Here is a 54,898-nt window from a genome sequence, read left to right on the forward strand (position 1 = left end):
GCGGATTATGATTGGTCAGATTGCCTGTCAATCAAACTCCCAGTGAAGGGTAAAATTGGCCCTGTCCCACTTCTTTTTTCTGTTTCCAAAAACTAATTTTTGTCCTCTATATTTGGGATTTCCCACAAGGGGATTTATGAGCTCTCATAGTCTCAAAAGTGGAAGAGAGAAAAAAAATTCAATACAACACAATAAAAAACAAATACAATATGTGCCTATGTTTGGCACCTAAATAAATGGTCAATGGGACCCCTTCCTTAAATTAATCTTACTAAAACATTTTAAACACATTTCTTTGTAAATAAATTGCATACGTTTTTAAAAACAGCATGCTTCCCCAGTTTTCGTCTATAATACAGACTATAACAACTGTTTTCATCTACCCTAATCCACACTCACTTGCCTTTTGTCCTTGAGACCAGATGAAATGTTCACTATACCCTTCAATTAAAAAAAAATCAATTAATTAAAATGTATTAATATAAAAAAAACCACAATTACTTAGAGTACAGACACATAAGCGATGGTGCTAAATTCCTTTCAGTCACAGTCAGTCAGCATAGGCTCTTACCACTTGATGGAACTTCTGTGGTCTTCTCTGCATCTCTTGGTCTACCCTCTTGGCTTTTATAGAAGTTGATCATGCACACTAAGCAGAATCTATACATGGGCAACCTCATATATTTTGATATGATGAGCTTTCTTGGCCCATTCTTTTGACCCAGGAACTTTCTTGACACAAGAAATGTATGGACAGACTCACAGATATCTTACTTAATGAAATCAGTTAGAAGTCAAATATTTGTTGCTTCAAAACATATAGGTCACAGCCTCCATCTCAGTTCATGTGTATTATAATTATTTATTTTTAGTCTATTAATATCTTACTTTGACATATGACACACACTGAAGTAAATAAATCCTTTTTTGGGACGAGGGTACATTCAGCCACCCCTCCCACTTATTTGAATCAGAAACATTTAACCTTTTCACCCATGGAAGTTCTTGCAGTAGACTAATGTGGCACCAATTGGGCTAAACAATAAAATATGTTACAGATCTAACAAGAAAGTTCAAGAATATAGAAAAATTCTGTAAAATATGTCTAATACAGTGAAAACACACAACAAGAGTCAGTTTCCTATCAGTTGGTCACTCTGGCGTACGTCATGACTGAAGAATAGTAATCTTGCTAGAGAGGCCAATCTACTTTGAGTAAAACTAAAACAAGCCCATGCACATAGGCATACAATCATTTGCATCAGCTGTGTAAATCTGCTAATGAATAGAAGGTGCGATTGCACTTCAGCTTTTTGCATCGGAGCCAAGCACTTCAATTCTCTCTACAAACTCCCAGGATATTGTGAAAACTGTAGGGCTGTTCTCAACCAAAGAAATTCTTGGTCGACTGAAGTCCTGAAATTTTTTACTAAAAATCGACTAAAAATTATGTCTGAAAAAAAACGTTTAATTTGCTGTGCACTGTGAGCAGACTTGGTAGCCTTGTTGTCCGCCTAAATGAATTAGAAATCAACATAAAAACTAGTAAGCTATTTGCAGTATATTAAATAATTTTTTGACCTAATTATTTTGCACTGAAATGAGTCTGACACACAAGTCTGGCGGCTCTGACAGCGTTGCATCAAGTGCACCTGCACAATATCATAGCCTTTGATTTCCGAAAAATACTACTGTTGTCAACTAGTGATATATCATTACAAGAACTGTTGAGGAATATGCAACATGATTTAGACAATTATTTTTGTTATGTTATAATAATAAGTTATAACTGTCAGACACTATCATTTCAGCCGCTCTGTGCATGTCCTTGCACAGAGCGAGGCTGAACAGGAGCTCAGCTTCGCGGCTGAGACAAGAATAGACTATTAACTTAAAGCTTTTAATCTTAATAAACACAAAAGGCACGTCCACTTTAATTAAAAAAATAATATTTATTGAACAAACCAGATGAAGAGCGGATACGAAATAAAGTGCATAACTGATATGCCAATTCTTATATGTTCATATAGCCTAACATTACTCAAAACAGACAGGGCAGGCTAATGCAGACAAGTTAGCTTACTGCTTTTATATGATATGCCATGTTTGTCGTTGAGCTGCGGAAGGAAAACTGTTGCTTGCAATCTTTTCATTCAACCTTTTTCCTGTTATCAATTTTAACAAAATGCTGCCACACTGTCGATGTCTTTGTTGTTGACATTTTAGAAAAGGACTGGCACTCTCAATTAAATAAATAATATTTAGCATCAAACCTTCTATAACCTACGTGTCTGTCTCTCTTCTCCAGTGGGTTGGGCTAATAAAAAAAAGTGAAAACAAGGGGTTTTCTGAAGACTGTTACCTAACAGAAGTACTCTGAAAACACCCCCATTAGCAGTTAGTGCTTTCCACCTGATGAAATGAACGTGGCAAAACTAATAAAATGAATACGGCAAAACTGATGAAATGAATGCAGCAAAAGATAGACCAATCAGAATTTTGGTAGAATCAGAACGTATCGACCAATTAATCAACTAATTGACTGGGACAGTAAAGCCCTAGAAAACTGCAACCAGCCTTTTCTCTGACCTCTCCACCCTGGTGCGGGCGTGACAGCACAGCAGCACGAGCGGTCTTCACTTCTCTCTCTTTTTTGTTTTTTGACTTAAGAGCAAAACAAAAAAAAAAGCTGTTGTCAAAGCTGATGAGGTGCGCAGTGAGAGTGCTCAACAGCCATTTTCACTTCTGGTAAGAACAAAAGAGAGAAACAGCACACAGACAGATGCACCTCGCCAGAGGGTTGTTTCGGCAGTGACACAGGAAACTAACCCCCTGGGAACCCTCATCCCTCTCACGCTTCGCAGCCAGTTGAGCCACCAACAAAACGTGCTGGACCATTTCTGAGGTGTGTTTCCTTTGGTGCTCCCCGTCACGAACAGACGACGATCGCTGCATCGGAGGGTGGGTCAAACTTCTCCGCGGACGACGACTCCGGCAAGGCTTACAAGGCCTGTGGGGAAGCTGCCTCTGCCATGCACACCGTGGTGTTGCTGCAGGTCCATCAGGCCAAGGCACTGAAGGACCTGCATGAGGGTGGTCATGATCCACAGGTTCTCCAAGAACTTCATACCGCAATGGACCCTCGCGCTTCGTGCGCCGAAGGTAATGCGTGGTCAGTGGGTTGTGCGATGCCCACCGTGGTGGTATAGGAACGGCATCTCTGGCCGACATGAGGGAGACGACAAGCTCCGGCTCCTTAACTTCCCCGTGTCCCAAACCAGCCTCTTCGGCGACGCAGTAGAGAACATCGCCCAGCAGTTCTTGGCAGTACAAAACCAGACAGAGGCCATCAAACAAATTCTGCCCACAACCCCACAGTCTGCTCGTCACCGGGGGCGTCCTCCTTCGTCTACCCCTGCTTCACAGCAGCAGCCTTCACCTAAACGGTGCCGTGGAGCAAGTCGCAGGCCGCCTTGCCCGTCCATCCCCCCACCAAGAAGGGCGGCAAAGCCAGGGGTAAGTGGCTCTAGGACGGGCGACCCAGACATGGATGGTAATGCTCTCTAGGAGATGGTGACCGCACCGCTCCCTCCCCCGGTTCCCTTTTATTTGTCTTCCGCCACTGGCCTTAAAACCAACGGTACCTAAATTTTCAATAAAAGAGCGGTTTCCTTCATCTCTGGGTCCGAAGAGGACAGTGGGGGGAGCGAATTCTCGCCACTCTCATCCGCCTCTTCTCTCATCCGCAACCAAGCCGCCTCCTCCTGCCACTTGGAACCAGGTAACTGTCGCACAGCACACTAAACGTCCCCCCAAGTTTAATCCACTCAGAGCAGCCGATGCCCATGTCTTGCGGGCAGAGAGCCAGTCCCTCTAGCTGATATGAGGTCAGAGTACTACAGTCCCTACTTCATTGTACCCAAGAAAGGAGGTGGGTTACGACTGATCTTGGACCTGCGAGTTTTCAATCAGAGTCTCCACAAACTTCCGTTGCATCCGTTCCCGGATTGGTTTGCAGTGATTAACAGATTTCTGCGCTTTGCGTTCAAGGGTCGAGTATATCAGTACAAGGTCCTGCCTTTCAGGCTGTCCCTGTCTCCCCATGTCTTCACGAATGTAACGGAGGGGGCCCTTGTTCCCATGAGAGAACAGGGCGTGCACATCCTCAACTATCGCGACAACTGGCTCATACTAGCACACGCTCAAGATCAGTTATGCAAACACAGGGACCTCGTGATTAGGCACATCAGCCAGTTGGGTCTTCAGGTCAACTGGGAAAAGAGCAAACTCACCCCTGTGCAGCAGATTTCTTTTCTCGGTATGGAGTTGGATTTGGTCGCACAGAGGAATGTGCTCAGCTTTCGCGTTCGAACGCGTTCAAAGGCAGAACGGCGGTTGGCCAGCTTTTCAGGCTTGGCTCCTCAGCAAAAAACTGAAGTGCAATCGCACCTGCTGCTCATTATTGTGAGGCTAGACAGCTAATGCAAATGATTGCATGCCAATGAGCATTGGCTTGTTTTAGTTTCACTCAAAGTAGATTGGCCTCTCCAGCAAAGATTCCTATTCGTCAATCATGACTTACGCATTCGTTCCTTCTTTAAGGGAACGAGGGTTACCATATGTAACTGAGACTTTTTGAAGAAAGCCAGTAGTGATAAAAATGGCACATTCCCTTTTGCAAAAATCCCTTTGTTTTTCTGCAAATATTCAAAGATTGTGGACATTTCTTGGTCTTAAGGAGGTTTTATTTGACTTAATAAACTGAAAATGTGCGGATGCAAGTGATGTGAGTGGGACGTATGCTGGCAGTTTTTTTCTTTCTCTGTGTTCCAGCATCGACTAATACTGGCCTCTATGTGTGACCGTAGCGTGAACGGACGTCATCTGTAATATGAATGCCTAACAGAGACTAAGTCGAACTTTGACGGTCCTCTAAGCTGAAGATTGGAACTTTGGACTTGCTCCTTTTTTTATTGATTAATCGTCTTGCAACCAATTATATTGTAATAAAATAGTTTCTCTACTTCTGTTTTTGAGGTGTTGTTTTCCACTGTTCCCTGCTCCGACAAAGAACCTGTTTTCTATATTGAGTTCCTGGGGTCTCAGTTTTCACTCTAGGTGGCGTAGTCGGCTACAAAGTTAAATATATATAGTCATTCGGCTGCTGACATAATTTGGCGTAGTGGAAAAGCACTTGATAGAATATTTTAAATATAAAAAAAAAATGATGATGCCAGTGTTTCCTGGTGCCCCTTGGGTGCCCAAGTTTACGGGTACTGATTGTGAACTGAAGTATGGAGACTGGAAAGAACAAATGCAAAGGCAAAGAAATTAAAAATTGTAATGGGTGCCCTGGGTGGTGATGCAAAGCGGGAAATAAGTGTTTTGGCTGATGGAGATAGGGATAAAGCAAATACGATTTTTGAGCAATTAGACACCTTGTATGCTGGAGAAATACCTCTCCCTGTCCTTAGGTCTCGTGTTCGTCGCTCCTCATGCTTCCGTCTCCGTGTCCCTCGGCTCGTCGATCCATACCCCCCATGGATCGCCGCCGCCAGGGGGGAGTGGGCACAAAAGCAGGCCTGTTCCTCTCTCGATCATCCACTCCGTCACTCCCCCTTTATGTCTCCGCTCCTCCATGAGAGATGAGAGACCGGTGTGCTTCGCAGGTGCTGCTCATTAGTGATCGCAACACCGGCCTCGCGACTTTCTCTCACGTCCCTCGGCCGTTCTGCTCACCACAGAGTTAAAGTCGTCTAGTTCAGTGACACAACCAAATTATGCACAACCTAATCATGTACATTTCCAGCCACAAAATGTTTCTTCTGGGCAGCAAAGGGGACAGTCTTCCTCAAATATGTGGGATGCAGAGGGGAGGCCAATCTGTCAACGCTATCAACAGTCAGGACATATAGCAAGGTATTGTAAGGATAGTGTGCCTCCGTAATGGAGATTTAAACTAATTTGTCCTGCTGCAGAGGTCCAGGCGGTGGGGCCAGTAAGACCATCAGAAAATTCAAGGACCATTTGTTCTTTTATTGGTGGCTGTCCACTGATGAGTGTCATGATTCAGGATATTGAGTGTACATGACTGTTGGACACCGGCTCCCAGGTCACTCTGATGCAACAGAGTATGTTTGAGGAGAAGTTCCCTCAGTATAAGTTGGGCCAAGCACCTGTTTTGACTCTAAGAGCCGCAAATGGCCTCAAAATCCCCTATATTGGATATGCTGTGCTTGATTTTAATGTTGCTGGAGTCCATGTTCCAGAGCGGGGTGTTGTCATTGTAAAAGATGAATGTTCTACGAACCCTTTGATAATTGGTATGAACGTAATTTCACAATGTTGGAGTGCTCTCTTTCAGAACGACAGACATTCTTCATCGTTGTTTCAGAGTACCAGAGAACGACAAGCATGGCAGCAGGTTACGGCAGTTTGTCAACGTGTTGCGGCACGCATTCATGAGGATGGCTCACTGGGAAATGTGTGGCTGGCGAACAGACGGGGTGTACGTATTCCATCAAAGAGTGAAGTCATAGTCTGGGGACGTGCTCGGATGGGTCTGCGACAGCGTGATTACTGTGGACTTGTGTTGGCGATTCTGTGTGGACTATAGGAAATTGAATGCTGTCAATCACAAAGATGCTTTTCCTCTTCCCAGAATTGAGGAGACTCTGACCACTTTGAAGAGGGCTGAGTGGTTGAGCACTCTGGATCCGGCAAGTGGGTACTGGCAGGTGGGTGTAGACCACAAGGATCGTCCCAAGACTGCCTTTGCCACCCCTTTGGGGCTATATGAATTTTTTGGCCTGTGCAATGGACCTGCCAAATTTCAGCGATTAATGCAGCATTGCCAAAATGACTATCTAATAGACTTTTCTCTAGTGTACTTGGATGATATTGTTGTGTACTCAATTGACTTTTCTACCCATCTTAGCCACCTTGAACGGATATTTCAGTGGCTGTCCCATTATGGGTTAAAATTAAGATCTGACAAGTGCCAGCTCTTCCAACAGCAGGTGAAGTTTCTCGGCCATGTGGTGGCTAAGGCTGGTGTACGTCCGGACCCTGAAAAGACAGCAGCAGTTCAAGGTTGGCCTACCCCTACAACAGTCCGGGAGGTAAGGAACTTTGGACTTGCTCCTTTTTTATTTTATTGATTAATCGACATGCAACCAATTTTATTGTAATAAAATAGTTTCTCTACTTCTGTTTTTGGCGTGTTTTCCACTGTTCACTGCTCCGACAAAGAACCTGTTTTCTATATTGAGTTCCTGGGGTCTCAGTTTTCACTCTAGGTGGTGTAGTCGGCTACAAAGTTAAATATATATCTTTTTAGTCATTCGGCTGCTGACACGGGCAAAGCAGAGAAAGTAGGTAAGCTTTCCTCGTTATGATGTGGGAACGAGGAGATTCAAGATCAGCGCGTCTGAGCTACAGAGAAGAGAAAAATAGCCAAAGCTCGGTTTACACTGATTGAAAATTCTAGACACGAGGGGACCAAATACAGGCTAGGGGAACTAATATTAATGTTAAAAAACCTCAGAAAGTTACATTTTCATGTCAGGGGACCTTTAAAGCTGGATAGCAGCAGCCTGAACAGTCTTTTTTTGGCAAAAGGTGATAAGCTCTGCCACCACAAACCCACACCGCAGCTGGTAAACTTTCGTTCGGTTTGTTAAATGGGGATGTGAAATTGATTTCTTTGTTGTTGATGACATTGTTGTAGCAATGTAGCATTGTTGTATTGTTGTAGCAATATAATATCACATTCTATTTTTCAGAAGATAGTTCAATCAGTAATTGCTTCCCTTCCATCAGTAACACAATGATATTTTTGGCACAACATGCATTAAGCAGGGAACGCAAATATTTATTTGGATAACTAAATAAAACGAGACCGTAATATATTGCATCGTGTTGTTTTCAATTGCATTGGATAAGGGTGCGCTGTCTCGAAAAACGAGCAGTCTGAGAACGCAGGACTCTGTGTGCGGGTGTTATACAATCTTCTGAACAGCAGGAGGCGCTGTCTCGAAAAATGAGGTGTCTGAGAATGCGGGACCCTGGGTGGGGGACTGTATATGCAGGCTCCGAGTCTGCAACTTCATAATATTGTTTGCGAGGAACAAAAAGATTTGTATCATTCATCGTTCATTTCTGCAAGGATTTGTGGTGGGCATTCGCATTCCACACAAACTGAAGTGAGTAAACTACATTTCCACTCAAACTGAACTGTAAACTGCACTTCCACACGAACTGAACTGAGTAAACTGCACAAACTGAACTGTCGCTAACTGTGCGTTCACATCGCCACCTGCAAGAGCGTCAAAGTAGACAGAAGTCATTAATTTTCAATGAGAGCTGGCCGCAAGCTCGGCGAGGGCGGCGCGACGTCTCTTGGAAGGCGAGGAGAGTTGAAATCAGTTCAACTTTATGGTAATAAGCAATGACGCGGTTCGGCGGCAACCATAGACAGTAAAAGAAATGGACAGAGCGACCCCATTGATTTCAATTGAGAAGACCGAAGCCCAAATTTTGCATTTCTTGTCTGATGTCTGGGTGACTGCGCAGGCTCAAACTGAGCGTGACGACAGTTGTTAATCTTCTAGTAGCTGTACCAAGCCAAAACGTTGTTGAAATATTTGGTCCCGTTGCTTTTATGGACTCTCTATCTATAGGCTTCTCCCATAGACAGTAAAAGGCTTCTCCCTCGAATTTAATCCTCCATGTCCTCCCGATTGCCTCATAGACAGTAAAAGATTGCCTGCAAGCTTCTCCTCCTGTCTGTACGGTAATGTCTCTATTGTGCGACAGAAAGTTGCATAGTGATATGCGTAGTCCATAACGTAAGATACAAAGTAAGGGGCCATTTTGTCGCTCTCGCCGGCAGCGAGAAAAATATATATATTTTATATATATATTTTTTTTTTTCAAGTGAAACTTTGTAAACAACAAAGACAGTTTCTTGTGATGTGTGTATGCAATGTGATATGTGCAAGTGGAATCTAAGGGACAGAGAAACTTCAATGAATACAGTTACAGTTCAGTGAATTTGCCTTTGGCTAAGCCACACCCTAGAATGTAGCTTGACCAATCACAGCGCAACCAAGAACGAGCTCCCACAGAGGTCCGACACTTTTTCACAGCGTATTTTAGGTCTCGGTAGGCTATTACCGTCGTAGTTTTATCAAAAATATGGTTAAAAATTGTGCCTGGGGTATATGTAACACAGAAACGCGTTTCCCAGAGAGGTTGGAGGGGGTGTCCATTTTTTTCCCTTCCCAAAACCGGTCAAATCCTGACAAGTGTCGTCTTTGGATTAAACTGTATGGACGTCCTCAGGCAGCTAAACCCCTCAAAGATCAACAAGCACATCTTCTAACCTTACTGTGAAGTTATACTAGTTAGACTTTTTTTATAATGTTTTAGGTTATGATTTCGGTTCTCATAGTGTATTTCGGTTGATACGCTAGCACCTAGCACACGTTGCTAATATACAACATTATACTCGTGCAGTCTGTTTGCTTTGTAATAACAATTATAGAAGTGAATAGAGACCTACCCAGCTTTGCATGAACAGTGTTGCTCCCTGATATTGTTAGTCCCAGCCTCCGCCTCGATTAGTAGGATATGCGGTGGTTCATTTTTTGACTGTGACCGGTAACGTTATGCTTTTGCCTCTATTTGGATGCCTTGTTGTTTCTTGCGTTTCACCTGCATGTCTTGAATATAGCCTTCAAACGCATATAGGTCCCTTTTGCTTACTTCTATCGGACACTTTATTTGCTGCTTTATAAAAGTTTGATAACATTTCAGCAGGAAGAGCTGTCACAGCAACCACAGCCCAGATGAAGTTTGATAGAAGTAGCAACAGTAACTAAGGGGGGCAGGGCTTAGCCAAAGGTGAATTGGGTTTCATTCATTTGTTTTATTATTATTCATTAATTCTTGTTATTTCACTCATTGATTTAATTTTTCTTTTTTTGATTTATTTATTTAATTTTGGACTATAGACAACTGTTTTAACAAGTGCAAACACACATTTAAATTTTATTTATTTATTAATGCAAGGAGTGATTCCCTGAGCCCGGGACTCCAGATACTAGTATAAACTGGTGAGCTCAGACCCAAGAAGATATTTTTCCTCCTTTACTTTTTGCGGTGTTAAATCCTACTAATGGGTTACATTTCCATGAAGTCCTCTCACTGGCTCCACTTCCGTGAATGTGTCTCTTTTATCACATTGTCTGATGGTGCTCTTCAGCACAGATGTCTCAGTCCAGTGTTTTTCCACCAAAGCCCTCAGTGGACCACAAATTTATCAAAGTTAAAATGAATGTAGTTTTACAAAGTTCATACATTCCTGGCAGTCTGAATAGGTACCACGGTCTTCAATGATCCATCTTGTCTAGTGATTGCAGCTCTCTGCAATCATCAATGTCTTTAGTTGTGGCTGCACAAATGGCTTTACTCTGCACACCAGCCTTATCACTCCTTCTGAGTGACCTTTCTCTTGCACCTGGTGTTTGGGCTCGATCTTGGGGTTTGTTGTTGCACTTGTTGTTGTGGCTGAGGCTCCTCCACCTGTTGCCCTTCCGATATGGGCGGAACTCTCCTGCAGTGGTTGGCGTGCACCCACGTAGCTCTCTCTCCGACCTTCACCACCGTGTGTGTTGTCAGCAAGACTTGGTACGGTCCTCGCCACCGTTTTGCCCTCCAGGTCTTCCATCTCAGGTCACGAGTCACCACGTAATCCCCCAGCCTGATCTTGTGCAAGAACATCTCAGCAACCTTCCGCTGGGCAGCTTTGACCTGCACAGAAATGTTGGATAACATGACATTTCCTTGTAGTAGTTTAACATCTCATTTTCACACAAATCCGTTGATGGAAACGTGCGTTTTCCCCCCTCTATTCCCATGAATGGTGGTTTACCAAAGAGAATTTTGTACATTGTACAAAATATGTAAATTAACATGTACATTAACACGGTTGGGTCTGAGCTGAGCTTTCACCAATGAGAGTACTGTCAAGTTCTGTGTGTTTTAATTGATTACAGCTCAGCCCAAACTTGCCCAAAACTGCTTTTCTCACTGAAGAACGCAAAGGACAACTCAATCTGTTCACTTCTTGATTCTTTATTTTCTTTGAGATTGTTTGATAGACCAGTGATGGAATAATATGGTATAGTTTCTTGAAGGTGATTTGATAGATCAGTGATGGAACAGTAGAGTTGATAACCTTTCAAATACACAAACCAAAACATGAATTAGTTACAGACACATCATGAATCAGTCACACATAAATCACAATACCACATTCTCACAGAAATAATAAATAAATGCTATTGAATCTTCAAACCAAACTAAACACGATCATTAAGTTTAACCTAGGATTTTAACAAGAAAATACCAATCCCATAATTAAACTCATGCACATGTTACTTCTGTCAAGTTCAACATTCCCATAACAAAATCCTCATAACTTATTTTAAATTGCACATTGCAAATCAAGCAGAACCTGAACATTCAAAACTCAATATACTCAAACACAATCAATCATAAATTGTCCTACCAGTTGCGTCTTTGAATGATCAGGAGCTGTAATCATAGTATCATTTTCCAGGAATAAATGAGAGAACCAACTGATCTCTCTACAAACATTTAATTGCCATGCTCTCTCTGTGGGTGCGCAGGAAAATATAGTCCCAAAAGCTACTTCCCCAAAAGTTGGTTCCATGGATGCCCCCTGCAGTTTGGGAGTGCTCTGAGTGTCCTGGGTGAATCTAGGCTTGGAGTGCTCAGTACAACTAAAGCAAAGTAACCATGAATTGACACAACAAGTACAGTTTCCTCACAACATTTTGCCAATTTCTTCTTTACCGTCTGGTTCTCACGACCTACAGCGCCTCCGCTGGTGGCGTGATAAGCACAATGTGTTCTCATGTCAATTCCTAAGAACTGACCCACCTGCTTTATTGCCTCATTGACAAAATGTGTTCCGTTGTCAGAACTGATTTCTCGGAACAATCTCGGTCAGCAGAGCTTTGGCTACAGCTGTCGTGTCTTGTTTCGAGTTCGGGAAAGCCTCAACCCATTTGGACCACATGTCAACCACTACCACACAATATTTCTGCTTCCCACAAGGGGTTAATTCAATGAAATCGATCATTAAGTATTCGAACAGCCCTTATGGGGCTGGCTGGGATACCAGCTGTGTTTTAACGCCCCATGCCACATTGTGCGCATTACAAATAAAACATCTTTTGCAAAAATGTTCAGGGAATATTGTGAAGCCCTTAGTAAACCACAATTCTTTCATTTGTGTAATCATTCCCCCTTTTGACACATGATCTCTAAACCATGTGTCAATTTAGCATAATGTTGAAAGAAATGTTTGGGTAAGCAGGGCATTCCATCAACTGATGTCCACACTCTATCTACAAGGCTGCAGCCTGACTTCTTCCAGGTGTTTTTCTCAGCTCCTGTGGAAAAAGACTGAATTCTCTGTAAAAAAGGAGAAATGTTGAGGTTAATGTCAACAAGTGGCGCATTTACTATCATCTTTAGTCTGATTCGCTACTGCTGCTTTTGCAGCCATATCAGCTCTGCAATTTCCTGTTGAAATGAAACTTTTATCATTAGTATGTGCTGCTCACTTACAAATTGCAATTTTGTCAGGCAACAGAATAGCCTCGAGGAGGTGCGATACCAGAGGCGCGTTTAATATTGGGTGCCCATCTGATTTCCAAAAATTCCTGTGTTTCCACAAAGCACCAAAGTCAAGTGTGACTCCAAAAGCATAAGGTGAGTCTGTGTTAATCGTCACACATTTATCTGTCATCAATTCGCATGCTTCAGTCAACGCGATCAGTTCAGCTGCTTGCGCAGAATAATGTGATGGTAATTTGCCAGACATCAGAGTTTCAAATTCAGTCATTACAGCAGAACCAACTTTTTCTGTCCTGTTTGTTGATCTTTTGACGCAGACCCATCAACAAACAAGATATTGTCAGAATTATCTAATGGTACATCTAAAAGGTCTAGACGTGGTGTGCACACCTGTTCGAGCGCTGATAGACAACAATGATGTTCCTCGCCGTCCTCCTGTGTGGTGGAGGGTGGCAGGATTCAAAGTTGTTCATCCTTTCAGTTATGTTTGGCATGTCCAACAAAATTGTATGATACCTCAGCCATCAGGCAGTAGACAAATTTGATGTTTTCTGCTCTTGCAAAATCATGGAGACTGCATGTGGTACCATTAAAGTTAAATCAGAGTATCCTACAAACTCTCTGGAGGCCATCACAGTCAGCTCAGCTGCTGCCACTGCCCTGAGGCAATGCAGAAGTCCTGCAGCTACAGGATCAAGTTTTGTTGAAAAATAAGCCACAGGTCGCAGTCTGTCACCATGAGTCTGCAAGAGAACGGAAGTCATAAAATTATTCTTTTCATCAACCATCTGTTCAAATGGTCGGTTTATGGCAGGAAGGCCTAGCGTTGGAGCCATAGCCAATTGCACCTTCATGTTATCAAACGATTTCTCCGCCTCACTTGTCCAAACAAGTTAATCGCACAATCTCAGGCCATTCCTTGTCGTTAGGGCTCGCAAGGGCTTTTCAAAAATGGCATAATTAGGGATGAACGCACGTCAGTAAGCGCACTTCCCCAAGAATGACAGCATTTGCTTATTTGTTACTGGTTTTGTCACCTCTTTTATGGCCTCTTTTATACCTGTTTCTCAGACAGTGCTTTTGACTTTTGATGCGAGATGCCTGTATGTGTCACTGTATGCACTGCATCATAGCAAGTGCAAAAAGCAAGAGACGCTACACTAGCAATCGTAGCTCAGACAGCGCAGGTGGAATGAACCATTGTGAGGCGGAGGGGTGTGAAGTAAATACATCATTTGTTTTTTAAATATTAAATATATGGTCAAAACGGACAAAGTACACATTTAGTGCATGAGGGGCCCTAGCACATTTAATGTATGTATGAAATAGAAAAGAAAAAGGGGGTCTGCTCTTCTGGGCCCTTAGAATCATCCTAACCTTCCACCCCTTTACAGTGCCCTTGAGTGTTACCTCCACCGATACTACAGCTACAGAATCAACACCTCTAGCCACTCTACTAGGCTCACTCCTTGGTTCTGATGGTGAAAAAGAGGATAAAGCAGGCGAAGCTGAGGATGTCCACACCCAAGTGAGGAACGAAGTCCTCACATACTTTGGAGAAAATAGCCTTGCCAAGGAAGAAACCCCATTACTGTGGTGGAAGGCTAACAATGTCATTTATCTCATGTTGGCCAGGCTTGCCAAGTCTTACCTATGCATCCCTGCCTCCTCAACACCATCTGAGCGACTGTTTTCTGCAGCAGGAAACATAGCCTCCAAGAAAAGAGTGAGCCTGAGCCAGGAGCCTATGGACATGCTCATATTTTTGCATTGCAATGCAAAATGTCTGAACAAAGGGAGTGAGAGAGAGAGAGAGTGTGTGTGTGTGTATGATTGCCCCTCACCTTCAACTCAACCTTGCCAAGACTTAACTGCTTATGGTTTCAGGCAAACCATCATTGCTGTGTGATACTGCTGATGTGTCTTATACAACATCAGAAAGATCTTCCTAGTAGCCTTCCAGTACCCATATCGGAGCTACACAAGCTCTTGTTCTATCCAGACTGGATTATTGTAATGCTCTCTTGGCAGGCCTTCCAGCATCATTCAAACCTCTGCAACTGATCCAGATGCTGCAGCAAGGCTTTAAAGGTAGCCCTATTCCTAAACTCACTACTTCAGATCTATGTGTCCTCCAGAAGCTTGTGTTCTGCTTGTGGATGGTGCATTGTGGTGGCATAAACCCAAAGAGACACAAAATCCTTTTCACTGACCTTTACCTTGACTGTTTCCTGCATTTTCAAGAAACTGCTAAAGATCCATCTTTTTCGTAAACACTTGGCCCAATAATACTAAATCTTTGTTTAGAAAAAAAAAAAAAAAAACTTGGTGTGTGTACTGACTGGGACTTGTCACTGCACTTGTTGCTGTTATTGTTCTCTTAATTGGTAAGTTACTTTGGAATCCACCTGGAAACTCTGCTGCCAGATTTTCTTATGGGATTTTTTTTTACAGTGTGCCTTCCTGCACAAATGTTGAAAGTGACAAGGAATACCCAGGTGAAAAAGACGTCCAATTAAGTGTATTAAAAATGCATTACATTATATTTGTGGTGTAAAAACCCTTACAGACCCTTAGTGAGTTTGCACTGAACTGCAAAGCTAACGTGGACTTGACAAAAAATGCATACGAAAATTTAGAAGGTCCTTGCACTATTTTCAAACTTTGAAACATTTTGTATGCTTTTTTTTTCGTATACAGCGTTTGGTGGATCTGAACTGTCAAAACACCACAAAATACTTTCTACGGATGCGAAAAACAGAGAAAATCGAACCTGTTCCGAAATATTTTATGACAGACTAAAGTTTCGGAGTCAGTGTGTAAATATGATTGACACAACGTGGGGTATTTATTTTTTACGTGCGAAAATTTTGGACCTGCAAAATAAGTATTTTAATATCAATTCTAAGTTATTGTTTGTAATTACAATATCAAGGGTCATGTCAATTTTCTGGGAATCTTTTAATAGCTAAATCAACAATGTGAAAGAAATGTAATCAGTTGGACTATTAAGGGGACATTGGACTTGTATGATGATGCTACTTGAGGCCAGGGTAAATGGTAAAGGGGGTAAAGTGTTTTTAGCTCATCTACCACTCTAGCAAAAACATGTGCTTGGAAAACACTTGCATTTCATTAAACATATAGGAAGATACTCATGTTGGTGTTTCATTTTCTTATACATTGTTTTTATTCATTCATTGTTTTATAAGGCAAAGGAATGCTTCAGGATTTTATGTACATTGTTGAACAAACTTCAGCTTATACAGTCAATTGATATACACAGTGTGAACGTGATCAGGGGAATGAATTTGCTTGCCAACATTAAAAGATTAGTAATGATTTGAATGGAATGATACAATCATAATTTGTAATCCGTTTATTATGTTGTGTATTTTGTGAACATTTCAAATAAAACACACAACAGACATTCTTGATCTGACATTCTTGATGGGTTCTTCAGTGACTAGGAACTCTCCAGTGAACTTTCTGTCTGTCTACCAGGTACAGTATATAAATACAGCTTGAATACTTCTTGAATCTACTTGTGTTATAATGGTGAAGTTACAAATAATGAAAATCATTAAATCACACTTTCATTAGAAGTGTAAGTGAGTAGGGTCCGTCTTTATTCATTTCTGTGGGAGGAAAATTTCAGTGCTGTTGCAGCAAAACTTTGAAAAAATTGTTTTGCATGCAAGCCTGGAAAATGTACACTTGACCAGATATATGGACATCCTCTTATATATATATATAATGGGTTTGGCTATTTTAGTACACTGTAAAAAAAATATATATATATATATTTTCAAGATTTGATATCACAACATATTTTCTTTTGTCAAATCAACTTAAATAACTCATTTAGTTAAGATAACTTGTTATTTTGAGTTTCTGATGACTAAATTAATCTCCTTAATTGTATTAACTCACTTTTTCCAGTTCAATCAACTTAAAATTTTAAGGCAACCAGGTTACTTACTTTTTTTAAGTTAAACCAACAATATTTTTTTACAGTGTAATAAAGAATGCAAATCTAAATGCTACAGCATAACATTCCAGAGAATTTTGGGCTTTCAACATTTAGGCAACTGTTTGGGATATTTCAGCATAAAGGGTTCACATACTGCCATTTTACAACATTTTACTGACATTTTTCATTTTGCCTATCATAACTAACTGCTCTTTCTTAAACAATGGAAGAGATGCAAAGACAAAAAAACAGGTGTATTTCTAGTTGATCAACAACCTTAACATCTGTGCGCAATTATACCAAAAAAGAAAACACATAATGAAGGATGTAAAGACATTATTGAGGATTTTGAAGATATTATCAAAACATTATCAATAAATAATAATTTTTTAAAAAATCAATAAAAAATAAAGTATTATTCAAAAGGTCCTTTGCTAAATGGATAGTTCCAGTCCTTGATTAGAATTGGCTGAGCCACGCTTGAAGCCGTTGTAAATTAATCTACAAATGAACAGTACCTGTGAACTCATTACATCAGTATTACTGCACCACTGTGTCTTGTGTTGTGCTGCAGCGTCTGTCAGTTGCTTGGTAACCAATCCACTTCTGAAGAACTACATTGCTTGGCGGAAGAATATTTTGTCTATAGCTTATATAGGAATATAGCTTTACATTTTTTTTTTACATGTCTGTAAAAAACATGTAAACATTGCCTTTATATTATTTTATAAAGGCAATAAGCCCATTGAAGCTGTGATTTACAGTGAATTTAGAAAAGCTAAGAGTGTTTTAGTTGATTTAACAATGACCCTTGGCTGTTCTAAATTCACTGTAAACCATGGCTTCTTGGGGCTTATAGCTTATAATAATGTATTTCTTATTACACCATTACCATTAAGGTCCTTTATAACACAGTTCAAAAAATAATTCTTTATGGAGGGGGGGTGGGGGGGGGTTCAAAAAATAGTTCTGCTATGCTGCTATGCTCGGGAACTGTTTAAAACAATGTTTCTTGAGAATGAACATATGAATGGCCATATAGACTAGTGGATGCCTGTGTGTGTATCCCCATGGCAGAGGTTAGTTAGTCACAAAGGCTATGCACCTTTTTTCTAATTAACTTACTTTTTAGATTATAGGAGATGGTTTGGAGAAGTTCCTGTTCCAGTTAATAAACATTTTTAATGAAGGCAACATATGTTACACAATACAGAGATACATTACAACAGTGAGGTATTTTAAATTTACTTTTAATGTTCGATGGTTAAAGGGTGAGTAGAAATAATATAATCTCAGTGTACCCAGTTTTTTTTATTTCTTTTATGGATATTATTGCATTCACAGAGAAAAACTTCTGATGATTGCTTATAGTTTAACAGAGTCGTGGGACGGAGGAAAAAGGTGAATGCATTCTTGAACAAGCCTCACTGCATGAAAGCTTTTTGTCTAGCAATGCTATCTATGTTGGTTTCAAACACTTTTTGACACACTTAAACAACTCTTTATTTATTTATTTTTTATTTTTTTGTATCAGTCATTGAGTAAACTTGCCTAAAGGCCAGAAAACTTAAGGCAATGCTTAACTATATCACTGACCTGAAAAGTTTAACAGAAAACTTGTTCTTACACATCACATTGATTTCTCATACTCGCACATAAACACACAGACAAACTTTTCTCATTTGTTTCTGTTGTACTGTACATGTTGTAATTGTATACAAATCAATAACAATTTTTGAAGTCCAAAACAATGGCTATTTAAAACTTTTCAAAATAAATAAACCAGTACTATATACTCCATAAACTTGTAAAGAAGGAGGGGCCCGAGCCAGATCTCATGAATCTCATAGAGACTTTGGCTCAATTGACTTGGGCCAGAACTTAATCTCAGCAATCACCCAGCACACTCCAACAACCACTGAAAACACAACTGGATAGTAACACTATTGGAATCACCCAGAACAAGTTTGCATGGGCTTGCACCACTGACATTTTCTTTGTAGATTTTCCCGAAATTCTAGTTGTATGTTACTTTTTTCCATTTTTGACCTTTTACTAAATCTTTTTCCTGTATTTACACAATTAACTTGCGTGTTTAAAATATTGCTAATACATTTTATAAATAAAAAAAATTAAAAAATTAAAATAACTGTAAATTATACTAAATGTATATTCAAAGAAATTGAAAAAATAATAATAATAGTAATAAATAATAAAAAACTGATAATAATTATATATATATATATATATATATATATATATATATATATAATAGTGCAGTAAGATAAATGTTAAATATTTACTGCCAATTAGTAATCAAAAAATGCATTCTAATTGGCTTTGAGTAATAAATTACATTTGTCATTCCATGCAAAAGTCGAAACTGAATCTGCTATGCTTTAAGGTCCTTACCGCATTCAAAGCCATGTCCTTAATGTTTCAAAACTTGCTTGGCATCCTATTTGCACGTTCCTGCAAATGATGCCAAATGCCAACCGTAACGACTGCCCTGTTGTGGCCTGCATCTCAGTCTTGTCTGAGCCAAACAGTCTGCAGAAACATGTACTATATATATATACATATATATATATATATAAACTTGCTCTCTTGGCCATTTCTCTAACAGGATGTGTTATGCCTGTGTGATGTAAGTGGCTCAAAAGGAATTCAGAGGGTGGGGTAAATCCTTGTTCAATTACAGTAAATAATCCTATTGAAAAATATGAGGGAAAACATACATTTAAAAAATCTACGCTATTCTGAATGTTGTCAATGTCAGTAATGTTTATAACCCTGTCTGAAATTAAATTCAAATGTAGTCACTTTTTTTCTTTATCAGAGACAAAAAATGGATAAATATGTGAAATATTTTCAAGGTATGTTAGAGGCTATAGATGGGATGTAGGGGGAATGTACAGTAGATGTGTATGTAAAGTACATTCAGGCCTAAATTTCAATGTCCTCAGAGTGAATGAACTGTATGACAGTACTGTCAGTTAGATGCCAAAACGTATTAGAGAAGTATGCAGTCAGGGAGCTTGGCTTCAAAGACGCTTTAACATTTAAAATACTTTGAGATGAGAGGTTGACAACTTCACACCTGCTGTGTTTTAACTGTTTTGGAATAGCTCTCATTGTGTAACTGTAAACATTACAGCAGCTCATTGAGGCTTCTCTACAGCCACAAACAGCCAACAACTATCAAGCTTCTCATCACTCACAGCCCTAAATACATTCAGGGGATAGAGTGTTTAGCCCAGAAATAAACAGATAAAGCAGAACATGATTTACACACCGCATTGTGTTTCTAAAAAATATATCTTACAAATGAAAGAAAAATGCATTAAATGTTTTAACATGTTAAATGTTAAAAGTCATGGAACCACCCTCATTTAGAATGATATAACTGTTATAATTTAAAACTTTTTTAAATCAAAGATAACATTTTAAATTATCCACAAACTGAATAATTCAGCAGCATACGGTTGCAGAAGAAAGAACAATCTTTTTAATCTACATTTTCTTTAAGCCATAAATGTTTGATTATTTTGTCAATCATGTTTGAAGGAAAAATTATTAATACCTTTTTATCAAGACAGTCATCAAGACATCCAAAGTTTCTTTTATTGGTCGTGTTCCATACAAGGTCCTGAATATGATATGTGGGTACTGTGACCCCAGTCAAACGACTCCTGTCCTGACACATGAAAAGCGATGAACCAGACACCCACATTCCTCTATCTGGTTTCCGCTGTCGAAGCTACATTTATTTCTGACCGTGCCAACTGCTAACATGGACCATAAGGAGTTTGAACAAACAGCTGCAAGCTTAGATCAGCACCAACTAACTTTTAGCACAATTTAGTTAACTCCAGTCCTGAGCCTTGTATATTTGTAAATTAAATAATTCATTTAAAATAAATGATTAAAAGCAACACGTGTAATGAAAAATTAGGCCTGATGCCCTTCACAAATTCACTTTCTTGATAACCAAACTAAAGTTAACGTAGTTTAATTTAATGGCAGCTTTTTTTGTGTGTATTGAATTAATCAGTTTAAGATTTTTCTCAAACTGCTGTAGTTTAAATTAATTACTTATTATGACTCATGGGTCATTTGATTTTTTAATAACAAGGGTGTATGAATTACTAACAAATGTATATATTTGAGACTATATTTGAACATTTAAAGTTTAAAGTAGACCCCTATAATAGTGATAATAGTGTGAAGCTAATAATAGTGGAGACAAAAAAATGAAAGTATTAGCCTATGCAGTGGATTAAAATCACAAACCTAGATTCTTTGAAGTAATGGGTCCATTATGGATGCTTTTTCTTCGCTCTTGACCAATTATTATTTAATTATTTCTTAAATGTATTTTAATACGTCTAAATCTCAAGCACATACGTATTAAATCTTTAGATCAAAGGGTCATATTATTAGAAAGATGCAGTATATGGCTGGAACTGTATAAGAGAGTCAAAAACAACCTTTCTTTAAAAATCTTAGCGTGCTCTCTCGTGTGGTCAAGTAGTGTAACTGGGTGGCGAATGTTACTCGCTAGCAACCATTTCTAATGGGAAGACAGAAGTCTATGCCAAGGGGCGTAATAGGAGCAACTAGCAACATTCTCGATCCAAATAGGAGCTTATCTCTTATTGGAAACGTTAGGCTACTACACAGAATTGCAATACCTTAAAACCTATAATAAGAATATAAGACAACTCCCTCCCATTTTAACCCATCGTAGCCTACCTGATTCATGTGTAACAACTTCCAGACCGCTAAACCGCTAAATGGCTAAACTCTGCCATTGCTACTGCGTCCCTCAGTGGGAAAACAGACTTTCTCCAGATGGAGTTATTCCAACATCAAGTTATTGATTTGGATTTGAGTAGTGTAAAGGATATATACAATACACTACACTAATTACACGTATTTGTTAATAATGTAGTAATATTTTCTTTGGAAAGGGTTTAAAAATATTTCTAAGTAGAATATTACAAGTGGAGCGTTCTGATTATTGGTGTTTCTGTAAGGAATGTCACCATCTTGTGGTCAATGGAGGGACTGCAAAATAAGAATTTATTGTTTTATATTGTGTGTGTGAATCTGACAATTAATTATTTTTATATTGAATGAATTTGCTATCTGCTTTATTAGAGGCCATGCACCTTAGGCATCTATTGTATCCATTCTTGTTCTATTAGGGGCCAAGCTCCAAAGGTGCGGAGGGACCTATTGTATCTGTTCCGGTTCTTATTAATTTCTTTCTTCTATTCTTCTTCTTCTTCTTTTGACTGGGCGTCTAAGGCAGCCCATAGAACCATCTGTGGTAAAGTTGTTTTGGTTTGACATTATGATAGAGTACAGTCCCAACATTAAAGACACCAATTTTGGTGTCTCTAACTCATTGCCTCTAGCGCTACCACCTGACCTGTCCAAAGTTTCACTCAAATTATGCTAATAACTTTTGAACCGTAGGCCTATCAAGAAAATTTCTCCTGTTTCCTGAGCTCATGATGATTCAATCACACCCTATGACATAATTTTCCGTCATAAAAATGTCCGCCATTTTGAATTGTCCAAAAAAACTCCATTTGCAAACTTGTCCTAGATGGTTTGTTTGATTTTTACTAAATCATTGGTGATTTGCACCAGATCTCCAGACCATGCAGACAAAAAGTTTTCAATTCAAGTTGATTCGTCAAATTGTTTTCAATAAACACACAAAAACATTTCATGTAGCGCTTGCGAAAACAGCCGTAAGGCTGTATGTCCCCAACGCTTAATTGTATTGGGATGGAGATGGCACAGTGGATAAGACACATGCCTTTGGTGTGAGAGACCCGGACACCAATGTGTCCCTGAGCAAGATACTTAACCCCTAGTTGCTCCAGAGGCGTGTGACCTCTGACATATAAAGCAATTGTAAGTCACTTTGGATAAAAGCATCAGCTAAATGAATAAATGTAAATGTATTCAGACCAAACTTGGTACATGTCATCACAAGCATGACCTGAGGCTACATGCTGCGTTTCGGCACAGCACTACCTACTGGTCTGGAGATATGAAAAATGACTATTTTTGCTCATAACTTCTGAATGCTTTGTCCAAAAAGTCAAAACATGAACAACACAAAACTGTATTTTTCAGCCATCCATCCATCCACCCATGGTGGAGGCGCAGCAGCTCTACACTGAGCTCCTCCCAAGTGACCGAGCTTCTCAACCTATCTCTAAGGGAACACCCAGCCACCCTGTGGAGAAAGCTCATTTCGGTCGCCTGTTTACGGGATCTTGTTCTTTCGGTCATGACTCAAAGCTCATGGCTATAGGTGAGAGTAGGAACGTAGATTGACCGGTAAATCAAGAGCTTCACCTTCAGCTCCTTCTTCACCAAAACAGACCGGTACACCGACCGCATTACTGCAGAAGCTGCACCGATCCGTCTGTCAATCTCCCGTTCCATCCTTCCCTCACTCGTGTACAAACCCTAGGATACTTAAACTCCTCCACTTGCGGTAGAATCTCTCCACCAACCTGAAGTGGACAAGCCACACTTTTCCGACTGAGGACCGTGGCCTCGGATTTGGAGGTGCTGATTCTCATCCCAGCCGCTTCTCACTCAGCTGCAAACCGTCCCAATGCATGCTGAAGGCCCTGGTCTGAAGGGGTCAACACGATAACATCATCCATAAAGAGCAAAGATGAAATCATGTGGTCCCCAAAACTGACACCATCCGGCCGCTGGCTGCACCTAGATATTCTGTCCATAAAAATGATGAACAGAACTGGTGACAAAGGGCAGCCCTGCCAGAGTCCCACATGCACTGGGAAGAAGTCTGACTTACTGCCGGCAATGCGAACCAAGATCCTGCTTCAGTCATACAGGGACCGGACAGCCATTAGCAAAGGACCCCGGACCCCATACTCCCGGAGCACCCTCCACAGGCAGCCGCGAGAGACACAGTCGAATGCCTTCTCCAAATCCACAAAGGACATGTGGATTGGTTGGGCGAACTCCCACGAACCCTCCAGCACCCTGAAGAGGGTGTAGAGCTGGTCCAGTGTTCCACGGCCCGGACGAAAACCACACTGTTCCTCCTGAATCCGAGGTTGCACTATCAGCTGAATTCTCCTCTCCAGTACCCTGCCATAGACTTTGGGAGGCTGAGAAGTGTGATCTCCCTGTAGTTGGGACACACCCTCCGGTCCCCCTTCTTAAAAAGCACTGAAGCACTGTCCCCAACCGCCACGCGATGCTGCAGAGGCATGTTAGCTAAGACAGCCCCACAACATCCAGAGACTTGAGGTACTCAGGCCGGATCTCATCCACCCCCGTGCCTTGCAACTGAGGAGTTTCTTGACTACCTCGGTGACTTCAGCTAGGGTGATGGATGAGTCCACCTCTGAGCCCTCAGATTCTGCTTCTTAGATGGAAGACGTGACGGCGGGATTGAGGAGATCCTTGATGAACGAAGGTCTTACGGGGTTGGAACAACATGAGGGTGAGTAAATACTGACAGAATTTTCATTTTTGGGTGAACTATCCCTTTAAGAAATCCATCAATAGTTCCCAGCATGCTGTTTGACAGTCAAAACTTCATAGCATGCTACTAGCCAATCAAAACTTCATTGTGTTTATTTGTTAAAACATCACTTCATTTGTGCAAAGACAGTTTTATCACGGATAAAACATTATGAGACACTCATGAATAATAAAGGTCAGAGTTTATAAAAGATAGTAGTTGGTCAGGCCCAAAGAATCTTTTATTACACACCACAAATCTGCCTATACAGTACATGTTTTTGTGAATTAAGAATCAACTGAACCCCTTCTACTAGTTGCTGGAGTGGTGTCTTTCTTAAATGACAAGCCATGAACTCTGTTATACAGAGGTGTTCACATTATAGCTCCACCAGACATGAAGGCTGTCACATGATGCACGAGAATATAAGTTACTTTCTATTTTACTTACAAAAATAAGTTTGCATTCCTCTGCCTTCACTGAACGAGAGTTCCATAGGTCTTTGTTGGCAATGATAGATCAATACATATGTAAACCCTATTTAGGTTATCATATACAAATATTTATATAAAAATTTTACAACACAAATTGCAACATTTTCCCTGTACAAGAGCAGTGATAAGTCCACATTGAATGAATCACAATTCAACAAATTGTGCAAAATAAGGAAAACAAAAACATTCATCAACAGAACTTAAAGGCATTTGGCAATTTGGCGGGTATTTATATCAAAGATAAAGCTTATGTTCAGTATCAATAGCCATGAAAACAAAACTGTATGACCACTTTTATTTGTACACGGCTAAAATCTCTGACAGATTCATGCTCCACTTCACAACCTGAATTTGTCTTTTAAAGTGCATGCAATAATACCAGTAACTCTGACAGAACTGATTCAATGTAATAAGTCCACATCCTGATAAAACTAATTGCAATTAATTTAGGATACTGAACAATGAGTACATTTTTTGTTCTTTTTTTTTTTTGTTCTTTCTTCTTTTTATAAGTAAAAAGAAATAAAGCGTGGGTTCCACAATATGAAATTAATTAAAAGCTCTTAATGTATTCACCAAATTTTAAAATCAGACACTGCTTCAAAATCTGCTTCTGCGTAAAGTTTTCATCAACAGTAGTCACATTCTCTGTGATACATACAAAACAGCTAATAGCCACGGTGAAGACGCAGGACACATTCTACAGTCGCAATGTCCTTTGATGACACCAAAGGCATTTCACACATAATTTCCACCTAACATGATGGGATCGTACTCAACATATCAAAGTGCTTACTTGTACTAAAATATCCTGAATTACTAATTTAATACCAAAAGTGGGACAATGGCATGGAGAAAAGGTCAGTTTGTCAAGATATTTCTTCTTGGTTTATGAGCTCAGTGATGCACCACCAAACCACTTTTGAGTTTGTAGCTGTTTAGTTTCTCCTTTCAGAAATACAGTGAAGTTCTCACAGCCTATATGAGTTATAAGATATTGATCCAGCATGGTCACTGTTTGGATAATCTTGGTAAATCCAACAATCAGGGACAGTGCAGGCACAATGTGTCCAAAGACATCAGTGTTGAACAGTCCCTTTTTACCTCTGTTGGATCATCTGGCCTCATCCTTGGGAAAGTCAAACGAGGCCAAGCTCCCGAATCCTAGCCGTGCACTCTCTGAATCAAACATCTCCAGTTCTCGCTCCTGACGCTCAAATAAATGCTTGATTTTTTCGGTCCGTTCTTTATGAAGTGAGGCCAGCTCTTCTTCAATCTGTGAACAGAGGTGTGGGCAGTATTTCAGACAAGATTCTTCCATTTTTTACAACAAAGTTCACAATTTGACCAGTTATGGTCAAATCTATTCAATGAATTACAGAGGTTAATTTAATAAAAAAAAAGCTCACCTTCTGTTCCAAGTGAGCCCGGCGCAAAGACGCCTTCTGTTCCAACTTCTGCACCTCACGCTCATGTTGGGCCTCCATCTGTGCCTTGGTTTTGTTCTGGTAGGCATCAAGGAGCTCCATCTCCTGGTGTAGCTGCTGCCTTAAAGCCTGACATTCAGCCTCCTGCTCTTCATCTAAACGTAACTGAGAGAATTATATGTAACTGAGAGAGATTTTCTATACTATTCCATATTGAATAAAAGCAATATTGCATATATAAGCAGCAATATTACACTTGTGAACAGTGTTCATTTGGACAAATGGTGCAAGTAGAAACTTTGGCTTGGTTGTGGAAATGCAATTTGTAAATCCTAATTTAGCAGTTCCTAGCAGAGCCACTAGAGGGAAACCTCTCAAACAGTTTTAGCCTGAAGCTATAAGGGAAATATAAAAAAAAAAAAAAAAAAAAAAAAAAAAACATATTTTGACTGCATATGAAAACAGCATTTGTTTAAGAACAATTAAACACTCCATTTCGATTTAAACAGGTTTTCTCTAATTCCAAATAGGCAAGTCCTGTACTGTTTCAAAGTTGTAAATAAAAAAAGAAAAAAGATTATTAGAGTACATAATACAATTCTATTTCAGTCTTTCAACTTCAAAATGTTGTATTTAATTCAATGTGTTACAAGCTGTTTCTTTGTAATTATTGTTGAAATTTGCTAGCAAGAAAATCATTCACATTTTTTTTGGCAGTGTATGTTTCAATTCATTTACCAGGTGAAGTGTATAACCTAGGCCACTGACTCCACTTTCTGAAGACAAATTGTGTGATTTGACATAATTTTCCTCTACTGCTTGTGCACTTTACCGATTGAGAGGCCATCATCTCATTAATGCTTTGCTCATATTGTTCAGCCAGCTGCGCGAGTTTGCGTGTCTGCTCCTCCTTCAGCGACTTCAGGATGGCTTTGTGGTCACTCTTCGGGGAGACTTCCAGCTGATGGTTCCTCAGAGCTTTGTACTGCTTGTTTTGCACCTTACATGTATCTTGGAATTGCTTTTTGATCTGCATCTCCAATGTCTATAATGAGATGAGACATTGATAATATATGATAATGATTTAAGGCAAGGCAAGTTTATTTATATAACACATTTCATATGGTAATTCAAAGTGCTTTACACAGAAAGGACTTAAAATAATCAAAAAATGAAAGCAAATCAAATTAAAAAAGTTATAAAAGGAATTAAACATAAAAAAAATCATACATGAGTTAAACACAATAGTGTTATTGTGTATACTTTCACTGTTTCAAAGAGAGAAAAACATTTAACATTAACATTTAAATACATTACTTGTTCATCCAAAGTTGCTACATATTATATTTTTATATTTATATTATGAACTTCATATTTTAAGTTGGTTCTACCCACCATTACAAAATGTTTACCTTAAGGTTCCTGGGCTGCTGTCGGCGTTCCAGTGCATGCTTTCTGTGGAGCTCCCTCTGTCGGCGACTGTTGTACTCCTCCTGGTTCTCCAACTCAGTATGATGCTGGTGCCGCATCAGCTCAAAGCGTAGCCTTTGTAAGGTATGTAGATGCCGCTGTTCCAGCTCTTGTGTGGACTCATCCTGCCTGATCATCAACGCATGCTCCATTTCTTTTTGTGTCTTCTTCTTGTTAAGTTCCTTTAACACAAAGAGCAAGACATGTTTGAATAATATTTCATTAGTTTGTGACATCAACAAAAAAAGATGCTGTGTAACAGGTTTCTGATTTGAAATAGCACAAATGCTCTGATCAATACTAAATATCACTATATAAAATCTACATACACACGCACGCTACCTTTCAAAATGTTGTGGTCAAATTTTTTTTTAAAGAAATTGATACTTTTATTCACCAAAGATGGGTTAAATTGATTGTAAAGTCATTTAAAAGTGTCAGTAAAGACTTTTACATTGTTACAAAAGATTTCTGTTCTATTATCATGGTTTCCATAAAAATATTGAGCAATGTAATTCTTTTAAACATTATTAATAATAAATGTTCCCTTTCAGCCGAGAACGTCGACTGAAATGGGATCACATTAGGGAGCCAATCTTCTTCAAGTGTTATTAGAACGAGCCAATGCACATTGGCGTGCGAGATATGCATCTCATACTCCACCTCGCAGTGTGGGTATAAAAAGATAGTATATATACACACACCAGTTGATTTCGCTTCGGAGCCGATCTACATGTTCAGGTCTTCTAAGCGAGTGTGTCAGTGCTTCTTCTGGAAGTTTTCCCCGGTGTTGGTGTTTACAGTGCGGTCAGAATTGTTGCGTCACGTGTTTGGGCTTACAGCATGCTGTTGTAGACAGTTCATGTTCCCATTGCGGGAATATGACCGTTGCAGTGTTTAGGTCGAGATCCCTCCCCCCCCCCCCCCCCAGAGAACAGGACACCAATAGCAGCATCGGAGGGTTAGCTGGCCACTGGAGATGATGACTCGACTGCGTTATCTCCCTCTGGTAGCGTAACATTGCCCAAGCCAGATCCAGAATTGTCAGAATCCTCCACCGTGTCCTGCTCAGTCTCGGTTGGATGACTGGTATTTTGGGGCAGGCCATGCTGGTTCTTAGCCCAAGTGCATGGAGAGCGTACCAGGTCATGGACAGCACCTTTTACTGCCGAAAATGGCCTGAGTGGTTCGTCCTCCCTCGCTACCCTTGACGGAGGAGCGGTGAAGGGTTATGACTCCGGGCTCTGCTCGGCTCCTCAACGAAAAATCAACTGGTGCGTGCATCTACTTCCATATTTACAGCCGCGCCACGGGGTAGAGTATGAGATGCAGATCTCGCACGGCAATTTGCATTGGCTCGTTCTAATAATACTCAAAGAAGATTGACTCCCTAAAGTGATCCCATTTAAGTCGACGCCGACAACGTCCCTCCTTCTGGTTGCATACGCAACCAGGACATTACTTATGCACCAAATCAGCATATTAGAATGATTTGTGAAGGATCATGTGACATTGAAGGCTGTAATGATGAAAATTCAGCTTTGCCATCACAGGAATAAATTACATTTTAAAATGTATTAAAATAGAAAACTGTTATTTTCAAATAAATACTGCCTTGGTGAGGTGAGCATAATTTTAAACGTAAACAAGCTTAAACCTTTCTTATTTATTTGTATTTCATGTCTAAATGAAACCTCAAAATTCACAAGAACTAAAGAATGTGCTTGAGACATTCTTTGTGGTGATTCATATTATTTCTTGCCTCCCGCATTTGCTCTTGTTCAAACTCATGCTTCTTGATAAGGCTTCTTCTTTTTAGAGCACGGCAGCTCCTTTCATAAACCAGTCTTTGCTGGTTCAACAGCTGGGCCTCCTCCTCAGCCTGGGAGCGCTGCATTGTTTCCTTATGCCGTGACAAGCGCTCCTGTTTCTCCTCTTTTGGTGTATCAGAGTCTTCATTCATTTCCTAATGTATACAGAAAAAATATACATCTTACTGTAATGTTTTACTGCAAAATCATGGTAATAGAATATAAGGGCATAAGTGGCAATGGAATTATACTTGGCTTACAACTATTACAGGTAATATGAAACAATTAGTCTGACATTGTTCAGGGCCCTGTGGAAATAACATCGCCTATGGTAGTGGTTCCCAAGCTTTTTAGTGGTGTAGCCCCTGAGGCATTTAACATCCTTCTGTGTACCCCCTCTGTTCCACTTAAACTGCAGTCACACCTTTTCCATTTCACAAGTTCACACATACAAATAGTCAGACAGAGAAAACCAACAGATACAAAAGGTGCCTCAGCACCTTCGGTGCTTGGCCCCTAATAATAATAACTAGAATACACCACCCAGTGTTGGAATCTCTTATTTGGCGTACTGTCTGTGGGGAGGGCCCCGACCTCGTTTTTGGCCCGATCCCAGAATGCTCCCCCCATATTCCTGGCTTGGGATAGGATAGGAACCAGCCAATAGTGAGGAGTGGCAGAGTTTTTTTTTTTTTATTAGACCACCACCCAATGTAAGGTTTGTGTCACAGCTGCCATAAACTATTGTAACAGTATTGGTTCTTTCCAAAATCATTTTTATTTATGTAATGGTTAATCCACCAGTATGTGTAACATCTTTAGTCACAGTTGGCAATCTTTAGTCACAGTCAAAGTCCAGACTTGAATCCTATATGAACATATTTGGGATTTAGTGGATTCAATGATATATCACATAAAAGTTTCATCAAAAGCAAGTCTTAGGGAACAACTAGATTCTTGCCAGCAAGAGGACGTTCGGTTTAACGATCTATGGAGTAGGACGCAACTTGGAGAAGGAGCTCCTGCAATTAGCTTCAAAATTAAGTTCTTTGGCACATTTTCGTGATATTTTTCTTAGTGTTAGTTCTATTTAACACTTCTGCTTTGACTATTGCCGAACAAAATGCCAGCTAAACCCAAAACTGGCAGTGCTACATCTGCAGCGCTTCACATCCTCGCCTGGTAGGGATTCCTGCTCCCCCCTGCGACTGCAATGCCTGCTATTTCACCCGATTTCAAGGAGAAACTGCTCTCTTCACTTTGCAAGGAGATGGTGGCTATTTTCAAAACCGAGCTCCAGGCTGCCCTAAGCGAAAATCTTACGTCTATCAAGCTGCAGGCAGTTAAATCCAAATTGACATGTACTATTACAAACATTCAGGCTAAAGTGAGCGCCCTGAAGAGCACTGTAATGTTTGGAAATTGAAAAGAAACTTCACTCTCCACCTGCAGTGATAACATTACTTCGTTACAGTCTAAAGTAAACACTTGAAGAACACCTGTCTGCTGAGCTGCTAAGAGCGGACTAAATGTGAAGATCTCGAAGCACGATCACGTCACAACAATATACGGATCATTGGCGTGCCTGAAGATTCAACCAACCCCTCCATGATGTTGGCTGTTTCTACTCTGCTCAAAGAGGCCTTTCAGCTGGATAAGGAACCCATTTTGGACCGCGCCCACCGTACCTTGCAGGCCAAGCCAAAAACTTGTAGGGAATGCCCTTGCCCCATAATCGTCCGGCTGCATTATCATACACACTGTGCAGACATTCTGCGGCGAGCTAGAGCCCAACAAAGAATAAAGGTCGGCAACATGGCTATGCATATCTTCCCTGACCATACGGCGAAGTCTTCCTGTGCTCGAGCCACCTTCAATGACTTCCGCCACCAACTCCGTGAGATACCGGGGATACGATATGGCCTTCTCTACCTGGCTCGCCTCCTTGTCACATACTGTTCTGTACGATCTTGCCAAGAGGGAGTTCGTATCACCGGATGACACCAGTGCATACATTAAGACATTAATCAAGAAAGAGATCTAACAACTTTTCAGGCAGTATTACCACCGTGGAAGTAGAATGGACAATTATGATCTTTTTACTTAAAGGAGTAGTTCACTTTTGAAAAAACTTTTCCTGATAATTTACTGACCCCAATGTCATCCAAGATGTCCACGTAATTCTTTCATCAGTCAAAAAGAAATTAAGGTTTTTGATGAAGACATTCCAGCATTTTTCTCCATATAATGCACTTCAGTGGGAACCAAACGGTTCAAGGTCTAAAAGACACTTTCAGTACAAACTGCAAACTGTTCAAAGGGCTTTAAAATATGGTTCCGACTTAGAAGGTTTCTTAAATGCACTTCTCCATCTACTTCAGCTCCTTTAATAAAAACATTTGTTTCAACCTGCTCTGTCTGATCCCACATTTTCTACATGGTATGACAAAGGCCTGAAAACTTTAAAAGATTTCTATAGAGATGGTACTTTCCGTTGCTTTGCAGATTTGTCAAGTGAATTTCAACTCCCCCATTTCACCTCTTCCGTTATTTTCAAATCAGACACTGCGATTCCCTTCGGCACCCCCACTCCAATTGTGGGAAGAGTTTCTCTCTCTAGATCCCCCCTCAGAAGTCTTTCATTTCAGAAATGTATTTAATTTTAACTCCTGATTCATGACACCTCATCCACCACTAAAGTTAGGAGTGCCTGGGAGGGAGAACTTGGGTTGGAATTGTATGACACTTGGTGGAACGTTGCCCTCAACAAAATCCACTCGAGCTCAACATTTATTTAAAGTTTTGTTTTACATTTACATTACATTTAGCTGAGGCTTTAATCCAAATCGACTTACAATTGCTATATATGTCAGAGGTTGCACGCCTCTGGAGCAACTAGGGGATAAGTGTTTTGCTCAGGGATGCATTGGTGTCTCACAGCTGATTCGAACACGGGTCTCTCACACCAAAGGTATGTGTCTTATCCACTGCGCCATGCACCAACCTGTGCCCGATTAACTTTGATATAGTTCAAAGTCTTGTATAGGATCCATTTCTCCAAGGTTCGCCTGTCACGAATTTTTCCTGGTGTCACCGACAGCTGTGACAAATGCCATACCTCTCCCTGTAATTTAACTGATCAGGGTTTTTTTTTTCTTACCCGTTAGTTTTTTCCTTCTGGCAGAGGTACTTTGATATTATTTCTGAAATATTGATGATGAACTTAACTATCTCTCACCATATTGCCATATTTGGATGCCCAGAGGATTACAATAGATTTACATCGAAACGATTCGACATCCTTGCTTTTACATCTCTATTTGCAAGACGACAGCTTCTTCTACACTGGAAATCTAAAAAAGCCCCTACCAGCCAGCATCCAATGGCTAAGGGATGTTATGTTCTTTCTGAAATTAGAAAAGATTCAATATTCTCTGAGAGGTGTTTCCAAGTTTTACAGTAAATGGCAGCAATTTTATCCTTTTTTAAGTCTCTCCCTTCACTACCCCCTGATTGATGGATCTGTGTGTTGCAGTTCTGCTGTGGCTTTGGTTGGAACTATTATTTCGTTGCAAAATAAAGCAAACAAAACTGACAACAACACTCAAATGTACATAATATAAACATCTACTGTATAAATTCAACTGAAAAAAATGCATTCTTGTTTAGATAATATAAAAATTAAAAACAAGAACTTACACAAGGGTATGTTTTTGTAACGAAGAGAGTTTGAGTCTTAAAACGATCTCTATGCGTAGTCGGTGTCTATATTTTTGCTAGTACGTGTAAATGGCAGTAAAGCACGATTTGCTAAGGTAGCATACTCAGCAAGCAACTTATAAGATGCACGCTGCTTGTGTGCATGCAGTCAGTTATGACTGCAAAAGATTTTAGAATGAACTGAAATGATAGAATTAAATGAATGGCAAAAAGCAGCATTTTATTTGCATATCCCCCTCTGTCACCTCATGTACCCAAGTTTGGGAACCACTGGTCTATGGTATACTCATTGAGAAGAATGGGGCCCATCCATTAAAAGTAGTTTTTTTCCTGTGACCTGTGAATTCATTGACTGTCCTGATCTCACCTCTTTCATTCTTTCTCTGCATAGTCTGTACTGCTTTTTCTGTGTGTCCAAGAAGGTGGTCAGTTCCTTCTTCTGCTGGACCAAGATCTGTTGCTGGATTCTCTTCTCCTCAGCTGCCGAGGCCTTCGTCTTTAGAGAGACAAAATGAAAAAAAAAATAAAAAATGTTGTTTTGCAACATTAATCATTTACAAATGAATCACCTAGGGCCAAGGGAGGATAAGTATCACAAAAAGCTTCCTGTGGTCAGCTGTGCATTAGTAAACTGACAATATTTTGTCATCATGGTGACGAATAAACATACTGAATTAAGTCATTTCATCAAAATCTATTTCAAATAATTCTTGTAATCCACATAAAGTGGCATACAAAAGTCTGAGACCACTGGTGAAAATCCTTTCGCATTACAATTTAATACAGTTTATTTTGATTACAAATTCTAAAAAAAAAAAAAAAAAAAAAAAGAATTTTGAACTGCATAGTATTTTCACCTTTTGTTTTAATCATAGCAGCCTCGAGCTGCTTGAAATCCACAAGTTTGTTGATTTGAGATGATCCAAAGTGATTCAAAGAACATCTGATCACCTGTACAAAGGAGTTCAAGTGATCAGTGTCACAAATGTGCTTATTTGATAATACCGAAAAACTAAAATATTTCCAAATCATTTTAATTCATAACCTTTATTTGTTTTACATTTTTCATAATTCTAAAAATTCCTATTTATTTCCAGGTTCAAATGAGATTTTTTGTCCGTTCCAATTTTTTACTGTGGTCTTCAACTTTTGGACCCCACTGCATGTTCACAGTAGCAACTTACAGAAAAAAATTGCTATCTTGTAAACTTTGCATAACCCTCTCCACTATGTGTAAAGTACAGTATGAGCAAGCACCTCCTTGTCCAGCTGAGCAGCTTGCTTCTTGGCCAGCCGCTCCAGTTCAATGTAAGTGTTATTGGCCTGGGTCTCCACTTCCTTCTGCAGCCGGAGCTTGTGCTCATCCATCTCAGCCTTTAGCCTGTTCTCCAGGGCGATCAGCTGCTTCTGGTGCTGCCGCCGCATGCGCTTATACCCTGACATCTGCTCACGCCGCACAGCTTCCTGCTCATGCTCCTGGATCTGCTCACTGACCTGCAATCACAGTGTGTAGGGGGTCAAAGGTCACGTAAGCCAAACAAGATTATTTTCTCTTTGCACCTTTTAAATCACATGATGTAAGATACTGTATTAATTTAAGATAAAAATGTAATTTTTCCCATTAAAGTTACTAATTACTTGCATCTCCACAATGATCAATTCTGTAAAGTGACATTCGAGTCATTTCTGTCATGTTATGATTAATTCAGAATTTTCTAAATTGAAAAAATATGAAACCTTATATACCATATGTATGTAAATGATTATAGAACCAATAAAAATGAGAGCATGCATCATTTTGTTTAATACTGTGTTTATTTGCTCCATCAGAGCCACTGCGTGTAATGATATGAATTGTTTACATTTTCCTTTTTTTTAACTTTTTTTTTTTTTTTTTTTTGAAATCAAAAAATCTTTTTCAAAAAATCTGAAATGTCCATATATAAATTTTGGGCAACAGGAGCTACTGAATACATGAAAAGTGGATGCATAATGTGTATACTACAGTGTTTATCAGTTACAGGATTTTAAGTTAAAATGAATATGTGTGCATAAGAAAAAGTATATATAGTGATTTCACTGTTTAGTGTTTTACTAATTCACATTATTAATTAGTTTGTTTTAAATCATCTTTAGTTTTTACTGTAAAAATATAACATGTAGTTTGTCATTTGATTAGAGATCATAAAACCAGCTTGCATACAAAAAATATCTATAAAATAAAATGATTAAATGCATGTTACACAGCTCATGTCAAATAAGTATAAACGTTCATATAATTTTGGAGCTAATCAGATTAATCTTGATGGGTTGAACACACTGTGTCTGTAAAATATAATCATTCAAATAGTGTCACTATTTGAATCAAAATGGCAATATGAAAGCAAATAATTATGTTCTTTTAATGATCATGAAGCCTACTAACCTCTCTCTCTGTATATACTATAAATAAAACCTTTGACTTAGTTTGCATTCTGCAAATGGTGGGGGTGACTGTACATAATGTACAGCTCCAGAAAAGAGCTGTAAATCATATCAAAATTAATATCTTTACAAAAAAAGACGGAAAATAAGCCTGCGCTCCATAGACAGAAAGACGGGAGGGGGGGGGGGGGGGTGAAAAAGCGCTTATTAACAGGATGTGGTTGCCATGGTTACTGATGTGGGGTTGAGTGGATGACCATGGCAGGCCTGCATTTCTTATGCAAAAACGGCGAGCAGAAGAGGAGAGATAGGCTGCCTACCAAATATGCTGGTGTGATGATGGCAAAGCGTTGGCGGATGCTGCTGCTGCTGCTGCGATGATGGCGAGCCCGGCTCTTGTGAAAAGAAGAAGGCCGCAGCTCTGGCCTGATGTCCCTGTCTCCAGCCTCATCCCTCACGCAAGCATGCTTCTGCAGGGGGGGAGGAAAAGACGAAGTGAGTGGGGGTGGGCGCTAACCGAGCGCCCTGCTGCTGATGCTGAGGATGAGGATGATGCCGCTGCGTCTCCCTGCTGCCCGCAAACAGCCTGCTGCTTCCAGCGCATCCTCTTCACCCTTCATCTGTTACTGGCGTATGTCGTTCACAGGTGCCTGCAAAAGGCACAGCATCGCGATGGATGGCGCGCTAGTCGCTCTGTTCGGCGAGAGCGGGAGTCCGTAGCCTCTCTTCAGACTAGCGGCTGCACTTCCTGAGATGAAAGAGGAGGAGGAGGAGGAGGAGGAGGAGGAGGAAGCATACAGATCCGGTGGGATAGAGTGAGTTACGCACGGTTACGCAATGCCTACCATGGGCAATCAGCGGAAAGAGTGTGCGCGCGCGTGCATGCGTCTTAAACTTTTATCGTTTCTAACTCTGCTGCATACTTAAAGGTGCAGTCAGTGTTTGTTTATTATTGTGTTCGTTTTCGATTTGTTTGCTAATTAAAAGTTGTACGTGTAAAGAATCAATAGCTTAGGACTTTTGAGAAATGTAATTAAAATATAGTTTACAAACTTACAATGAGTGTCATGTTAGAATACGGCTACGTGTCCCCCGTTTCACACAATCGATCAAATTATTAATCATAATAATATAAAATGTAATAAATAAGGAAATTAAACCAAAAACAATGACCTGCTGCATTTGAGGAAATTGCCGAACACGTCATCATAGCGTCACAGCAGAACGCCTCCAGCATCAATACACAATATGAACAACCTAAAAAAAAAAACATTAAACCATTTGCGTGCACTCTTAAACACCTTATTCATTAACATGTCAACAGTTTGTTATACATGTTTATGAGTTCTTACACAATATAAAGATTCACCACTGAATTATAGGAGAGCTATGTGTTGCAATTATCATTATTCTCAACCAGTGTCAAATTCTACGTAAAACATTTTGAGGTGAGTTTAGCCTATAGGTAATTATGAGAAATACGTAAAAAAGACTGGGGGATTTCCTTAGGCTCTCAAGTAAACCATTTCCTGTGTGGTTTAGAGGTTAAGCGAAATTGTCTTTGATATTTTTGCCCCACATATAAAATGCAGACCTGTCTGACACTCAAAAGCATGAATTTTGCTGAATTAACACTAGCACAATTCCAGTGACTGAGTTACAAATATTTCAGAGTTGACTGAAGCAGATAAACATTTGAAGGGGCTGAAGGTGCCCCCATGCTGAGACCGGGCTGACACACACCCATGCACATCTAAAACCCAGGATGTTAAATCAGTAACATATACAGGAGAAAGTGACCAGTCAGCAAACAACACTTCCAATATATCCTCATTCCTTCCGCACCATACCTAATTGTGTATGATTTTTGGTAAGATTTGTGGAAAGTACCAGGTGCTGAACTATTACCTGAGTTTTGCTGAGAAGACACTGATTTCCCCTGTGACACTGACACAACTTACCACATCAGTGCCACACTTATGCTTGAACAGGCAGACTTCTTACCAAAGAAATTACATGGATTTGTCTATAAGCATATAACGTTTTTTTTTTTTTTTTTTTTTTTTTTTTTGCATAGTGGCTGTGAGATCAGACTTTAATTGGAGGACTATAGGATGTTTGTGCAAGTTCTAAACTTTTGGCTCTGGGATTTCCCTTGTAGTCATAAGGGGTATTAAATAAAGCTTAGCTCAGAAAACATCAGATGTGATTTTCTGTCCACATAAGGCATTCTGCATGCAATAAATGCGCAATTGCATCACACATTAGTGGAATAAAAGCGAAGGCAAATCAAAGCACAGCAAAGTGCTTTCGTCATCTTCCTTCCTTGTCTGAAGTTGATAGGGCTGAAATTCCAAACTTGGCGTCAAAAGATCGAAAGGTGTCAGTGAAAATATAGTTGAGAAACTACCTTCCTATTACAAGACCACTTCCTGTTGAACCAACAACGGACAAAGTTCAAAGCAAGGGTGGAAGAGCGCTGTGCTGGACTGTGGTTATTTTTCTCGTTTTTGCAGCATGCTTTTAGCATGGCATTGTCAAACTTAGAGCATTGTTTTCAACTGATGATATGTAAAAATGTCCAAAAAGTGTGATCTCAAAATGCAAGAGTATATTTGCATAAAAAATAAATCTCAAAGTAGATAATAAAATGAACTCAGAGATGTTGTTGCGTGGCATTGTGCAACATCAAAATCTTTTTTAAGATTTATGAGGAAACATTTTACATTTTAAAATTACATTTTTACTTATAAGCTCATTTGACGTAATGATGGTTGTGTCAACCCATCCAGACTGTGCATCACATAAGGAGATGCATCTTCACAAAAACTGGGTGGACGCTAAAGAAGGAGAGAGCATTACACATAGTACATGTGATAATGAAGACGCAAAAAGAAAAAAAAAATTCTGGGAACTCTTGTTGCCTCAGAAAGCTGGCTGCGTCATTTCCTTCCAATGACAAATGTGTGGTTTCAGTCTTTAAAAACTTTTTCAGAGTTATGATCATGACCAGTTTGAAACTTTGTCTGTGAAAGGAGAATGAATTGTCATGTTAGGAACATGGTCTGCCTATCTCAGAGATCACAAGCAAAATCCAGTAAGTATTACTGCCACCCTGCACACATAACAATACACTTACAGTCAGATATGGAATATATTATTAATGCTGTGCTTCAATTAATAACCCAATTATAATACACATAAACAAAATCCATATATTTGTTGAAATGTGTGTTGCATTTGATAGATTTACATGTACTGACTATATATGTGCAGTCATAAGATCATCATCTGGTCATTCTGACTGCAGTGAATCTAAAGACATTTTTTTTTTTTTTTTGTCAAAGTGTGCACCATTAAAATGTGAATTTGTTTTGACTTGAGCTTAGTTTCTTTGTTTAACATGCCTTTAATTACATTTTTTTAAGGAATAATCCTCCCTCTCCTCATCTTCATTGCTGTCCAGTTAGTGCAACCAACTATGTCATGCAAGAATGAAAACAGCAGCCGGCTTCTTCACAGTAGTATCAAGCTCACTAGGTTAACCAGCAAAAAGACGGCAATGCTTTTAGAAACATATGTAAGTACTCTCTTTCTTACAATAATTAACATTGCAAATGACGTTTACATTAATAATCCTAGTTCGGGTTGTGATTGGTGTAAGAAATAAGAGATGCTCTGACAATACGTGCCTAATATGGTCAGCAGTTGCTTGGGTGGTTTCCACATCCAATGAGGTGATTCCTTTCATTGATAAAACTGGTTAGTTTTGAGAGTGAGTGGGAGTCTGTGGGTATGTGGGAAGTGTAAATTTAGCCATTCGACAGTATATATTTGGCATAAAGTGTGTAAAGTAGTCTATCAAAAGAATTATTCATGGTCATATTCAAAATAGCAAAAGACACTGAATGGGCCTAGCTGTCACAGAGTGGGTTTTTAAATAAATAAATAAATAAGTGCCACTCTGTCTAAGGGGCTGTGGCCTAAATAAGACAAACAAAGAAAATATGAAGATATTTCTCAATTTAATTGACCCCCTGAAAGGTTTTTGTGAAAAACATAGGTAAAAGCCTTCTTTTAAAAGTGTGATTTCTAGATGTGAAAAAGTAATGGAAATGAATAATATCTTATAACTCCGAGGACATTTTTATAATAAATGTATTATTTTATTCTCACACCAAGCTTTAAAATATTTTATTTCTATTTAGAAATTATGAGTAAAAAAAAAAACATTTTTTAAAAAAAAAAAACTTTATTCATTCTTATCCTTTAAATCAAGTCATGGGGTTATTAAATATGTTGTGGAAAGTGGTCTTGGATAATATCCTTAATTCTGTTCACTGGATTAGCCAAGAGCATTGCCCAAGAAAATATTGGAATTTAATATAAAGGATAAATTTGTAAGGATAAAATAGATTGTAAAAATATACAAGAAAAAAAAAACTTTTGTACAACTAGTTTTTATAGACTTCTCTTCTCTCATTCAGAAAGCCAGTCAAGGAGACTCTACAGACCTGATCTGTGATATGCAAATGAACAATGTTCCAGAATCAACAATCTCCGGCCAGACTATATCGGAGCGCATCTTGAGTGTTTACACCCGCCTAAAAGAGTTTCCGCCTCACATGAAGACAGTTATGGAGCAGCAGAGAGACTTCAATCCTCCAACCAACCCTGTGGCAGAGGGGCTTAATATAATAATGACACATGTTCGCCACACTGCTCTAAAAGTGAACTGTCTCTTACAAATCCTCCAACCAAATATACTTATTCATGATCCAGCTGAAAGGCCAACGGGAATTCCCCCTGCACAAAATATTTTCCAGCAGAAGGCCTATGGATGCACTGTCCTGTCTCGGCTTCAGGAGCTCCTTAGCAAAGCAGTTCAAGAACAAAAGTCTCTTAGGAGGAAAATGTGCAGAAAAAGGACAAACAAAATCTGAGATATAAAACAATGTCGATGGTTTAATATTAATATTTATTTTGGTTAATCTATGTTGAAAATATGTCGAGTATGTGGAGTATTTGTTTTATGTAATATTTATTCATTTAATTTATTTCTGCCCTGCATACTTTATCCATATATGTAGACAAAAAAGTTTTTTTTAAACTTCCATTTGGACTAGAATGGATAAACGTATTTGGATGTCATGGACTGCCATAGTTCATTTATTATTTGACAGTAAAAAAAAACAAAAACAAAAAAAAACAAGCACTTGATTCATTTATGAAGCATCAGCTGTCATCAGAACTGTATACAATATGGCTGGATGTGGAGCATTTTGTCATTCAGGAAAGAAGGCACAAAACAATTCTTAGAACTTACTGTTGATTTCTTAACAGCATTCTATGAGGTCATGCATGTTGTCAGAGACAATTGTTTTGATTATAAAGAAATTTGCAGTGATAAAGTGTGATGTCACACGTTAGCCATATTGGCTTTTGTGGTCTGTGCTAAATAACCTGAATAACCTAACCTTGTAAATGTTATATGTACTTTTTGAGACAGTTTTGAGTTGAGACCATTTTAGAAGTCAGGAAGTGCAAGAGACTGATATCAGCCCATAGTGACGCATTCATTTCACCACATCAGAAAGGGGAAAAAACTGACTAGCTGTCTCCCCTGTCACAAGGTATAAGTCTGTTTTTGTCCATGTGAGTGAATCTCAAGCCATTGAGATTGATAGTTTGACAGTTTACATCCTTTGGTTTGTATATTTCACTCAGCACAGCTCTGAATGCTTTCTATAGTTATCAGTTTTAAATTATGAATGTATGTAATTATTTTGATACTTATTTATATGAAAACTAAGATCACTTTACATTCCTATCTTCAAAATAAACTAAAGGAAACTTCTGTTCTTGTCCTTACACTGTGTACAAATGTTGCCATTTCAGGCACTTTGCCTTAGTCACACGCTTATGTGGAAATGGAAGTAGGAAGATTCATTATAGGTCAAGTTCTGCGTGGCAATGTTTTTTTAAGGAAAAAACAGGGAGGGGAGCTTTATCAGCATTTTGTTAAATGTCTTAATATATTATATTATAAAATATTATCTGTTAATATTGCAACTAGAAAAAGCAAAATGCTTTTTTACATTTTGCATCTCAATGAAACATTTACAGGCATAATCATGCTGAATCAAGGGAGGCCCTTCCCAACACAATACTACATCAGAAAGTTAGTGATGCAAAAAGTGGTATGGTATGGTATGCTGCCTGCAGGGTCATGATATTCATGCAGTAATTCTACCATGGATCCACCATGAAACGGCCAGATGGTAAAATGGCTAAAAATTTCTGATTTGGCAAGGTAGGAGTGCATTTGTGATGAAGAATGCCTAAAAAAGTATGTTTAGCGCTTTAACCCCTGTAACTGGTATTTAAAGGGACACTTCACCCATTTGCATTAAGCTTTGTATCATTAGAAATCCAGTCATATTTTTGAATGGTCATGGTTTATTCCCTTATTTTCCTGCTCAGGGCCTGAAGTTAATTTTTTTGGCCACCGGCCACTGTGGCAGGTGGATTTAAAAATTCACCTGCCACAGAGACTTTTTACCAGCCATTTTTTTTTTTTTTTTGCCTCATACGTTAAAAAAAAAAAAAAAACCCCGGGAATTTCACAATATTGTTCTTTAACTTGTAAGAATACACATTTAAGTGCTGTCAAGTAATAATAACTCTAATAACATACATTTTTTTTAAATCTTTTTATTCATTGATTTTGACAGACACACACACACAACATATATAGTATAGGCTATAATATATATATCTGTTGAGTACAGATAGACCTACCACAGCTCGTAAACAAATCACACGCGGCTGTGTTGATGGCGGATTTAGTCACGTAGACAGGTCTTACTCTTAACAGCTTTTATTTACAGCGTTCAGGAACGGTTAAATATGAACTAAATTAATACTGTTATTACTGATAAAATTACCGGGTACCGGACATTTTCTCACCGGTTCCCAACTCCCAACATGCACAGTTGCACACGCACACACATCTGTGCAACTGTCATTGTACTTTAACCTACAACAGCGACGCGTTACATTATCTCATCCCATCTCATCAACAGTTTAATACTCGCACACGTAGTCAGAAAAAGAGCCTCATCTTCTTTCTGATCGCATGAACGTTACGAAACAACAGTCGCTGTCATAAATCAGCCGCTCACGAACCTTGCCATTGCCGCCGATTGTTCACTTTGCATTAAAATGTCTTGTTTACTTTTCTTTTTCTCATCCTCATCTTTTTGTTGGCTGTTTGTTTTGTTTCAGCTGGCCTCTTTACCCCAGTAATGTGCCGCCACATTTTAGCTAAAGTCCAACGCAATAGCGGACTTCGTTGAAATGTAAAAATCCTAATGAATCACTCACAATTCTCATTGGCTACCTGCCAATGTGGCAGGTAGATTGACAGTGTTACCCGCCAATAGCAAAATTCACCCACATTTGGCAGGTGGTCGGGTGTTAATTTCAGGCCCTGTTCCTGCTTATTATGACGTAAAAATCGTCATTTTGCGTCATAATAAGCAGGAAGTCACATTTCATTGAAAAGTGTAGGAACTACAAACATTATTCCAGGGTGTGGGACCCACTCAAGCTACAGGCCTATTACAGATCAGTGGGTGGGACTTCACTTCCAGAAACTGAATCAATATCCACCATCTTGTTTGGAAGCTAAGCTAACAAGCGCTGTGGAGGTAGGAAGTTATGACAATGACGGAAGAAACTAAACATGATATGGAAGAAGAGGATTATGAAATTCTGCCACTCGAATCTGATGTTCGTGGCTATCTTTACGAGCCATCAGGCTGAGGCTGATGGAGGAACAGGAGGCGGCTGCCTGTCGCGGACGGGGAGCCCGGACTGGCTCGAGCTGAGACGGACTGCTGGTGCCTGTGCTCTCGCTGTGAACTACGGACACAGATAGAGTCCGTCTGCTGCAGAGAATTTCAACGATGGCAATTTCTCCTGGATGAAATCTCTGAATCAGACGAGCACACGGACGTTTGTGTTGTGATGTGAACCATCCTAGTTTCGCCTGACTGAACATCCCGGCATCATGCAGTAATTCACCATATAGGAAGAAATACAAACGAGGAGTAATTCACTAATGAGTTTTCCAATGTAACGTTAACGGGGTTTGTTGTTGTGGGAAGGAGGAGGCGGGAACCGGCGAACTTTTAAACATTTTAATAGTACAATGAACAAATACAAAACAAAAGTACAAGCCAGCAGCCCCTCATTGACAACTTCTGGCCACACACAACAGAAAGAGAACATAAAATCTGGCCTGTTCCTCTCTCGATCGGCCATGTCGTCGCTGCTCCTTTTATGCTTCCTCTCCTCGGTGAGAGATGCAAGACCAGTGCGAAACTCTGGTGGCAGCTAACGTTAGCCTTGTAGACGGAAGAGTGATTTCTCTGTTTGCGCTGTTCTGGATTAGTGGGTGTAGCTTGCGGCATAGACATAATATATACATAGACGCCCTATTGGCCGCTTTGGAACGTTGCTGCGATACGTTAACGGGTCCGCCATTTTGCGGAGGTCAAGACTGCATTGTAATTAAATGTAAGTAAACGGGTGAGCTGCGTTTTTCTGGATAAAAACATTCTTCGATAAGAATGGTGAAGATCCCCATACTGAGATATTTAAGTTTGCTCATTGTGGAAAAAGCATTTTATGTGATTGACCAGATTTTAGCAATAACATTGATAACTGATGGATCATTTATGATAATACATATATGTTGTGGTACAACTGGGCATGCAGTGCAATGCAAATAGTAATTATAACATAAAGTAAAAAAAGTACTATTAAATAGTTTAGTCAATAAAATAAACAAATAGTATACAGCAAATAAAAATGAATGTAAAAATATTGATAATAGTTTATTAATAATTCTATAGAATAAGACATTTCAACTACAGAATAAACACACACAAAAAATATATTTAATATTTAGCTCTTTGTGCTAAATTTCAGTTTTATTGATCAGTAATAGGCTAGCCATTATAACAGAAGTAGCTTCAGTCAAACATACAATGTTAAAATAGCCTAAATATAAAGTTATGAAACTTTACTTTGCCTTCAGCCAAAACTATTTACCAGGGAACCATTAATAGATTAATGAGACCAAAGATAAACACAAATTATACGAATTATATCTCATGTTTAACCTCTAGACTAGAGACATCCGAGAAGCACTGGCCGTGGTACGGCTGTTCCAGGCGGGGGAGACGAGCGCTGGGCGGGGGCGCAGCAACTCCGAAAACTTCAGATCAAATTTTTAAATAGGCTCACATATTTGAGCTTTAAACAACTACATTGTCGACTGAAAAACTATTAAAACTACATTGCGTGACACAATAACAGTAGTATTTAATCTCTAAACGTTACTTACTAATTAAATCATGACCAAATACAACCAAAAACAAACGTTCAGTCTTGCTTGTGAAAGGTACTTCCTCGAAAGCTGTTTTCAGTTGTGTGGCGATTTTTACAGACCCAAGCAGCGCACAAAACAGGCATTTTTCTCAATTCCCGGTATGAGAGGTATGGGAGTTGATCTCCCCAATATGGCGGCGCCGTTGACGTACGCTCCAGCGGCCAATAGGGCGTCTATGTATATATTATGTCTATGGCTTGCGGAGCTGTGCAATGTGGTGCATCATGGGAGTTTTTGTCACACATACAAATGCACCCTTCAGTTATTTTTCAGTCTATTCTCGGTCAAGAGGGCACCAAATTCAAAAATTCTTTTTCCTTTCGACCACATATATGATTCACTTTCAATACAGATTAATGTTGAAATGGGTGAAATGCTCCTTGAAAATGAGAAATGCAAGTTTTCAAAAAAAAAATAAAAATGAAATTCCCCATCTCTTTTTAATGGAAAACAGGTTTATGCAGGCCAAATTATCTGGGGATCCACCAAACTCTATCATCATACTGCAAGATTATCCAGAGAGCATTTTCCTCTACTTAATAAAGGTTGTACAGTATTCCCTTTTCTAATGAACAACTGGACATTGTGCATAATGATCTCTAGCAGCTGGTCCTGGAAACTTCTGTTCTGAAGTTGTGCAAAACCAGAGCTGCATTTTGTACATACAAAACAGTTCAAACAGCCACAGTGATCGTTGACATTAACATTGCATCAAACTTCCTGATGTCTAAAAAAGTTGATTTCTGTAGAAACACAGATGGGTTTTTTGTAACAGTGCCACACTTACTAACAAAGGGAGTGGCATATTCATGGAAACAAGAAAAAAAAGGGTAGTGGGTCACAGAGTCTTTCACAGACAGCGTGTGGTGGGGAAGACCCCCTAATCAAATAATTTACAATCAAAACAGGTGCTCATGTGAGGACTTTTTTTTGTCTTGTGTTGGCAACCTCACTTGACACACTTTCACACGAAATATGAAAGTGATCATCGCCCTTTTACTGTCAAATACTGAAGCGATCTGAGAAATGCTTTGAATTGTTTCAGTGGGGGAAAAAACAGTGCATTACAAAAAGTGTTGCAAGATGCCGTTTTATTGTGGTAAATGTTGCAGATTCAATACACAATGTAATTGCATGAAGAGTTGTAAGGTTTTTTCCGTTGTAAGGTTAACAGAAGAAACATTAATTTCTTCATTCTGAGACATTTTTTGACTGATTACTGACTACTATCACAGAGTAAATTCTAGTTTCATTTTTGCAAATACAAAAACGCTTTATGCAAAACAAAACTACATTTGCATAATGCTGCACAATTTATAACTGCTTTGAGCTGTATCTCTCAAAGTTTGTTGTTACTGAAATATACAGTACGTGGCTGATAATATTCATTAAAGGTCTGTGGTGTACACTAGCAGTTACAGATCATCAATGCCACTACGTCATTATTTGTTTTTGAATAATTATATATTTAATATATAATTTATAATGAAATTTTGTTGATAAACTTCCAGTTGCCCTTGCAAGGACAGGCTGAAACATGCTTATTATTAGACACAAACAGTTTCTGCCATAAACCTGAGTATTTATATCCACTGACACAAACAAAGCTGTTACATTAGCAGCATCTGCTGGTCGATAAGAGTAACTGCAGTTCTTTATTTCAGATTATAGATTCAAGTAGTTTTATTTTACTAGTATTTATGCAGATCACACATAAAAGAGCACACAAAATATTGCTTTTGTTATATCGGTGTTAATAATACGAATGTTCTATTCAGTATTAAAACTGAATTGCATTTGGTTATAAGCATTCAACATTGCATTTTTTTTTAAATAGGAGGGTGTATACAAGTCAAATAAATAAATAAATAAATGCCTGCATAGTATTAATTGTATTGGACTATAATTATGTAATATGTGCATGCAAAGCTAGGAGTTTCAGATTTTAAGATACTTTCTTTCTTATTGCTTTTTAACTTTTGTCAAATCCACACTCTGAGCTTCCTATAAATAGTTCGTAGCAGTAGAGATTTATCCAAACTATTCCAAACTGACCTCATCTAATAAAGTGCTTACTTTATTAGAAAGTATACATTTAACCAGCAGTATTTAGAAAGAATGTTACTTGCACAATACAGTTGTGTCCATGTTTAAGAAGCGAATGTGCATTGTCGTCTCAATTTCAACTCCTTTAAGAATCTGTTGAGCAGGAAACCAGAAAAAAAAAAGAGCGAAGGCTGGTTATAAAAGGCAAGTCTTATGAGTTCAGACCATACAATATCTTGTGTTTACACGCATTGTATGTGATGATGTTTATTGCAAATACAAAGTAGTGTATTTACTTAAAAGATGATGTGTAAATTAGACCATCTGGTTGTGCATAAACAAAATATATAAATTTACAAACCTTCAAAAACTGCTCAAATGTTATTCCTTCAAAGAACTCATCAGGTGCCTGGTAAAAACACAAAAAGAACAGAGAGATTAGCAAGAGATTTTGTGTGTGTTTAACTATGCCTGTGAGGGCCAATTGACCTCACTTATATGGTAATTTTTATGTAAATTTTATGTTAAGGCTTATAAATTGGCCAAACCATACTTGTATTTAAATCTAGTGTTTTGCACAGGTTTTGTGAGGGTTAAGGGTCTAGTTGTGTCTATGAAATGTTCTTACTATATTTTGTGCCCAGAATTGAGCTAGGGGCTGCCTTCACATGCTATCGGAATTGAGTGAGTGACTGAGGGTGGGTGGGTGGGTAGGTGAGGATGGGTAGGTGGGTAGGTGAGTGAGTGAGTGACTGAGGGTGGGTGGGTAGGTGAGGATGGGTAGGTGGGTAGGTGAGTGAGTGAGTGAGTGAGTGAGTGAGTGAGTGACTGAGGGGTTGAGTGAGTGACCGAGGGTGGGTGGGTGGGTGAGTAAGTGAGTGAGGGTGAGTGAGTGAGTGAGTGAATGTGGGTGGGTGGGTGAGTGAGTGAGTGAGTGAGTGAGTGAGTGAGTGAGTGAGTGAGGGTGGGTGAGTGAGTGAGTGAGTGAGTGAGGGTGGGTGAGTGAGTGAGTGAGTCAGGGTGGGTGAGTGAGTGAGTGAGTGAGGGTGGGTGAGTGAGTCAGGGTGGGTGAGTGAGTGAGTGAATGTGGGTGGGTGAGTGAGTGAGTGAATGTGGGTGGGTGGGTGAGTGAGTGAGTGAGTGAGTGAGGGTGGGTGAGTGAGTGAGTGAGTGAGTGAGGGTGGGTGAGTGAGTGAGTGAGTCAGGGTGGGTGAGTGAGTGAGTGAGTGAGGGTGGGTGAGTGAGTCAGGGTGGGTGAGTGAGTGAGTGAGTGAATGTGGGTGGGTGAGTGAGTGAGTGAGTGAGTGAGTGAGTGAGTGAGTGAGTGAGTGAGTGAGTGAGTGAGTGAGTGAGGGTGGGTGAGTGAGTGAGTGAGTGAGGGTGGGTGAGTGAGTGAGTGAGTCAGGGTGGGTGAGTGAGTGAGTGAGTGAGGGTGGGTGAGTGATTCAGGGTGGGTGAGTGAGTGAGTGAGTGAGGGTGGGTGGGTGAGTGAGTGAGTGAGTGAGTGAGGGTGGGTGAGTGAGTGAGTGAGTGAGGGTGGGTGAGTGAGTGAGTGAGTCAGGGTGGGTGAGTGAGTGAGTGAATGTGGGTGGGTGGGTGAGTGAGTGAGTGAGTGAGTGAGGGTGGGTGAGTGAGTCAGGGTGGGTGAGTGAGTGAGTGAATGTGGGTGGGTGAATGAGTGAATGTGGGTGGGTGAGTGAGTGAGTGAGGGTGGGTGGGTGAGTGAGGGTGGGTGAGTGAGGGTGGGTGAGTGAGTGAGTGAGGGTGGGTGAGTGAGTGAGTGAGGGTGGGTGAGTGAGTGAGTGAGTGAGTGAGGGTGGGTGGGTGAGTGAGTGAGGGTAGGTGGGTGGGTGGGTGAGTGAGTGAGGGTGGGTGAGTGAGGGTGGGTGAGTGAGTGAGTGAGTGAGTGAGTGAGGGTGGGTGAGTGAGTGAGTGAGTGAGTGAGTGAGTGAGGGTGGGTGGGTGAGTGAGTGAGGGTAGGTGGGTGGGTGAGTGAGTGAGGGTGGGTGAGTGAGTGAGTGAGTGACTGAGGGTGGGTGGGTGAGTGAGTGAGGGTGGGTGAGTGAGTGAGTGAGTGAGTGAGGGTGGGTGGGTGAGTGTGTGAGAGTAGGTGGGTGGGTGAGTGAGTGAGGGTGGGTGGGTGGGTTGGTTGAGTGAGTGGAGGAGGAGCGGGACTAATACCACACCGACCAACTGTCACAACATTCTTTCTGTACAACGACATCAACTAGCAGAGCTAACCGAACAACATGTACGAATATTTTTTAGTAAACTGTACTGCGGATATTCTGTATCACAGCAACGAAATGTTTCAATGGAAAAAAAACGCTGCACTGCCAAAACGCTCTCAAGCGCCCACAGCTAGGGCCTTTTCAGCAGAGTGTCTAGCGTTTTTAGCCAGCTGAGTCAGTTAGGGTGAGTGGGTGAATGAGCGAGGGTGAGTGAATGACTGAGTGACTGAGGGTGTGTGAGTGACTCAGGGTGGGTGGGTGAGTGGGTGAGTGAGTGAGTGAGTGAGTGAGTGAGCGAGTGTTTTAGGGTAGGTTTTTGAGTGAGTGAGTGAACAAACAGTGCGAATAGTGAAACCAACAGCACCATCACAGAACAAGTAGGAACAAATTCTTACAAATTCTCAGGTTACAACTTGCATTTATATAATATTGATGTTATCTGATATACTCCATACACTGTTGTTGATCCGGCCTCTTGATAACATACCATGGGACCTACTGAGATACTGGCAACTTCCAGCATTGCAGCATCTGCAATGCCCTTAGCTGTCTCCCTTCCAAGAGCTCCACTACGGGACAACAACTCCTCGACTACCTATAGAGAGACCACAACACTGCTGATAATATTTGAAGATAATAATGAACTACACACACACAGCAAATGCTTCACTCAGATGGATTGGATTACAGTAATTACAGTAATTTCTTACATGTCTGTATTCCTCCAGTGTTATTGTTCCATCATTGTCTGTGTCATGCATGTTGAATAGAACTACAGTATCAAGAAAGAGACAGTATTGTTTCACTAGTATTGTGAATTCATGGCTCAGTTCACTGGTCCCTCATCTTCAAGTATTTTAATATAATTCAAGAGTATTATTTCTGCATGTTCTTACAGCGCAGTTTGGTTCTCCTCATTTCTTCTCTCTGCTCCTCTGTGATATGATGGGTCGGTGCTCTGAAGTACGACATGACGGTAAGGAATTCCTCAAAACCAATTTCTTGCACAGATCCCACATCATCTTTCTGGAAATTCCTGTGTAGGACAAGCAAGTACCATTTTATTGCTCCCTTTCAGCTTTGTTGAGCCCTGATTGTTAAACTTCACTATTAACCTTCAGGTTTGGGGTTGTCAGATAAATTTTTGATTGAGGCGACTTGGAAAGAATAGAAGACATTATTCTAACACAATTTCAAAGCTTGCAAATTGTTTTTTACTTTAAATATTTGTTTCCTAAATGAATTTAAGAATGTGTTCAATCTGTCTATTTTAATTAGAGATATAATCAAAAATAAAAAAAAAACTTAAAGGAGTAGTTAACTTTAAAAAAAAAAAAAAACTTTTGCTGATAATTTACACACCCCCATGTCATCCAAGATATCCATGTCATTCTTTCTTCAGTTGAAAAGAAATTAAGGTTTTTGATGAAAACATTCCAGCATTTTAAAGTGCATTATTTGGAGAAAAATCCTGAAATGGTTTCATCAAAACCTCAATTTATTTTCGACTGAAGGTAGAAAGAACGAAAGAAAGGTGTAGTTTCACATCACTTATGAAAGACATGCCGTTCATATTTGTGAATTTGAAACTTAAAAAATAAAATAACTTTAAATATATGATAGTTAAATAGTATTCAAATGTAATATCACATTTGTGAAGCTGTAGAGGGTAATATCAAGCCTCACATAACTATTGTCACAACAAATATCAAAGATATACACAGTATATAAACAATTACAAACCTTTTATCAAAGAAAGCCTCTACAATCTGGGACCGAATTGGGTTGCTTTCCAAATCTTGGATTGTTTTAAAGTCATCTCTCCTTTAAATGAGAACACAAAACAATTAAGCCTGACGCATACAGTAAAAGGCCAGCATTATGGTTTGCTGTCTAGCCAAACGAAACCACCCAAGCAGACCTATTAATCAAGCGTAACACTAGTTCTGTCATGACAACTCTCAGTATGTTTGGCATGGTGATGGATATGACCATGTCGATATGTTTGGCCTTGGCGGAATAGACCTGCTACACTGCTACTGCTGTACAATGTAGAACTATACGGGTGGATCTGGGGAAGGTACGGGTTTCTGAAAGCACCCTGCAACTGCTACAGCAAATGCTAACTAAGTATTTGAAGGTTGAGCAGTGAGCTACTGATACAGAAGGAACCAATCAGCTGTGCCCTACAGAGAATGATGTGTTTGCAAGCAATTTGAGATCAGCCTGTGTAATCTAGAGCTGCATGCATTTTTTCTACTAGTACAGTAAGTATACCAGCAAACTGGTTTGATTTGATTCTTGAAAGTCATTCTTTGTTGCTGGAAACATTCTGCAGAATCATCTCCGAAACAAAACACTTGTAGATTACCGTAATGTTTCCTCGTTCTGACTGAGCTGCTTAAAACGATTGTGGAGGATTCCGATCTGCTCCAGTGAAACTGAGAGAAAATGAAAAGAATGGAGGTGCTCATCAAACAGATGACTCACTAACTGGCACAATGGGCACAATGCACTATGTGTGAAGTGAAACACAACTGCTAAAACTAAATCTTAAATTCCTCACAGTGACATTTGAAACTGAATTATGAATGATCACGAGTCATGAAGAAACCTTGAAAAGGATCGGTCAACCAAAAATACAAAATTATGTCATTGTTTACTCACCGTCATGTTGCTCCAAACCCTTATGACTTTATTTCTTCTGTAGTACAGAATGTTACTGATGTTAGGTGATGTTAGACTGACCAGTCATTGTTCACTTACATGTAGCAAAATGAAAGTGAGTGAGGCTTTGAGGCTGTCATTCTGCCAAACACCTAAAACACCTGTCATATGGGTTTGGAACGACATGTCTAAATGGTGAATCATCACATTTTTAGGATAAACACTGTAGGCTATTCCTAATTTATGTTTCCTTTTAGGTCTGTAGGAAAGAGGCAAACTATAGCTATAATCACTCGAGAGGCATTTGCAACAGTGTTGTAATCTTTTAGCTAATTACCACAAGTCCATATTACGTTTTTTTAAGTTTTTTTTTTAAATTATTATTACAATAAGCAGATACGCAGTAGATTATAATCCTGAACAGTTGAATTATGTGTAAGTAAAGAAAACATCTCTGATTTGTCACTTGAGTAAATGGTGCTGCGTTTGTCAAACATTACAATATGAGTTACAATATAGGATAAATGACATAACCCTTCGTAATATTTATACTCACAGCCTGTCTTCTGTGACAGGGTTCGATATTGATGGTTATCCGGTAAAGATTGAAAGCTCCCCATCACGATAGTGATCCTACACCAGGGGAGTATGCAGAAGTCTGTTCCTCGATCTTCCGGTGGTTTGGGTTTCACTCGTACAGCCGTGTTTGCCTTGCAGAACAAACGCATGCAAATTGCATTGTGCCTTGTGAGAATGAGAAGTTGTCCCCAGGGTCCTAACGCCGCAAAAACATCCTCCACAGGAACTGCTGTTCGAAGAATTTACGCCTACGATAATCCAGTTTGTAAACAAAACCTTTATCACACCCAAACAGATATTATTGAAATGATCAAACGTGTCTACACAACGAAGACTGAATTGAACGAAGCCATCTCGGCCACATTCATTCATAATAAATAAGCGTGACACACACAGCAGCAGCCGTACAGCTCTTTCTGGAAAACAGAAATGAAACACTGACATTACTGAGAAGACCATAGAAACGCAACCTTTCACAAATTGGCGAGATAATAGCAAAGGAAGGAGAGATCCATTTGTTTTGTCACGTCAAACATTCAGTGTTGCCCTATTAGCGTAATATTCGCGTCTTCAGGCTTTCCTTGGAAAATAAACACAATTAATAAATTATAACACAAGCCCTTCATTCTGGTGATGACATATTTTTATTCAGCCGCAGGAAGTACTGGTTGCACAAACACATAAACAAGATAAGCTTGGCAAAGTGCTTTTTAACCCTACTGTCGACAATTGGTTTAAACGTCAGTATATAGCCTTCCTGAAAAGCAGTAGGCCTACACAGGTGCATTGCTAAATCTAATATGTTTTACTCCACCACACGATGGCAGTAAAGATTAATAAAATGGCAATAACCACTGTCTATGCTGGCAATAACCCATATGTTGCACGTATTTTGATATTTTACTCACCGTGCAAGCACATGGTGTAATGGTGTAAAACGGTTTTAATTATTCTGATTTCTTTTGATTATTTTAATTTCTTCTATGTAAAGCACTTTACCATTGTGTATGAAATGTGCTTTTTAAATAAACTTGCCTTGCATAATCCAAAAGCTAATAAGACTACATTTGTGTACTATCTTCAAAATCTTTGATTGACACAAAGGTCTTGTTTGTTTGTTTTTTGTGATATTTTTATTTTGCTTTTGTTTGTTTGTTTTTTATGTAAATGCATGGTCATTGCTCCCCTGGCTCTAAAGTGTATCTTGTATTGTTTTGTTTAAGCAATAATAATAATTAAAAAAAAGATGTAATGTTAGTAAAATTACAATCGGAAGTAATGATTATCTGAATTTGAATAAACCAATAAAACGCAGCAATTTCCAAACAGGTGTAGGCTACTACTGTTCCAAGGAGTAAGCTACTTGTAAGACTTGGATTTTGATAGAGAAATGATTGACAATTGCATGTGATTAATCAAATGTTGTTGTTTTTTACTTTTCAGTTTTGACTAACAATTCTGAGATCAGGTAATTGTAAAGGGCATTTAGATAAAAATCTATTTATAAATAAAAATCTATTCTCTAAATAAAAATCTCTCTCTCTCTCTCTCTCTCTCTCTCTCTCTCTCTCTCTCTCTCTCTCTCTCTCTCTCTCTCTCTCTCTCTATATATATATATATATATATATACCATTTCTTTTCACTATTGCGCAAGCCTCACAGGAATATTGGCAATATAGGCTTAGAATTTTCGTATTTGTGGCTGATAAATTCTGAAATAAATTTGATCTTATAAAGACAAGCGTTACATTCGTCATTTTGCATGGCAGCATGATTTGAACTGAGCCTTGCTCTCACACATCATTGAAGACTTCAAAATAAAGCTGACAGTTTGACCCAATTTATATCCAATGTGTGGAGTTGGGATAAAAACTTTGAAGAAACTTCAATTCAGCAGAGGACCACTTTCCTTGACCTAGTTTAGAAGAGCTGTATATTTATGTCCTTGAGAGAGAGCCCAACAACAGCATATCAAAAACAAAAACAAAAAGAAAAGGTGGTGGTCTTTTTTCTGTTTTTAGAGCATATCAGGTGCGTTAAAGTTCGCTATAAACTGGTCATTATGGTCTCAGCTTACCTTTATGTCCATAATTTACATAACATTAATTATGGGCCTTAAGTAGCCTGTATTTTTCCAGTTTTTAATTTCCAGATAAACCCTATGAATATTTTTTGGAATAGATCACCATAGCTCTAGCTCAGATTCAGTCACATTTCCTGAGGGAAAAATGTCATTGACATAATGAATATTTTTGCAGAAATTAAAAAAATATATATATATATTTCACATAATACCTACATGACCTGGCAAGTCTAGAATATATCGTCTTTATTTGTTGACTAATTCTGGTGCAATTTTCTGGGACTTTCATTGTGATATTCCCACAGTGACA

General features: G+C 39.4%; 3 protein-coding genes across 3 annotated transcripts; 1 reads left to right on the plus strand and 2 right to left on the minus strand.

The window, feature by feature from the left end:
- Positions 1 to 24,394: 24,394 nt before the first annotated feature.
- On the minus strand, positions 24,395 to 36,341 carry taok3b (TAO kinase 3b). The gene is made up of 8 exons (XM_039658882.2): positions 35,843 to 36,341; positions 34,356 to 34,592; positions 33,466 to 33,594; positions 29,330 to 29,533; positions 27,510 to 27,749; positions 26,930 to 27,142; positions 26,080 to 26,262; positions 24,395 to 25,946 (listed from the first exon to the last, which is right to left on the minus strand). The coding sequence occupies exons 2-8, from the start codon at positions 34,539 to 34,541 to the stop codon at positions 25,785 to 25,787; spliced, it is 1,317 nt and encodes a 438-aa protein (XP_039514816.1). The 5' UTR covers positions 34,542 to 34,592; positions 35,843 to 36,341; the 3' UTR covers positions 24,395 to 25,784.
- A 1,258-nt stretch (positions 36,342 to 37,599) lies between these two features.
- On the plus strand, positions 37,600 to 41,379 carry m17 (IL-6 subfamily cytokine M17). The gene is made up of 3 exons (XM_039658893.2): positions 37,600 to 38,619; positions 38,951 to 39,102; positions 40,010 to 41,379. Exons 1-3 carry the CDS (start codon positions 38,562 to 38,564, stop codon positions 40,463 to 40,465), a joined length of 666 nt encoding a protein of 221 aa, XP_039514827.2. The 5' UTR covers positions 37,600 to 38,561; the 3' UTR covers positions 40,466 to 41,379.
- Positions 41,380 to 43,712: 2,333 nt separating this feature from the next.
- Positions 43,713 to 52,855, minus strand: tescb (tescalcin b). The gene is made up of 8 exons (XM_039658889.2): positions 52,483 to 52,855; positions 51,631 to 51,700; positions 51,003 to 51,083; positions 50,156 to 50,295; positions 49,970 to 50,031; positions 49,747 to 49,854; positions 47,390 to 47,437; positions 43,713 to 47,181 (listed from the first exon to the last, which is right to left on the minus strand). The coding sequence occupies exons 1-8, from the start codon at positions 52,652 to 52,654 to the stop codon at positions 47,104 to 47,106; spliced, it is 759 nt and encodes a 252-aa protein (XP_039514823.2). The 5' UTR covers positions 52,655 to 52,855; the 3' UTR covers positions 43,713 to 47,103.
- Between the last annotated feature and the right edge of the window lie 2,043 nt (positions 52,856 to 54,898).

This window comes from Pimephales promelas, chromosome 4 (assembly GCF_988280905.1).
Source record: "Pimephales promelas chromosome 4, fPimPro1.hap1.1, whole genome shotgun sequence".
NCBI lineage: Eukaryota > Metazoa > Chordata > Actinopteri > Cypriniformes > Leuciscidae > Pimephales > Pimephales promelas.

Bases quoted from the DNA above. Each gene is read 5' to 3' on its own strand.
- taok3b (XM_039658882.2), bottom strand. From the start codon at position 34,541: ATGTCAGGGTATAAGCGCATGCGGCGGCAGCACCAGAAGCAGCTGATC. The intron at 27,750-29,329 runs GCAAGAAATAAT...TTTGTGTTAAAG, and splicing joins AACAAGAGCAAATGCGGGAG to GAACTTAACAAGAAGAAGAC. The intron at 25,947-26,079 runs GTGAGCTTTTTT...CTCTGTTCACAG, and splicing joins GGGCTCACTTGGAACAGAAG to ATTGAAGAAGAGCTGGCCTC.
- m17 (XM_039658893.2), top strand. From the start codon at position 38,562: ATGAATTGTCATGTTAGGAACATGGTCTGCCTATCTCAGAGATCACAA. The intron at 38,620-38,950 runs GTAAGTATTACT...CATTTTTTTAAG, and splicing joins GAGATCACAAGCAAAATCCA to GAATAATCCTCCCTCTCCTC. The intron at 39,103-40,009 runs GTAAGTACTCTC...TCTCTCATTCAG, and splicing joins CAATGCTTTTAGAAACATAT to AAAGCCAGTCAAGGAGACTC.
- tescb (XM_039658889.2), bottom strand. From the start codon at position 52,654: ATGCGTTTGTTCTGCAAGGCAAACACGGCTGTACGAGTGAAACCCAAA. The intron at 50,296-51,002 runs GTTTGTAATTGT...TGTCCTACACAG, and splicing joins GAGGCTTTCTTTGATAAAAG to GAATTTCCAGAAAGATGATG. The intron at 50,032-50,155 runs GTAAGAACATGC...TTGATACTGTAG, and splicing joins GAGGAGAACCAAACTGCGCT to TTCTATTCAACATGCATGAC.